At 34.9% G+C, this 72089-nt stretch overlaps 1 protein-coding gene and 4 pseudogenes across 5 annotated transcripts; 4 read left to right on the top strand and 1 right to left on the bottom strand.

Annotated features, from left to right (window-relative positions):
- Nucleotides 1-98: 98 nt before the first annotated feature.
- Nucleotides 99-753, top strand: LOC141507082 (NXPE family member 1-like; annotated as a pseudogene).
- A 140-nt stretch (nucleotides 754-893) lies between these two features.
- Nucleotides 894-2651, top strand: LOC141507080 (NXPE family member 1-like; annotated as a pseudogene).
- Nucleotides 2652-19967: 17316 nt separating this feature from the next.
- Nucleotides 19968-61838, bottom strand: NXPE4 (neurexophilin and PC-esterase domain family member 4). 5 transcript variants are annotated; one of them, XM_074216724.1, is made up of 6 exons: nucleotides 61693-61838; nucleotides 38150-38255; nucleotides 36075-36796; nucleotides 35664-35725; nucleotides 30742-30960; nucleotides 19970-25053 (listed from the first exon to the last, which is right to left on the bottom strand). In XM_074216724.1, exons 1-6 carry the CDS (start codon nucleotides 61713-61715, stop codon nucleotides 24518-24520), a joined length of 1668 nt encoding a protein of 555 aa, XP_074072825.1. In that variant the 5' UTR covers nucleotides 61716-61838; the 3' UTR covers nucleotides 19970-24517. The 5 variants fall into 5 exon arrangements, with proteins under 5 accessions (XP_074072829.1, XP_074072825.1, XP_074072826.1 ...); XM_074216725.1 differs by having other exon boundaries at nucleotides 61711-61838; XM_074216727.1 differs by lacking the exon at nucleotides 61693-61838 and adding an exon at nucleotides 61289-61630.
- Nucleotides 52322-52963, top strand: LOC141510228 (NXPE family member 4-like; annotated as a pseudogene).
- On the top strand, nucleotides 57928-58492 carry LOC141510226 (NXPE family member 1-like; annotated as a pseudogene).
- Nucleotides 61839-72089: the final 10251 nt, after the last annotated feature.

Genomic DNA, 72089 nt, shown 5'->3' with positions numbered 1-72089 from the left:
CTAACTGGAAGAGTTTCTATTGTCTGCACACATTAAATTATATCTTTTATTTCAGTCTGGTCAACATGAAAACTTCCCATCTCCATCCAACACTGGAATATTTCTTGAAGGTTCTTATGCATTGTAATGCCATTCAGCATAGCCATGGTACCCACAGAGATTGAGCTGACAATAAATAAAATAATCCATCAGTTAGACCAGCTTAGCCCATACAAACCTTTCTCCCATATGAATACCACCACTAGTATAGCCCACAGAGTGGCTACCATCTTTAATCCAAAAACTACATACAGCAAGGGAGGTTAGCTAGATATTATCCTGGAGATGAGAGACTTCTTGGGACAGAAAAAAAAATATGGAGGTAACTCCTTAAGGGTCAAGATTTATTCCCCAGAACTGAAGACAGGAGCTTCAGAAGAGTGACTGACTTCAATAATGGTACCTACTTTGTCAGTTTCATTTTATTCTGGTTTAACAGTCTCTGTATCTATTCTGTTCATCCCCCTCAGTGAAGGGATATCTGCCCTCTGGAGAGCAAGGAATAGGGGCTATGATAAAATGATTTTCAAAGGCCCACTTGCCAGTGACACAACCCAGTTCATCACTGAATATGGTCTGGCTTTAAATACAAGTACCAAATTGTGCCAATACCTGAACCTCTGTCATCAAGAAGCCTTCTATTATATGAAATCTCTACATATATCCTGTGATGCATTCACCCATATGAAGACCAGGAGTGATTTCTTCTCTTAGAACAAAGGAGAAAACCCTTTTTCTAAAGTAAACAGAATTTCAAATATGCAAACAGATATGGATAGAAGGTCAAGTGTTCTATAGTTCATGTGAAGATTTTTTTTTCCTAATTGAGCTATTAATGCAGAGTTAAGAATCACATGAAATTAATTCATAGTAAGAGAGATTCCTGGGAAAGCAATTTCTTTCAGACACACTTATAATTTTCACAAGGTGACTGATATTACTAAATTCTTATAAACAAACCCTGGTTTTCTGATATCTAGAAAGAAAAATGGTTAGCTAGAATTGTACACCAGGATCTTCAGTTAAAATGTAATTAAAACAAGAAGAGTAGCACATATACATGAACTTGGAAGTATTGATTATAAATGTTTTTATATAAAACTACAGGTTAATAGTGAAAAAGAATAAAGTAAGCAGAAATAAATGAATGAATGGATGTGGGTTGATCATTGAGTCTGGGGCTATAACTGATAAATTTTTCAGCTTTTTGAATGTTCAACCAGAAGATCTAACTTGATCTAACCTTGACTAAAACTGTTTCCCCAATGTTGCCAATGATCTTGGTAAGTACCAAGTCTTCATCCTTACTATTTTTTTCCTATAATTTTCTTTCATTGCCTTTATAAGCATTTTATCCTTTTAAATGAACTTTGTTGCTAAGTGGTATAGGATGTAGAGAACTGAACTTGGAGTTTAGGAAAGATCTGAGTTCAATCTAGTATTTGACACTTACTAGTTATTTGACCCTTGCTAAGTCATTTAATTATTATTTGCCTTGGTTTTCTCATCTGTAAACTATGTAATAATGATAGTACCAACTTCTAGGAATTGTTTTGAGGAATGAATGAAATGATATTTATAAAGTGTTTTTTAAACTTTAAAGAGCTACATAAATGTTGACTATTAGCTATTATTATTTAATATGATTGCACATTGGTAATTTTATGTAAATCAGCATTTCTTTTATCAGACCTTTAAGTAGCAAAAGAAAAATGCCATATTGGAATGAAGATCCCTGTTTCCAGTGGCTATACTTTAAAAGAGAGATGAATTTCAGTATTATGAACTATTGCTTGAAGTGAAAACTCACTTATCTCATGGGAGATTCAACATTATATTAGTGGATTCTCTACTTCCCTAAAATTGTGAAAAGTATGCCCTTCTCATATATTAATTTCCAAATTAAAGTTGTTAAATGTGTTGTTTATTTGCATTTTTATTTTATACTTATGAACAAATATATAATTTCCCTCATAGTTTATATTTCTAGTTCTCTATAAGACTTAGGAATGGTGCTCTTCAGTCAAACTCTTGAGCAGCATACATGGTTGATCATGTTTTGAAAGATGTTATAGATCTTTTCTTTTTCTTAAATATGTATTTATTTATTTTTCATCAGCTCTGAAATTTTTTGATCATCATAGAAATGAAAATTTTGAAAAATATATACTTGTAGATTTAGGACATATTCATATTCAGTGGAAAAAGCATGAACCTCTATTTGTAACTCAACAACTCTTCTCAGTGAAAGATGATGAGAACGTTACCAGTAAAACTGACAGAATATCAGGAGACAAAAATACAGTCATTGTCATTACCTGGGGCAACATTTCAAACCTTTCCCTATTTATATCTTCATATTAGGGGCCATAAATGTCTAAAAGGCCATTGAATGATTATTCTTGAGAGAAATCAAAGTCATTTTCAAAGTTGAAAACAAGGGAAATGTACACCAAAACAGATTTATTTAATGACTTTCATGCCTACATTCAATATCTTATCATGTCATTGATGCCTGGGACATGGCTATTGCATGTAACTCAAACAATGTGCATCTAACCAACAATGATGTGGGAAATCAGATTAGCATATTCTAAAATTATATTTGCTAAAGGATAGATGCAGAAATTCACCAGGGATCACTCTCTGTAGACATAATAGATTTACTTTATATGTTCCACACTCAGGGATAACCACATTTAAAGGAGTAATTCCAAAATTCTGTTGAGTGAATTTATTATTCATATGAAGAGAAAAGAATACTCAGAGAATGGAAATTTAATTGATTAAAGTTTTGAAAACCTCTAAAAAAATCTTATAGAAGAAATAATACCATTTTATGGTCTTAAAAGATAATTTTGTGGGTGCTCTCTAATTTCCACCATGAATAAAATAAATAGAAGCAAACTTAAGTGAAAGTGATGTATTTCTGGAAATATATGAGTCATGTCATATAAGGAATCCCTACTGTTCCTATCAGCAACTCAAGCCAAGCACCCAGTAAAACATGCCTGTGCTATTTCCAATATAGCAAACATATCACCCATGCCTTTTTTCCAAGTCACTGATTAAAGACAGAATGGCACAGGACCAAAGTAGATCATTTCAATACTCTGAGACATTCTTCTAATTTGACATTCACTTACACATTACTTCATAGATTCACTCACTCATGTAGTTTCAAATCCTTACAAATTGTATCTTCATCTTTTTGACAAGAATGGTAGAAGATAAAGATATTCATTTTCACTATAACCAGGTGTGGGAAGGTTTTAAAGAATACTTAGGAACAATGGGATCTCTAAGGAAGGAAAATTAATTATCTTAAAAGCCCTTGTAGAATTATTAGAAAAGCTAAGTCATTCTTCCAAAGACGATTGAGGCCCCAAAGACAACTGTGCTAGGGTAAACAGGTCATAGAAAGGCAAAAACTCCCTTGCCAAACCAAATTAAGATAGTATGGAACTGTGAGAAAAGAGATGAATCTGTAATCAGAATAATTTGGATTGGAATTCTAACCTTGACATTAGATAGATATAGATATAGATTAGATGTAGATATAGAGATAGAGATAGAGATAGAGATAGAGATAGAGATAGAGATAGAGATAGAGATAGAGATAGAGATAGAGATAGAGATAGAGATAGAGATAGAGATAGAGATAGGTATAGAGATAGAGATAGGTATAGAGATAGAGATAGAGATAGAGATAGAGATAGAGATAGAGATAGAGATAGAGATAGATATAGATATAGATATAGATATAGATATAGATATAGATATAGATATAGATATAGATATAGGTTATAGATATATTCATATATTCAATCTGTAATTATGGACAAGTCATTTAATTTTGGGGGGCCACTCTTTTCTCATCTGCAAAAAGGGGATCAATGAATACTTTAAAAGATTCTTCCTAGCTTTGTTTTTAAGCATAAATGTGTAGGAGACCATGTCTTCTACTCCCTTAAGCCTGGGATCTATAGAGCTTTCCAGGCTTATTCCCTTGGCAAGACTTTGGAGTAATAATATACTCTTTCCATGAAATATAATTTCCTTCATTCTGGCATCCACAAATCTGCTTAGAGCTGTACTTTGAGTTTTGAGGGATTTTTCTCCTTTACCTAAACCATAGAAGACATCAAAAGTCAATGTAGTCATACCTCCAAAGGGTTTTTTGCTCTCAAGGTTATAAACAGTGCCATAGAATAAAGTAGTCTTTCCTCTGCCCTCTCTTCAAAAAAACCAAGGATGCTGCACTCAGAACAACTCCCAGAAGAAATACCATTCCTCCAATCAAATCAGTTTGCCACTTTCAGTTATAAAACCTATAATCAGCTGGCCTCAGCTAAGCTTAGATCACAATATTTGCCTTCATTTTCTCCCTTTGCTTTGTGTTCTTGTCTTCTTCCAGCTTCTAGGGGTCCATCAGTTCTCTCTCTCTCTCTCTCTCTCTCTCTCTCTCTCTCTCTCTCTCTCTCTCTCTCTCTCTCTCTCTCTCTCCCTCTTTTTCTCTCTCTAAACCTGAAACATTTGGTTTGGTTTTTCATAGAACTTGTCCCTCAATTTAGATATACCCAAACTCACCAAACATCACTTTCTTCCCACACATGTAGCCACAACCCAAATTCAAACCCACACTATCTTTTTTTTTAGGTTTTTGCAGGGCAAATGGGGTTAAGTGGCTTGCCCAAGGCCACACAGCTAGGTAATTATTAAGTGTCTGAGACCAGATTTGAACTCCTGACTCCAGGGCCAGTGTTTTATCCACTGTGCCACCTAGCCACCACCCCACCACTATCACCACACTATCTCTTGCTTGAGTCTACTTATTTCTAGTCTCTCCCCATCCCAATCCATCTTCATATAGTTGCTAAAGTAATTTTCCATAAGTGTCAATCAACCAGTGTATCCCATACTCAATAGATTTAGGTGATTCCTTATTACATTCTGCTTGCATCCTTCTTACCTTACCAACCTGTTTATATTCCATCCTACACATTCCAAATTCATCCTATATTAACAAACTTGTTCCTCTAACATGACCCATGACTTTGCACTGTCTTTCCTTCATGTCTGGAATGCCTTTCTGACTTTTTTCACCCTTTATCCCTGTCTTCATTCAAAACTCAGCTCAAATGCCTTCTGTAGGAAGCTTTCACCAGTTTCTTATGCCTCACCCTAAGTCATTAGATATTTTCCTTCTAAGGTTAACTCCAATTGACTCTGTAAAAATTTTTCATGCACCTACTTATTTTTATGCTATTTTGTCCCCAATATGTAAGTTCTTTAAGGGCAGTGACTTTTTTAAATTTTATTTTTCCCATTTATCAACAAGAATTTATCTTCTCAGGGGCAGCTGGGTGGTGAAGTGGATAGAGTACTGACCCTGGAGTCAGGAGGACCTGAGCTCAGATATGCTCTCAGATATTTAATACTTACTTAGCTGTGTGACCTTGGACAAGTCACTTAATCCCATTGCCTTGCAAAAATCAAAACAAAATGAAAACAGAATTTATGTTTTCTCCATCACTTCTAGTGGAGAATGTTTAAAAAGAAAGATAAAGAAAACCTAACTATAGTGGGAAAGAAAATTCTACACATCCAAAAATGTATGTCTCAATTCTCCTTTTAGTCTACCACCTCTCTTCTAGGAGATGGATAGTATTGGAATCATCTGGAATCATAATTATCATTCAATTAATCAGAGTTCTAAAGACTTTCAAAGTTGTTTTTTTCTCCTGTAAAAGGTTATTGTATAAATTGTTCTCCTAGTTCTGCTTACTTCACTCTGCATCAATTTATAAGATCTTCCCAGTTTCCTCTGGAACTGTCCATTTCATTATTTTTTATGAACCAATAATATTCTATCATATCTATAGAACAATAATTTAACCATTTCCCAATAAGTTGATATAGCCTTAGTTTCCACTCTTAGACTACAATGAAAAGAAATGCTATAAATTTTTGTGTGTGTATATGTACATTTAAGTATATGTATATAAATATACATATTCATATATGTATATAATATGTATGTATGTATATTTTTTATCTCTTTGGGGTATATTCCTGGCAATGATATCACTGGATCAAAGGATATATAAGTTCACTTTAATGACTTTTGGATAGAGTTCAAAAGTGCTTTCCAGCTTCACCAATAATGTTACTGTGCATTTAGTCTCTCCAACAATTGTCAATTTCTTATTTTGCCATCTCTGCCAATTTGATGGATGTGGGGGAAGGGGACCTGAAAGTCGCTTCATTTGATTATCTGTCTTGGATTTTGTACTTCATTGTTATTTCAATCACTAAAATGTATGCTCCTTAAGGGTAGTAACTATTTTTTTGGCTTTCTGAGTATCCAAGGGCTTATCATAGAGCCTGAAACATAGAAATTATTTAATAAATGCTTGTTGATTCATTGATATCAGCCCTTAATGAGAAATAATTGTACAAAATATTTTCCTAATTAACTACTTCTCTTGCAATTTAAAATGTTTTGATTTTGTTCATGAAATATCTTTTTTAATTTAATGCAATGATATTATCCATATTGCCTTCTATGATTATTTTTATTCCTTGTTTCATTAACAAGTCTCCTAGTAATAGCATTTTCAGACATCAAATTATAACATTAAGTAGTAGTTTTCAAAATTATATGATGCTGACTAAAAGTTTTAAAGTAAATCAGTGGCAAAAATACATAAAAAATATTCATAAACTAATTCTATAACAGGTACAGACAAGAAAGCAAACATAATTACTTTAAGGAAAACTCCCTATTTGTCACAAACCCCTAGGAAAATTGGAAAATAGTTTAGCAGAAATTAGGATTAAACTATTTTCTTATAAAATATACCATAATAAGCTCAAAATGCATCTCTTTTCTGGAAATTAAAGGTAGAGTTATAAAAAAAATTGAGATAGTCAAGCAGGTCAGGTGACTTTCATTGTATTGTTAGAAGGGAATTCTTTCACAGATGAGAAAAAAGTGATCACTAAAGATAGAAGATAATTTTAACTACACAAATTTGAAAAGTTATTCCATGAACAAAATCAATGCAATAAGGATAAAAAGGGAAGCTATCAATTAAGAAAGTTTTTTCACTAAATATATCATATTTAATAAATATTTAATAACCATTATTTTAACTAACTATAACTATAAAACTTGTATATATATATGTATATATATATAGATTTAGACATACATACACATTCATCACCTTAAACTATTTCCCAAAAGATGTCTAAAAAAAAAGATTAGTTCTCTGAAGAATTGAATATTAATAGTCATATAAAAGAATGCTTCAAATAATAATAATGTGAATAATGTAACTTTCTATCTACAAATTGGTAAAAATAACAAAAACTAAAATTTTTTTATTGTTAGAGAGATTGTGGAAAGACTATGAATTGTTCCAAACATTTTGGAGTACAATTTGGAATTATGATTAGCTAAGAATGGAAAATTGAAGGGGATGGCCATCAGCTGGGGAATGACTGAACAATTTGTCGTATATGATTGCAATGGATATCTTTGTGCTTTGAGAAAAATGAGTAGGAAGATTTCAGAAAAAGTTGGAAAGACTTGCACGAATTGATACAAAGTGAAGTGAGAAGAGCCAGAAGAACACTGAACAAAAGATCAACAATTTGGGGCATCTAGGTGGCACAGTGGATAAAACACTGGCCCTGGAGTCAGGAGTACCTGGCTTCAAATCCCATCTCATACACTTAATAATTACCTAGCTGCTTGGCCTTGGGCAAGTCACTTAACCCTATTTGCCTTGCAAAAACCTAAACAAAAAAAACCAACAATTTTATTTGATGAATGACTGTGAAAGAATCGGCTATTATCAGCAATACAATGATCCAATACAATCCCAAATTACTCTTGATAAAGCATACTATCCACCTCCCGAGAAAGAACTGATGGTCTCTAAATACAGAAGCTTAATAATTTTCACTTTCTTTTTTTTATGTTCAGGTATTTTTTCCCACAAAATAACTAATATGGGAATGATTTACATAATTACATGTGTACAGGAAAGATAGGAGGAAAGATAGAATTTGTAGCTCAAATAACTGTTTGCAATTGTTTTTACATATAATTGGGGGAAATAAAACATTTTTTAAAGTAACCCAAAATTTCTATATCATTTAGCTCAGAGATCCTGCACTAGTATTATAACCCAAAGGACACCAAAGACCAAAAAAAAAAAAAAAATGAGTTCCCTATGCACTCAAATGTTTACATCACCAATTTTTGCAATAGAAATATTGAAACAAAATTTATGCTTATCTATTGAGAAATGGCCAATCAAATTAAAGGTTATGAACCTAATGATATAATGTAAATGTAATGATTTAAGTACATTATGAGAAAGGAAGAATATAAGAATACAAAGAAGCATGAGAAGACATACAAATGATTCAGAACCATGAAAACAATGTATATGATGACTTCATAATAGAAAGGGAAAGAGCCAAAAGAAAATAGATCTCTATAACTATGATAATCAAGCTTCGCACCAAAGAAATGATTCAAAAATATACCTTCCTCTCTTAAGTACTGAGAACCAAATGGGTCTAGAGCACTCTATAAAGTTGATCTTGGTTGTTCAGTTGGTTAGTTTATCTAGATTGCTTTTTCTTTCTCTTTACTATTTATTCTTCATTTTTAAGGAATAGATCTCATGTTCAGAGAATGTACTAGGAAACTGAGATGATATAAAAACAAAAGTTCAATAAAATTTTGTAAATAATTGTCTCTTCCAAGACATAGGTAAGGAACCTTGTTTCATTTTGAATTATTTTTATAATGTGATCTTTATATATTTATCATACATTCATTTTGATGTTACTATGTAAAATGTAAGTCTAAATATATTTTAGCTAATCAATTTCCAGTTTTCTCATCATTTTCATTGAATAGATGGTCCTTTTCCCTTGTGTGATTTTTTGATTTATCAAAACCTAGACTTTTATATCTAATTGCTTCTGGATCTTGCTGACAATCTTTTTCATTGATTAAAATCTTCTATATTTTAAAAACTCATTAAATCATTCTATTGATTGAATTATGTATAATCTACCTGGAAATAATAGTTTTCCTTCATTCTACTTTTTTCTCTAATTCCATTAAGATTGTTGACTTGTTCTTAGAGATTAATTTTTACTTTTGTCGAGATTAATAAAGTAAGCTTGATTGGCACAGCACTAAATTTGCAAATTGATTAGGATATACCTTTCCTTTGACTTCTTTTTGCCAAAAATTCTTCCACATCTGTATTTTGAGTCACAAAACTGTAATTCTCCTTTGTTGATATCTTAAGTCATTGTTTAGTCATCTAGATAATAGAGGTAATAATAGTACCTATCTCATAGGTTGAGAGGTTCAAATGAAATACTATGTATGAAGCAATTTATATATCATGAAGTATTATAGAAATGTTATCAATCATTCTTATACTTTCTATATTCTAAACTGATTATTCTATAATTTACCTTATTGATTTATTATTTGAGAATTCTGACTTTTGCCATAATTTGTCTAAATTTCCTTTTTAAAATTTCTTTTTCCTTGAACCATTCCAGAGATTCTTGTTGTTCCACTAATTGAAGAGGCTCATAGAATTTGTCTTCTAGCTTTCTTTTTATTGGAATTTTCAGATCAGTATTTATCAGAGTACTTGATTTCCTTTTGTGTTGTAGCTTTTCCTAATTTACTTATTTTTTGTTTTTTCTTTAGGCGTATTACTGCTGATTTTTCTGCTTATAGTCTTTTTCATTGGCTCTCCTACCAACTGTCCCTTTTCTATTAATCAAGTTGCATTGCATCAGTTTTCACAAAAATTGACCTTCCCTCAACATGTGCTGGTGGCTTTTAATCCTAGCCACACTACAAATGTTAAGTAATTTAAAAGCTCCTCTATATGAAAAGATAGAAATATTTAGCTTGTTCTTTGATGTATGGAAACCTCTTGGAGAGGGGGACCACCATATCAAGGTTTATATTTTACCCCTTCTCTCATCAAGGAAGATTGGCTCTTTGCTTCTGGTTTTCCACCTTGTCACATTCCTTTCTAGTATTGGGGCTGGGATAACTTAATGCAATTTACAAATTATCAGATGAAAATGGGGTGGTCAGACTAAATAAATGCCTAGAGGAAAGCAATAGAAACCATTAAAGCAAATATATAAAAGGGAAGCCTGTTAGATTGGTGGAAAGGTACAGAAAGCTGTCCAGGGAATAGACTCTTCACCAAGATCTTCACTGTTATTTCAGAATACTTTAAAAGTGTGATGATATTTCTCTGTTTTTATGTGACCATTTTAATGACTTATCTGGTGCACTGTATGTTAGTAAAGGTCATTGAAGGAAAGGAGAACAAATAAGAATTTGCATAGGACTATGAATATACTAAGTGCTGTTCCAATATTATTTTATCCTCACAGCAATCCTGTAAGGTAGGTGCTCTTTATTATTGCCATTTTACACTTTTCCAAGGTTAGTTAAGTAAGTAAGACCAAATTTGAACTCTGGATTTCCTGAGCATTCTATTCATTGTACTACCTCTCACTATCTTGTAGAATTTTGGTGTTATACTGAGGAAGTTTCCTTCAATATTATATGCTTACATGCATCATATGAATAAGATATATTTTCACAAGTCCATTAAGAATGAGATTAGAGTGCAAATGGAGGAATAAAATTGTTGCAGAAACCTATGATGTTGCTGAAGATTTTTGGTCATCACTGTTCACCTGCTTTCAGCATTTAAGAATAATAACTTACACATGATAGATACTTAATAAATATCCATTGCACTATTGAAATGCCATTTTGACAAGCTGACTGGATATAAGATCAAAGGATCGAGATTTGAATATTGCCTTATGATCCACGTGACTTTACTTCTTTGGACTTCTGTTTCTTCACTTACAAAATTAGGAATATATAGTAGGTTATCTTTATGGTATCTTCAAGATAAAAATCTATGATCCTGGAGTCATCTTTTTTCAAGTGTGGGTAGTTTACTTTGAAATATGACTTATCCAAGGTAACCTGGAAAAGAGCAGAAAGGCTCTGCTCTGCGGGGTCGGAGGGGTCGCCCCCCAGAGGGGTGGCCCGCCAGAGTCAAAGAACTTCAGCCTCCCAGAGGCAGCCCCAGGGTGCTGGGAGCCGCGGCTCACAGCAGCCAGGGAGTCTCCTGAGCTGCACCCTGAGGAGCACCAGGCACAAAGTGGGGGAACAGCAGGGGACCTCTGCCACAGCGAGCACATGGAGCCCAGCCCTCAGGGCACACAGCCAGCAGCCTGGTCTTTCAGCAGCCTAGACCTGGAAACAGAAGCAGATGGAGCCCGTAAGCAAGAGCCCCCAGAGCATGAGCCCATTGAGCTGAGGGAGGGGAGTGAAGAGAGAGAGAGACTGCTGAGCTCTGCCCCTGGAACAGGACTCTGGGGCTCTGACCACATTCAGATCCTAATCCCAGTCTAGGCCCCCCATAGAACAGCAGGGACCCCCCACATCGGCCCCGTGGCAGAGGGAGGTGCTTATGGTCATTCACAGACCAGGAGGGAGGACAGAGCCCCCACACACTGAGACCCTTGTGGGACTGTCCCAAAAGCTCAGGAAGCACCCCCAAACCAGGCCCAGGCTGGGAAAATTAGCAAGCAGAGAAACAAAAGGAAGACTATTGAGAAATATTTTGCAAATGAGCCCAAGAAAGATCAAAATACTCAGTCTGAAGATGAGGAAGCACAGAAGGCAAAAGAGCTTAGAATGCAGCCAAAAATGAACTACCCAGCAAGGCTGAATGTCCTCTTCCAGGGAAAAAGATGGACTTTCAATGAACCAGGGGAATTTCAAAGGTTCCTTTTGGAATGGCCAGAGCTGAACAGAAGGTTTGATCTTCAGATACAGGACTCAGGTGAAGCATGGAGACTGGAGAAGAGGGGGGGGTGGAAATATGAGGGACTTAATGAGGATGAACTGCATGTATAGAAAAATGATACTGATAATATTCATATGAACCATCTCAGTTAATAGAGCAGGTAGAGAGAGCTTTTATAGTTGAAGCACAGGAGAAAGCTGAATTCGAAGATAAAATATGGTGTAAAAATGGAGTCAATAGGAAAAAAAGGGAAATGGAATGGGAGAAAGAAAAAGGAGAGGGGCAATAGTCCAAGATATTTCACATAATAGGATTTTTTTTTTATTACAATGAGCTATTGCAATGATATTGAAGGGGGGAGGCAAGGGGGAATGAGGGAAACTTTGCTCTCATCAGAGATGGCTAGGAGAGGAAACAGCAAATATACGAAGGAGGGGGGAGCAGGGGCAAGGGGTGGGGATGTGAATAAAGGAGGAGAGGATGGACCATGGGGTGACAGTGGTCAGATATAACACATTTTCTTTTTTACTTCTTGCAAGGGGCTAGGATTGGATGGCCTGCCCAGGACCATAGGGCCAGGTGGATTCTGGGCCTAAAGGGTGGTATGGGGGCTCAGGGCTTCTTGGCCCCAGGACCAGGGATCTGTCTGCTGCACCACTCAGTGACCCTACAGCAGAGTCAGAGTGAAAGGAGAGAGAAAATATAGTACATGGTAGTGGAAAAATAAGAAAGGAGGGAGTTGCGATCAGCAATGGCAACGTTGGAAAAATATAGAAGTAACTTTTGTGATGGACTTATCATAAAGAATGTGATCCACCCACGACAGAGTTGATGGTGTTGGAACAAAGACTGAAGCACATTTTTTGTTATTATTATTTGGGGGAGGGTGCAGGGCAAGTGGGGCTGGATGGCCTGCCTGGTGCCACATAGCAGGGTGATCTCTGGGTGTTTGGGGCCGGATTTTTACCCAGGTGCTCCTGGCTCAAGGGCCAATGCTCTGTCTGCCACCCAGCCACCCCTACTATTATTACTATTTTATTTTATTTTGGGTCTTTTTTTTTCCTTCTTTTTGGTTTTTGCAGGGCAGTGGGGATTGGGTGGCTTGCATGTCACACGGCTGAGTGATTGTTGGGTTTACAAGGCTGGATATGGACTCGGGTGCTCGTGGCTCCAGGGCTGGTGCTTCGTCCATTGCACCACCTGGCCATACCTACAATTATTACTATTATTTTTTTAATTTTAATTTTTTTCTTTCCCCTTTACTTTTTCGTCCAAGCAAGTCTATCTATTTCATGGGGGGAGGGATATTTTGTTTACTTGTAAACAAGTATATTTTATTAATGTAAAAAAAAACATTTGTACAAAATTAGAATAAAAAATAAATTAAAAAAAAGAAATATGACATCACCTAAATTATAGTTAGAGGGGTACATCTGGACATGTTCTGAGTACAGAAAAAGTTCTTTATATTTCTGTGTTTGGACGGACGAAAAAGAGAACCTCCAGCCTTATAGCATTTTACTATGTGTTGTTAACTTTTTAATAACATTTGATAGGAGAGAAGGTTGAAGAACTTGTCTGAAATAAAAGGTTTAGAGTTCTCATGGAGTTCTTATATCTTTGCTTCTCCTGACCTGACTACAGCTGGGCTACAGAAAGGAGTAAGGGATTTGAATTTTCTTTTCATGCATAGAAATACCCAGTTATTAGTATTTCAAATTCTAGTCTTAGAGCAGTGAACAGGAATGTAACCATTCTATAATTTGTAAATTTTTCTAATCCCTATGGATATCTTTCATAGGATCATAGAATCACAGTACTGAAGTAGGACCCTTTTCTAATTGACTAAATTTTCTTGATTAAAATAAGTTAAAACAAAGTTATTCATGTGAACAACACTGAAAAAAGCATCCATATCTTTGTATATACAAAGAAGATACTAAATCTGAAAAAAATGGTTGAAGCATCCTGTTTCCTAATATCTAAATTGCATTATTTCTGAAATAAGAACTTTCAGATTTAAAACTGGCAAACCCTACTACCTAGAATTATTTGCTAACTACAAAGCTCATGTATTTCCAATGTGTAGCTTGGCTGCCTGAAATGTGATTTTTCACTTCTTACTATAAGATAGAAGTGAGTCATTTGCCACAAAAAGAGTCCTACTTTAGAGCATTGATTGGTTAAGATCAAACCTTTAAAATGGATGTGAAAAAAAATCTTCAGAAGCTGGGTTCAAGAAGCAACCTCAGAATTATTTAACTAGAAGACATCAGACTCTGCATTGCCATTTGCTTTTTGGAATAGCTGACTGGAGGAAAAGCTTTGCTGCTTATAAGAGCTTACTGAAAAGGAATTTAGATCTGAAATTTCTCTACAGTGTTATCTATTACCTGAGAGGTAAAAACAGAACCAGGAGGATAAATAGATCAGAGAAAGCTCTGCAGATCCTAGGTTTAAGGAAATGCTTTTCTTGAATGAGCATAATGCTATCTCAGATCTTCATCAAAAGAGTAGATTTTTTTTAAAAGCTCTGAGGTTCCCAGGCTTAGAATTTCAGCTTTTTGTTGGAAATACATAATGCTACCTCATGAGCCCAGTCAAGAGAATAGAGCTGAAAAAGATCTTCAGTTTTAGGCTTAGAGTTAAGTTTTGAAGAATCTGAACACTTCTGTGGTAGCCCAAAAGAAGAGCACAATATTCAAGCAGTCCTGCCCAGCAGAAAGTGATGGGTCCAGAAATGAAGTTACCTGAGTGTAGCATTCAGCAGAGAAAAAGGCCCTTACCTCAGGAGAATATAAAAGGCTAAAAGATGAATAGTTGACTTTTTTTCAATAATTTTTGGTGCAGACTATCTGTAAGGTAAACTTGGGATATCAATCATCACAATTCAGAGTTGTGAGCTGCTCCAGGTTCATATGTTCTCAACTCATGCACCTTGATTCTATGGTTTTACAACTTTCTGTTTGTTTCTTCTCATATACATTGTGCACACTGGTGGGAGAATATGTCCCAGGTTTTTAAGTGTAATATATTTGAACCATACTTGTTTTGCCTTCTGTTTAGTGAGTGATCTAGGAAAAAATTAAAAATTAATAGTATCACATTCAGAGAAAAAAACTATGGATCTGAATGCAGACCAAAGTCTACTATTTACACTTTTTAAAACTTGTTTTATGGTTGTTTTTTTTCTTTAACAATGGTTTTTCTTACCTTTGGTTCTAATTCTTCTTTCACAACATGACTACTACGTAAATATGTTAAACAAGACTGAACATATACAACCTATATCAGATTACTTGTTGTCATGGGGCGGGGAGTGAAGATAGAAAATGTGAAACTCAAAGTTTCAGGATAGAGCCAAGATGGTGATGTGAAACTGGCATGCTCCCAGAATTTTTCCCTATGCAATGTTAAATAAAGCCTCCACATAGATGTTAAAGATATAGATTCCACCCCCTAAAAAAATAAAGATCTATACAAGTTTTCAAGTGTAGACATTGTGGAGGATCTTAAATGAAGGTCTGTTTCTTTGGGGGGAAAGGGGAATAAAGTTCAGTTAGGTAAGAAAGCAGAAAGCCAGAGGGAAGCTTCTAGCTACAGTGTAGTCCAGGTCCTGACAGCTAGATAATAGACCAGCAGAGAGAGCCTCATCCCCAGGCAAAAGTCTGGACCCTGGGAACACTGGGACAAAAGATAGAACCAGATTGAGGAACAAACCACTGCAGAGGCAGAGCCTGGACATAAAAGAGGAAACAAACCTTTGCTTAGGCAACACCTGGGCTGCATAGGCAACACCTTGACAAGTAATAAGCCAGGGATCAGAACCCAGTCCCCCACAAAAAACTTATTATTATAATACTCCCTATACCCCAGGAGCAGTGCTCAACAATCAAAATAAGCAAAAAAAAAAAAACTAAAAGAGAGCTAACCATAAAAAACTACTATTCAGATAGAGATGATAAAAATGCCACCTCAGAAGAAGAAAACAGTGACAAATTGTCTACATGGGAAGTCTCAAAGAATTTTATGAATTGGGTTCAAATCCTCATAGAAGAGCTTAAAATGATTTTTAAAACATAGAAGAGAGAAAGAAGAAAAATGGAAAAGCAAATGAGAGCCATGCAGGAAAATCATGAAAAACTGACTAAAGAAATCAATTCCCTTAAAAGTAAAAATAATCAACTGGAAAAAGAATATAATTCATCAAAAAGTAAAATCAACCAACTGGAAAAGGAAACACAGAAACTAACTGAAGAAAATAAAACCCTAAAAATTAGATTAAGATAAGTAGAAAATAATGAATCTGTAAGACACCAAGATTGCATCAAGCAAAAGCAAAAGGCTGAAAAAAATGGAAGAAAATGTAAAGTACCTTTTAGGAAAAACAATAACTTGAAAAATAGAACCAGTAGAGATAATTTATGAATTATTGGTCTACCAGAGAGTCTAGAACAAAAAAGAAAATATCATTCAAGAAATTATTATGGAAAAACTGTCCTTATATACTAGATCAAGAAGACAAAAATAATCTTTGAAAGAATACACAGAACACCTTCAGAAGGAGATCCCCAGATAAATACTCCAAGGACTATCATAGCCAAATTCCAGAATATTAAAATAAAGCATAAAATTCTTCAAGCAACCAAAAAATAAGAAATTTCAATAAAAAGCAGGAACACTCATTATTACACAATACTTATCAGTAGCAACATTAAAAGATCAGAGGGTCTGGAATATGATATTTAGAGGCAAAGGACCTTGGATTACTATCCTGAAAAATTCAGCATATTCTGTCAGGAGAAAAGATGGATTTCCAATGAAATAGAGGACTTCTAAAATTTTCTGATAAAAATATCAGAATTAATCAGAAAATCTGATCTTCAAATACAAGACTCAAGAGATGCATAAAATGGCAAATGAGGGGGGTAGAACCAAATGCTCATCAAGAACATTAAATTGTATACATCCCTACAAGGGGAAATAACACTTTAAACTCTTGAGAATTGTATTTCTTTTAGGCTAGTTTTGAATTTGAATAAAGTTGAAAGGGTTGTTCTTAGATATGGTTGATTCTTGCCCTTCTTTACTGAAGAAAACCAAAATGACAACACTATGTATCCATTGTGACTGATCAGACCAATATGAGTTCAGGATGCTCTACCACAGGTCAGGTACAAAAATTCAGATGAACATCTGGGATGTATGCTCTAAACTTATGTTTCTCATGTTTCCTTTGAGCTACTTAAATTTTGCCTTACTTATAGAGCTCAGTGCTTTCTCTAATGGGGGCAACTTGTGCTTGTTGGCCCTGTGACAGTTTCTTCCATACCTCAGAAACAACTCTAAAGTTCTTAGAGGAGACCTTCAGGTGTCCCAGTATTTAGAGTACTTAGACTCTCTCTATATAATTAAATCATAAGTGATTTTAGATACCTTGGTTAAGGTGGGTTGTAGTACAATAGAGGCAGAAGGAGGGAGCTTACTTAAAAGATTTGGACATAAAGAGATTAGGAAATGAACTTTCCTTAATCCATATTTTAGTTAACAATGGTTTTAGTATTATGGTTGGGATGCAAAAGGGATATTATATATATTTTATATTATAGAGAAGGAGGGAGAGAGTATACTTAAACTCATTGGACATGAAAATATCATGAAGAGATTTTGTTTTGCTTGACACTTTGGCTACAATTGGAGGGAGTGTGCTTGGGGACTAAGGGGTATAAATGGTTCATGCAAAGATTTAGCTTTGGGTGATGCTTTGGCTCATGAGGATTATATGTCCATGGAGGGGTTTTGAAAAGGGGATAAGGTATAAAGTGATTATCATTTGATGGGATTTATGACTCTTGAGAAGTATATTTCTGAGACAGAAGAGGGGAGGGCAATTAGTGACTATAAAGCAATGCTGTTTATCAATCATTCAAGCAATCACTCAATCAACTTTTGAGAATAGTACTTCTATCAGGACAGATAAAAGAAGAATATTTTGACAAAGGCTTTAAGTACAAGACAGGGTTAAAGCAATAAAAACATAATAAGAAGGTCTATACTAGGAGAAGGCTAGGCATTAGTGAATGAAAAACACCAGATGAAGAAGAACAAAGACCTATTATAATAGCAGTAAAGAAGAAAGGGTGTGAACACTGAGTAAATCCCACTCAAAAGACTTGGCCCAGAGAGGGAATAACATACATTGCCAATTGGGTTTAAAAATCTATCCTACCCTACAGGGAAGTGGGGAGGAGAGAGAAGGGAAAGAAAGAGGAAGAAGGGACTGGTAAAAGGGAAGGCAAAAGTAAAGCAAAAGTAAAGTTAGAGTTAAAAATTAAAAGAAAAGCTAAAGAGGAAAGGGAACAAAAACATTTGTGAAGAGGAATAAGAGGAAAGGAAAAAGAAAAATATAAATGGGGAAGAAAGCATAGAGGGAAATACAGCATTAATAATCTCAACTATAAATGAGAATGGAATGAACTCTCCCTTAAATGGAAGTGGATAAGAAGACTGGATTAAAAACCCAAATCTTACCATATATTGTTTACAAGAAACACATTTGAAGGGGAGAGCTACACACAGGGTAAATAAAGGTAAAAAGCTAGAACAAAACATATTATGCTTCAGTGGAAGTAAAAAATCAGGGGTAACAATACTGATGTCAGGCAAAGGAAAAGGAAAAACAGAACTCATAAAAAGGGTTGAGGAAGGCAATTATATCTTCTTAAAGGGCACCATAGGCAAGGAAGTTAAATCATTATTAAACATATTATGCACCAAATGGTATGTAGCATCCACTCTTTTTTTTTTAGATTTTTTTCCAGGCAATGGAGTTAAGTGGCTTGCCCAAGGCCACAAGGCTAGGTAATTATTAACTGTCTGAGGTTGGATTTGAACCCAGGTACTCCTGACTCCAAGGCCAGTACTCTATCCACTGCACCACCTAACAGCCCCATAGCATCCACACTCTTAAAGAAGAAGCTGAAAAAGTTGCAAGGAGACATAGACAGAAAAATTTTAATAATGGAGGACTTCAACATCCCTCTCAGAATTATATAAATCTAACCACAAAATAAACAAGATGGAAGTTAAAAAGATGAATAAAAATTAGATATGATAGACCTCTGGAGAAAACTGAATAGGATGAAAAAGAATATATCTTTTTCTCTTCAATATTTTTCATGTATTCCAAAATTGCCCATGTAGTAGGGCATAAAAACTTTACATTCAAGTGTAAAAAAGCAAAATTTATAAATGCATGCTTTTTGGATCATGATGCAATAAAAATACCATATAATAAAGGGCCATGGAAAGATAAACCAAATATTAATGGAAACTAAAGAGCATAATTTTTTAAGAATGAGTGGATACCGAAAGATTTGCATGGACTGATGCTGAGTGAGATGATCAGAACCAAAGGAACACTGTGCACCCTAGCAGCAATGTGGAGGTGATGATCAACATTGATGGACTTGCTCATTCCATTAGTGCAACAATCAGGCACAATACTTTATTTTTCTTCCTTAAGGATACGATTTCTCTCTCATCACATCCAACTTAGATTAATGTATACCAGGAGAAACAATGTAAAGAGCAACAGACTGCCTTCTGTGAGGGGGGAAGGAAGCAAGATTGGGGAAAAATTGTAAAAAGCTCAAAATTAAAAAAGAATTATAAACTCAAAAAAAAAGAATGAGTGGATAACTAAACATTGAAATAATCAAACATTTCATCCAAGAAAATATTTATTTATATTTATATAGTATTTTACATATTTTATATACTTATATACTTATTCCAAATATTTATATGAATAAAACAGAAAAAGAGGAGATCAATGAACTGAATATGCAATTTAAAAAGCTAGAAAATGAACAAATTAAAGATCCCCAATTAAATATCAAATTACAAATTCTGAAAATCAAAGAGAGATTCAATAAAATTGAAAGCAAGGAAACTATTGATCTAATAAAAAAATAAGAATTTATTTTAATGGAAAAAAACATAGAAACCTTTGGTTAATTTGATTTAAAAAAAGAAGGATACTAAATTACCAGTATCAGAAATGATAATAGTGAATTCACCACCAATGAGAAGGAAATTAAAGAAATAATTCAGTATTCTTTTGACCAACTATATGCCAATAAATTTGACAAACTGAGTGAAATGGATCAATATTTACAAAACTACAAACTACCCAGATTAACAAAAGAGGAAATCAAATACTTAAATAACTCCATTTCAGAAAAAGAAATTGAAGAAATCATCAATTAACTCCCTAAGAAAAAGTCTCCAGGTCCAGAGGGATATACAAGTGAATTCTACCAAACATTTAGGGAAACAATTAAATTCAATTCTAAATAAACTATTTTTTAAAAATAAGAGGAGTTCTGCCAAATTCCTTTTATGACATCAGTATTGTCCTGATACCTAAACCAGGAAGAGTCAAAACAAAGAAAATTATAGACCAATTTCCCTAATGAACATTGAAACAAAAATATTAAATAAAATTTTAGCAAAGACATTATAATAAGTTATTACTAGGACAATACACCAAGGGATGGTTCAATATTAGGAAAACACTCAATATAATTAAACATATCAATAACAAAACCAATAGAAATCATATTATTATCTCAATAGATTCTTAAAAAGCCTTTGACATAACACCCGTTCCTATTAAAAACACTCGAGAGTGTAAGAATAATGTTTTCCTTAAACTAATAAGCAGTATCTATCTAAAACCATCAACAAATATTATATGTAAAAAGGATAAACTAGGAGCATTTCCAATAAGATCAGGAGTGAAACAAGAATGTCCATTATCTCCATTACAATTCAATATAGCATTAAGCAGGTTAGGTTTAGCAATAAAAGAAGAAAAAGAAATCGAATGAATTAGAATTGGCAATGAGGAAACAAAACTTTCACTCTTTCCATTTGATATGATGTATACTTAGAGAAGCCTAAAAAAAAATCACCCCAAAATACTACATGTGTTTCAGGACATGTAGCAGGACATAAAATAAACCCACATAACTAATCAGTTTTCTATATATGAACTACAAAATCCAAGGGCAAGAGATAGAAAGAGGAATTACATTTAAAGCAGACAATATAAAATTCTTGGGAATCTAATTCCCAAGATAAACCCAGAAACTGTTTGAACACAGTTACAAAACACTTTTCACACAAATAAAGTCAGTTCTAAAAAACTGGAGAAACATCAATGACTCATGGTTAGGTTGAATTAATATAATAAAAATGGCAATTCTACCCAAATTAAATTACTTATTCAGTGCCACACCAATCAAACTACCAAATAACTACTTTACAAAAACTAGAAAAAAAAAGTAACAAAATTCATCTGGAGCAACAAAAGGTCAAGAATATCAAGGGAAATGATGAAAAAAAAATGTAAAGGAAGATGATCTAACTGTACCAGATTTAAAACTATGCTATAAAACAGCAATCATCAAAATTACCTGATACTGGTTAAGAAATAGAGTAACAGACCAGTGGATTAGGACAAGTACAAAAGAAACAGTAATAAATAACTATAGTAATCTATTGTTTGACAAACCCAAAGACATTAGCTTCTGGGATAAGAACTCACTATTTGAAAAAACTCTGGGAAAACTGAAAATAGTACAGCAAAACTAGGCATAGACCCACATCTCACACACTATACCAAAATAAGTCCAAAGTGGGTACAGGATTTATACATAAAGGGTGAAGATATAGAGCAATTAACAGAACAAGAAATACTCTATCTGTCAGAGCAATGGATAAAGGAGAAATTTATGATGAAACAAGAAATAGAGTACATTATAAATTTCAAAATGGATGATTTTGACTATAATAAATTTAAAATGTGTTGTACTAATAAAACCAATGCTGCCAAAATTAGAAGGAAAACAAAGCTGGGAAATAATTTTCATAGTTTAGGATTATGATAAAAGTCTCATTTCTAAAACATAGAGAATTGAATCAAATATATAAGGTTCCATGTCATTCTCCAATTGATAAATGCCCAAAGAATGTGAACAGGCAGTTTTCAAATGAAGAAATTAAAACTATAGAATCAGATGAAAAAATGCTCTAGATCATTACAGATTAGAGAAAGGCAATTTAAAACAACTATGAGGTACCACCTCACATCTATCAGATTGGTTAAAATTACAAAAAGGGAAAATGATCAAATTTGGAGAGATTGTGGGAGAATTGAGACATTAATGCACCACTGCTGGAATTGTGAATTAATCCAACCATTCTGGAGAGCAATATGGAACTAAGTGCAAAGAGTAATAAAACTTATCATACCCTTTGACCCAGTAGTACCAATACTAGGCTTATATCCAGAAGAAATCATAAAAAATAGGAAATGTTCCACATGTTCCAAAATATGTGAAGCAGCTCTTTTTATTTAAATTGGGAAATGGCTCAAAAAATTGTGGTATATGATTGTTATAGATTACTATTGTTCTATAAGAACCAACTAATTATCAGATTCTAGAGAAGCATGGAAAGAATTACATGAACTGATGATGAGCAAAGGGAACAGAGCCAAGTAAACATTTTACAGATTAAAACCAATATTGTGAGTTGATCAACTATGATGGATGCAGTTCCTCTCAGCAGTTCAGAGAACTAAAACAATCCTGGCAGACCTGTTATGGACAATGTCATGCATGTCCAAACAATTATAAAAAATAAATAAAACACAGAATCTGAATGAATACAACTATATTCACTTTTTAAAAAATTTCTCTTATTTTTTTCTTCCCATTTCATGACTTTCTTCCTTTCTTTTCCCTTAGTCCTAATTCCTCATGCACAAAATGACTAATACGTAAACATGTTAAACATAAAGATACATTACAATGTTCATTAGAATGTTTGCCACTGAGTGGAGGAGAATGGGAAGGGAGAGTGGAAGGAAATTGTGCTATCTATAACAATGCAAGTGGTTGAATGTTGAAAAATAAGAAATTATAAAAATAAAATAAAATATCATTCAAAAGAATGAGTAGAAGGTTACAATAAGTAAGAAAAACTATTGTCAGTCCTGTTTTCTAAACCAAACCTGGAGAGTAAATGGAAAATAAATTCAAACAAATTTTTGTGCAAAAGGAAAATAAAGTGTGAAACTCAAAAGCTTACAAAAAAGACATGTTGAAAACTATCTTTGCATGTAATTGGAAAAAAATAAAATAACATTCAAGAATTAATAGCACCATCCTTTCTTTCTGGTGGGAACTCAGAAGCTATAGATGTGAATATTTCACCTAACATGTTTCCCATAGGACTTTGACAATGAGTTGTAGTAATATGCCTACTTCCATTGAGAAAACTGTCTACCTGACAGTATCAGTGCAGATACCATACCCCAGAGAAGAGAGAGAGAGAGATAATAAATAATAATAGCAAATAGAATTTATATGGTGCTTTAGAATTTGCAAAATACTTTACATCTATTCAATCCTCATAGCAACCCTATGAGATAGGCTCTACTAACAGCATAGTTTCCCATTTTATAAAAGGGGAAACTGAAGCAGAGAGGTAATTTATCCAAGGTCAATGCATTAGTAAGAGTCTCAGAATCTGAACTCAGGTCTTCCTGACTCCAAGCCCTGCCATTTAGCCACAGGGGCACTTAGTTGCCTAGGAGTCAGTTGCCATGCCTAACTATTACTCTGCATGTACCCTCTTTTTATCTGCCATTCTCTTCATTCTTTTTCTCATGTCCATCCATAAGTCTTATATTCTTATCTTCCATCTGCTTTCATTACTTTACAAAATATCAGTTATTTTCAAAACCTTATCCCAACTTTTTTTTTCCTATTCAAGGTACTTTGTCTCCTCCATTTTTAATATTCCTTTCCCTCTCAATCCTAAATTTCACCTTTCTTTTCTGTAGGCATTTAAATTCAGATCACTTCAGGGTATTTCCAGTGAATTAGTGTCATAATTTGTCCCGGCTACTCTTTTAAGTTCTAGGAAGTTGCCAACTGCAATGGAGAAAGAATGGATTGTCCCAACAAGGAGATGCCAAATTTGGCTATCTAGGAAAATCTATTCTCAAACATCCATTAAAATATTTGTGTATTCTCAAAGAGTACTGTGAGAGACACTAAGGAAGTTTTTAAAAAACATCATTCCTTGAACAACTGTTTTGGGGTACTCTTTCATGCTTACTCCAATATGGAGTTCTAAACAGTTGTTTTAATGTTTAAGGAATGTTCCTTATACTTTTATCTCAAATTGAGTGCTGAGCTATTGGATGAATAAAAGCTATTTGAGAAAGAAAAGAGACATCAGAAGATTTTAAAACTTATAATCTAGTGAGAATTATGTTGTAATGGTCACTGAATAAAAATTAGAAAGATCATATGGGATAATTTGATTGTATCATGGGAAATTCATCCTTTAAAATGTTTTCTTTTCCTATTTTAAATTCTGCCTGATTTGAAGTGAGTTCTTAGATGATAAAATTTTGGGTGGTTTGACATCACATCAATAAACAATAGCAAACACAATTTGCTCATGAATAACTAGAACTTGATCTGCTTTTTCTAGCAAATATGGTTTAAGAACATGTTAATCTGATTCTCAACCACATATTCAGGTGGATGGACATCATTAGTACCATAGGCAATGGTCATATTCCAGGCATCAATGACATCCACATGAAGATCCTGGAAGATGTATTTCAAAAGTAGAGACTGAATATAGCCATGAAAGTCACTAAGTCTCTCAGGGTCATTATTCATTTCCCTTATATTTTCACTCTTGAGAATCACCCTTGTCTCTGGGCTTCTTTGGAATAGACGTTCAATGGCATTATGGACATTGATGGCCCTTCGAATGAAGATCTCAATAGGGAAAAACCTAAAGTGCTGGCCCAGAGAAAAGACAATAATGGTATTTTTATCCCCTGCTATTCTGTCAATGACATGGGCCAGGTATTCATTCTCTTTTGCTGAATAGCTATTTGAGCCAACCAAAGGGTAGCCATGTCTTTGCCACTGAATGAAGATATTCCTTTCCAAGTCCACTGCAAGTTGACGACGGAGTTTCCCAAATCCATGAAGGTCAACAGACTTCAGTGCTGATAACAAAGAGAGGAATTACAAATAGAATTTTTAAAAAAGTTATAAAGATTAGTCAGGCAAAAGCATAGAATAAAGGCTGACTCTAAGTTGAATGTGTCAGTCAAAGGGAGGACCAAATGCTTTGTCAATTGATTAAATACTTTCCTAAAAGGTTGGAGACTGAGCATATGGACTGAGCATATCATTCCTTTCATACATGGTATTCCCTAAAAAGTAAAAGTCCTCTGCTAATATAGGTTGGTACCTTTACTACAAATTAGAATCTTAAAGACATACCTAAAGCACTCAGAGGTTAAATGATTTATTCAAGGTCATATACTATGTATCAGAAATAGAACTTAAACTTAGGTCCTCTTGATTCTGAGGATAACTTTCTATCCATTATGACTCACTGTTTCTCACTTCAAAAAATATTATCTATTGTTGCTTTTCCTTCTTACTCAGAGGACTAATGACATCATGATGTTGGAGTCAAGGTATTGTGTGTTATCTGTGGCTGATCAGTCCAATATGAGCTGAAAAGGATCTACCATAGTTCAGACACAAATAGTCCATTTGAATATTTGGAATGGAAATGTCTCTAAATTTGTGCATTTCATGTTTCCTTTCTGCTATTCTGCTTTGCTCATAGAGCATAGTAATATTTTTGATGCAGGCACAACATGCTGGACAGCTCTGTGTCAGTATCTCCTAAAAGTTCTTCAGAGAAACCTTTGGAGTTTTTTGTATTACTTCTTCTGACCTCCATAGGAGCATTTCATTGTGCAAGTTCTCCTAAGTAAATTATCTAAATCCTCAGAAACTTTAAAAGGATCCCTAGCACCTAGTATCTATGATGTCGATTCCTTAAATATAGATTGACTGATTAATGTATAGGATTAAGGTCTTATATTTCTTTTATTGCTTATCCCCACAGCCTAGTGTGGGGTTGAATTTGTAATTAGCATACCATATATTTTTGTTGAGGGGTTGTTAGTGCAGTGGAATATACTGCTAGGCTGAGAGTTAGACAGATTCATCTTCTGAGTTCAAATCTGACCTCAGACACTTAACAGTTGTGTGACCTTAAGTTACACAACTGTTTGCCTCATTTCCTCGACTGTAAAATGAGCTGCAAAAGAAAATGAACAAAACAACTCCACTATCTCTGCCAAGAATACCTCAAATGAAACCATAAAGAGTTAGATATGATTGAACATCAATAATATAGTCTTATCAAATTGAAGTGAATGAAGATCTATTGAGAAGATAATCAATCTGAAGCTAAGATCTTTGAGTAGGGAGGTAATGTGTATAGTCTTAGAGGTAAGAACTACCTCTTTAAGTTATGAAAGTATGATCATATTTTTAAAAATGTGACATGAATAATTAGAAATGATTGACTCCAAGAAAGTTTTTAAAAATACTTTTTTCAGGTGCAGAATATACAGCCCTCCAATCCCCTTAAAATATAGTGGTTATGAGGATGGTATTAATCATACTCATACAGAAAACAATTGCAAAATACTGACTTCTTTGCTTCAATTCTAGCTTCCTCCCTGGTCCCTTTTCTGTTTTCCCTAAGAAGGCTAATCCTGAAAGAGTTTAGTGATATTTATCAATGGGGGTACTAACAGATCTTTATAGAGTTTTGTTGAAATGATAATACATATAATACAGTACTTTTAGGGAAACAAAGATTCTGATAATATTTCCAAAGAATTGAAAATTCATTTTTCCCCATTACTTCTGGGAAATAAAGAGCTCAAATGAATAGGATTTTGGTTATTTTTTCTATTAGTTCTGGTAATGGTCAACATAAAAGAATGTCTCTAATGGAATGTCCCAGGGAATAATCTTTGGTTTTATTATTATTATTACTGCTAATAATAGTAATAACTGACATTCCCATGACCTGTTAAGGTTTTCAGAGTACTTCATATACATGATCTCATCTGAGACTTCCAATAACCCTGTACTTTAAGTGCTATAGATATTATCCGAATTTTATAGAGGAGACAATTGAGACTGAGAGAGGTCAAGAAATTGTCCAGAGTCATACAGCTATCAAATGACTAAAGCAGGATGTCCTATTGTCCCAAGTCAAGCCTCCATTCTATATGTGACTCTCCTAGTCAGTGACTCAACTGAAAACATGGATGTTAAACTTGTCAAATTAACAAATGACAAAAAGGTATTAAGGACTAGCTAACGCACTGAAAAACAGATTCCAAAAAGATTCTACCCTTGACAGTCCATGAAAGTGTGTCAATTATAACAGGATGAAATTGACTTGGGATGGATATAAAATCCTACATCAATGGTCAAACATTTAATCTTTTAAACACAGACTACAGCAGACATAGAAAGATAATGGTTTTTTGTATCTAGGATCTAAGGTTTTTGTAGACCTAAACATAAGCTCAGTCTGATTCAGTAATATGATTTTGAAGTCCAAAATGGCAATAGGGTCTCACTTTGTAGATAAGTGAAGCACAAGTGATAGTGTCAACACACTTTCCTCTGATCAATCACAACTATATTATTTGTATTCACTTCTAGGCAATACATTTTAGGAAGAATTCTATGAAATGGAGTGTAACCAGAGGTAGTTTACCAAGATGGTGAGATTGCCAGTGTCGATTCTAATAAGGTGAATCAAATATAATGTAATATAATGAATTCTAATGTAAATTAAATATTAAGAAACAACTTAGGGATGATATAACATTTCAAGAACTAAAATATCTGTCTTTTAGCAGATTTATTTCTAGTTTGCTTTTCCTCAGAGGTCAGTTAGGTGTCTTTGTAGACAGAGCCCTGGGTGTAGAATCAGGAAGACCTGAGTTCAAATTTGATCTCAGATACTTATTAGCACTTTGACCCTGTGTTTGCTTTAAACAGTATCCTTTCAGTATCCTTAGCAAGAAAACCAGATGGCAGTGTGGTCCATAAGGTCACATGATTGAACAACTAAACAATAATAAGGAGAAAAATTCTAGGAATTTCTATGATTTCATCAATTCCCATGGTTTTAATTATCAAGTCTCTATGGATGAGTTTACTATCTACAGAAATATAGACATTTACATATCTATATCTATCTCTATGTTCTAAATCTATAGTCATGTTTTGAACATGGTGATTTTGAGATGTTTCTGGGACAACCAATTTGAAATGTCCAATAGGCAGTTGGAAATGTAGTACTGGATCTCGGGAAAAAACATATAGAAATAGATATAAATATAAATATATAATATCTGTATATATAGATATCTATATCTCTATAGATAAATATCTATATCTCTCTATCTAATCCCAGCTTTTTCCCTGGCCTCCAGTCCTTTGTTTTCAAATGTGTTGTTCACTTCAAACTATTGTTTGTACATTTCAAACTGGTTGTCCTGGAAACTTCTAAAATCACCATGTTTAAAACAGAACTCATTATTTTTTCCTACAAACACTCCCCTCATATAAACTTTTCTACTTTTGCTAGACATCATTCTTCTAGTTTTCTAAATTCATAACATCAATATTATCTTTGATTTCACAGTCCTTTACTCCAAATATATGTCAGTTTGCAGATCTTTCCATTATGTCCTCTACATCTCTCACACCTTTTCTATTCAGACACTAACTTAATTCAAACCCATCTTACCTCTTATGTAGATTATTGCAATAGCCTCCTAATTAGTTTCCCTGTTTCAGTTCATCCTATACAATGGTGACAAAGTAATTTCTCTTAAATCTGTATCTTACTATATCACTCCCTTACTTAGTCAACACCTAAGGCTCCCTATTATCACTTTCTTAAGTCTAGACAATAAACAAAACAAGAAATAAAGCCCTGGTTTATGACTGACTTCTGTAAATTCTCACACTGAAAATTTAACAATATTCTCTTGTGATCAGACCCCCAAATTCTGCCCTGCCTCCAGCACTTACTCAATTGCTATGGGTCCATACTGCCTGAGTGCTCCCCGTGCTTATTGGCATCTCCTACAGTAATGCAGTCAGGTCTTGGTGAGATTTAAGTGATGCAGGGCTATGAGTTACCAGATTCACTCTCTCCTCTGAAGCCATCTGGATCCAGTGGCAGGACATAGATCAGATTGACTGGAGATTGCCCCAGATGCTGGGAGACCTTGGCCTTTTTAAGGTCTTTTAAGGTCTTTCCAAGGTCTCAGTTTGAAGAGGCAACACCCATTCAGTGATTTAAGGTTAGTCAAGAAATGTCCAAGTGACTCCAGAGGAGAGTGAAGCTGGTGACTTTGCATAATCCTGCCTCACTTAATTCACTTGCAAATCAAGGCATCACCTCCCCTGATGTCATTGGTCCTCTTCTAGAATGGAGGACAAATAACAACAATAAACAAGCACCTACCAAGGACCAGACATTGTGCTAAGTGTTGGGGATACAGAAGAAAGGAAAAGAGAGTACCTGCCCCAAGGAAATTTACTATCTGGTTGGGTGGTTGCTGTCCTTTGTTCTAAAAAAGGGCCAAAATGACCTTATTATGCTAAAGTATATTCTGTCCAACTGTGACTGATCAGACCAATAGGAGCTCAGAATACAGACCAGGCAACAAACAGTTCATGTGAATACTTGGGGTGGATTCTCTAAATTTGCACATCCTGTTAGCTACATCAATTCTGTTTTACTAATATAGCATAGGACCTTCTTTGATGTGGGTCTGCCATAGTGGGCAGTCCTTTGTCCATATATGTTCCACAGTAGCAATGGGTTCTTGCTGGGAAAGATAGTATCATGGATTATAGCTGGAAGAGACCTTAGCGGTTATTGGAGTCCATTTCTTCCTTTTACAATTTAGAAGAGTTATCTGTAAAGGCACAGACAAATAAAGGTCTCTTGCCAAGGTCTAGTAAGTGTCTTAGGTTGGATTTGAACTTGTCTTCCTGACTCCACTTCTAGAGTTCTTTCCTTTTCACTACACTGCCCTTGGGAATTTACCCTCAAATCTTGATCTATTGGAAGGGGATTCTCAAGATTAAGGAAAGCACATTCTACAATAAGTTAGGTCATAAAGTAAAAGGATGTACTCTACAATGCCTGAGGTCTTGACTAGTTCTAAGATTATATGTGTCTTTGAATGTAAGTTCTAGGAGCAGTTCTGATCCATTCATCTCTCTGGGCCTCAGTTTCCTCAACTATAAAATTAGAAGTGAAATTAAATTATAATTTCTCTGATTGCTGTGGAAACACTGAATGGTAATTCACTTTGTGAACAGTGATTCTACAGAAGAATTTACTATCAAATGAGATGATATAGTTTGCTTTCCCAGATTTCTTCTTAAAATAATGGAAAATCATTCTCTTATATTGTTTATAAATATCAGAACCTCTCTGAAGGAAGAGAAGTGTAGCAGAAACCTATTGATGCTCCTTCTCCAGTTTAATTATATATAGGTCATCCTATCTGAATTTTAATTTGAATGCATTCACTGTGTGAATAATAAAGTGGGAACTATATGTGAAAGAGAGGCAGCTTATCCTCACTGGTTCCCATTAAGCCTGTGAAACATATAAATGCAAAGGAATCATTATTGCATCTGAGATAAAAAGTTAAAAGTTTTAAAATTAAGGAATATGAAAAAAATACAGCATATGACTCTATTACCTCCCCTAGAAACCTGAAGAAGCAGATTCTGAGAGATTTGAGGATGAGCTCAATATGAAAACTTACTTTTGATGTTCTTTATGAAGTATTCCATCCACTGACGGGTCGTGGAGTCTCCCAGGATATAAATGAGCTTTCCCTTCAAACAAACATTCATTTGGGTCTCAATATGGAAATGAGACAAATTGCAGGAGGCCAGATTCCATGTGTTATTCCAGACATAGCCAATGGAGTCTGGGGACCACATCCCAGGTTTGCAATTCTCTTTCAATGATTTTGTTTGCTCTGCCAATGATATAAAGAAATAGTTTCAAAAATATCAAAGAAACAAAAGCAATTTAGAAGTATTGATTGTTCTGGTTTAAATTCATTTGCATGCTAAGCCATAGATAATCTTGGGAATTCATTCACATTGTCAGATAATTCTCTAAGACTGAACATTATGATTTTTATTTTCCTTGCAGAGGTTAAAAAGAAATGTCTTAATTTTAACTTGAAGATATCTTGCCTGGCTTTTGCTAGTGTGTGGGACAATTGCCACTTAAATAAATTTCAGAGATCTCTCAAGGTATGAAGAGAAAGCTTTATTCTTTTCTCGGAACAGGCCCCAATCAATTACAGAGATTGAGGCAAAAGCAAAAGACCCAAGAATCACATTTATGCTAACTGGATCCCCACCCCCACTGACCCGCCCTCATTAATGAAGAATGTGGTTTTACAATCAAGATGCTTAAACTAATCCAAGGAAAAGAGCATATAAATTTAAACCAAAACCAGATTATCTCTTCAGCCCCATGAATTGAATGGTCATCCAGACTGCAACAGATAAGGTGGGATCAGTTGACTCTTCACCAATATCCCAGAAGTTGCTTTGTCAAGGGAGGAGGGGCACATAGTTAACTATTCTCCAATCTATAATATTCTACTGAAGAAATCTCAGACTTTATCCCACTCACTAGCTAGGTGTAGTGTCTATGATTAAAAGGATTTAGCTTGCACTTATCAGGGAAAGGAAGAAGTGACTACACACTAAAATATATAAATGTTGTTTGTCTTTGCTTCTTGAAGAGGACCAATGACATCAGGAGGATAATGTCTTGACTAGCAAGTGAATTGGATTTAAGTGAGGCAGAGTTGTGCAGAGTCATCAGTCTCACTCTCTCCCAGAGTATCACAGTCCAGTGAAAAGATATAGGTCAAGATGACTTATGGTCAGAAGCAAAGACCTTTTTAAGCTAAGGTCTTTGCCAGGCAGGTCTCATTTTGTCTGAGGTAATGCCCATTCAGTAATTAAAGGCTAGGTAAGAATTTAGACAAAGATGGTCTAGAATCAATATGAGAGGGTAAGGGTTTCTGACTGGAACTGAAACAATTGCTAATTCCCTTGACTCTGGGCCATCAAAACCCAAATGAGCAAGTGAGGCTTGGTCTGGGACCTATTATTGGTCAATCAGTGAAGGACAAAGTAATTTGGGTTTAAAGGCATAGTCAAATAGCTCTGTTTGAATCATAATGTGTTTTATCAAAGTCTTGTTTTTCCTAGCTATATTTCAAGAAATCATGAATGAAAACTACAATAAATAAGTTAGGTTCCAATTATTTGGGGGGGGGGGGTGAAGAATAAAGAAATAGAGAAGAAAAAAATCTATCTCCCCAATCCCATGATTTCTTGAGAAGTATAAGTGAGCAAAATTTATATTCCTTTTGACAGAACCTCCACATGTAAGGGTATGAACAGAGGAAGAGAAAGGAAAGGAAAGGAAGAAGAGGAGGAAAAGGAGAAAGGAGAAGGAGAAAGAGGTGGAAGATGAAGAGGAAGAGGAGGATATAGAAGCATTGCCCAGTTAGAACTGGTCCTTTGGCAGCTACTTATAGATTGTTGTTTATCGTTAGTTCTAGAAAAGAGTTACACTTTAACTGACTAAACTTAGGATCAATCAATTAATCAATCAATAAGCATTTATTAAACATCTATTATATGCTATTGGGCAACCAGATGGTATAGTAGATACAGCAATGATCCTGGAGTCAGAAAGACTTGGGTTCAAATCTGGCCTCAGACACTTTTACTAGCTGTAGAACTCTGAGTAAGTCACTTAACCTTATTTGTTTCAGTTTCCACATCATCAAAATGAACTGTAAAAGGAAATGGCAAACCATTCCAATATCTCCTAAATTGGGTCACAACGAATCAGACAGAACTGAAAAGACTCAATATATGGTAGGCACTGTGCTAGGTGCTGCAGACACAAATAAAATTAATTAAATAATTCTTATGTTCAAATAAGAGAAGACAACAAAAACAACATATAAAGGAATATTAAGTCATGTAAAGAAAATAAATATTAAGAATTAAGATGCAAATACAGATTGTGAAGGAGGATGATCAGAAAGCTTTATGTAGAAGGTGGTGATTGATTTGAGTTTCAAAGAAGAGTGAGACTCCTGGAGATAGAAGTGAGGAGCATGAGAAGGGAGTGTATTCCAAGCATGAGAGATGACCAATGAAAAAACTCAGAGAGAGGAGAAATAATGTAATGTATTAAAGTGCCAGAGTACACCATGTAGGTCATACTGGATGATGGGAGGCATGTCAGGAGGTTGCTGGGATCATTGAGTGATGTGAAATGATGGTGAGGTCTTGGATGATATTTCTGAAGTTTAGGAGAAGTAAGGATTGGGGGGGGGGAATAAAGAATTCTGCTTTGGAACATGTTGAATATGAGGGGTCTCTGGAATATCTAGTTTGAAAGTCCAATAGACAATTTTAAGTTCCACTTATGGAAAAATAGACTAAGAATAAGAGATGACCAAAGGTGTAATGGAATTTCTTAGGAATTAGTGGGCTATTTTTTCCTAAAGAGTTTCAGTCAGAAGCTTATTAACTTGTCAAAAATATTAAAAAATGTTCAGGAGCAGATGACCTCCGAAGTACCTTCTAATCTCGAATGGTTGGATGCTTTGTTTTAAGGGAATACTCCAAATTAGATGAATCAATAAATATCTATAAAGTGACTCCATAGGCCAGTCGCTGTACTAAACCTTGGGGATACAAAAACAGATACTTCTTGCCCTCAAAGAGCTTTAAAATCTAATGAAAGAAAAAACATTCAGACAAATAGATACAAAGCAAGTTTTATATTTTATAAGTAGGAAATAACTAACAGAAAGAAGACACAGGAATTAAAAGGAGCTGGCAAAGAATTGCAAGTTGAGGGGATGCCTATCAATTGGGGAATGGCTGAAAATTGTGGTATGTGAATATGATGGAACACTATTGTTCTGTAAGAAATCATGAGGGACAGAATTTCAGAACAGCTTGGAAAGACTTGCATGAACTGATGCTGAGTGAAGTGAGCAAAACTAAAACATTATACACACTAACAGCAACATTGGGTGATGATCCACCAAGACAATTCTAAAAGTCTTGTGATGTAAAATATCATCCATATTTAGAGAAAGAACTGTGGAGTTTAAATGCAAACCAAAGCATGGTATCTTCCATTTTTAAAAGTTGTCTTATATATTGTGCTTTTTCTTTCTAATTTTTTTCATTTTGATTTGATTCTTCTTTCATAATATGATTAATATGAATTTATGTTTAGTATGGTTTTACATATGTAGCCTATATTAGATTGTTTTCTGTCAGTGGGAAGGGAGAAGGAAAGAAGGGAGGAAGAAAAATGTAAAACTCGAAATATAGCAAAAAATGATTTCTGAAAACTACCATTGCATGTAGTTGGAAAAATAAATGAATAAAATATTTTAAAAAAAGAGGAGCTGGAAAAGGTTTCCATAGAAGGTGGAATTTTAGTTGGGACTTAAAGGAGGCCAGGAAGGTCAATACTAAGAGCATAAAAGAAAAGGTCCAAACTAGAGAGAATACTCAGGATCAACAGATAAGAATATCATCTTTATGAAACAACTGGGAAGTCAGTGTCACTGGATTGAAGAGTTTGTGTCTAGAATAAAGGTAGAAAAAGGATGGAAAAGTAGGAGGGATCAGGTTGTGAAGGACTTTGAAAGTCAAATAGAGAATTTTTGAATTCGTTCCTGGGGGAAACAGGGAGACAGTGAAGTTTATTGAGTGAGGGGGGTGGAGAAGCGTTAACATGATCAGAACAGAATTGTAGGAAAATTACTTTAGTAACTGAATGAAGGGTGGATTGGAAAGGGAAGAGACTTAAGGCAGGCTGACCCATCAGCAGGCCATGGCAATAGTCTCCACATGTGAGGAGATGAGGATGTACTCTAGGTTGGTGGCAATGTCAAAGGAGAGAAGGGGCCTATTCAAGAGATATTGCAAAGGTGAAATCAACAGGTCTTAGCTATGGGAGGAAGGAGAAGAGTGAAAAATTCAAAATAACTCCTAGACTGAAAACCTGAGAACTGGGAGAATGGTGTTGCCCTCCACAGTAATAAGGAAATTAAGAAGGGGGTGGTGTTTAGGGAGAAAGATAATGAATGTGATTTGGAGCACAATGGATAGAGCACCAGCCCTGGAACCAGGAGGACCTGAGTTCAAATTTGGCCTCAGATACTTAATACTTATTTAGCTATATGACCTTGGGCATGTCACTTAAATCCATTGCCTTGCAAAAAACAAAAACAAACAAAACAAAAATCTGAAAGGCAAGATTGGAGGTGAGGAGGAAATTTGAGGCAGGAAAGGAAGATTTGAGAATCATCAGCACAGAGATGGCAATGAAATCCAAAGGGGTGATGATATGACCAAATAAAGTGGTATAGAAGTAGAAGAGATGAGGGATCAAGATAGAATCTGGAGGGAACTCTATGGTTAGAGAACTTGAGCTTGATCTGTAGGAAGAGGCAGCAAAAGAGACAGATGAATGGTCAGAAAGGAAGAAGGAAAACCAGAAAAGTATTGAGTCCTGAATTAGACAACTTCCATCTCAAACTCAGAATATGCTGCTTACTGTTGAAGCAATTTTTATTTAGAGGGTTGACATTTTTAAAAAAATACTTACCCATACACTCTGAGACATTGATGGGATCAAAGCTGTCCAAAACCTCCATCCCTATGCTGAAGCTTTAAAAGAAAAGAACAAAAATTATCCACCCGGTAGCCTGGAATTCAAAGAGGAAAAAAGGAAAGACCAAGACAGCTTATTTGTTTCAACAAATCTGGGATGTAGACAGGGAAGTTGAGATTTCTGGAAACATCAGCTAGTTTCAAATCATTTAGTAATTTTTTCTTTTTTGTGGGGGGGGTGGTATATGGACAATTATTGCCTGTATTATAGACTCAGTTTCAAAGTGATTTCAGATCCATATTCCTCCCTGAAAAGACACCTTCATGCGAATATATAAATAAATATAACTTCATATCCTTAACTCTTACTCAAGCATATTGTCTCATGGAGGCAGAATTTATTTACCTGTTAAAGAGGCTTTTCTCTAGGTTGCTAAGATAAGAAACTTCCTTATTCTTAGATTTCAGCTGGGTCAGTGCATCACAAGACACTTGTGGAGGTTTCACACAGTAGAAGGCTTCCTGATCTCGAGGGTCCAGGTACTGGCACAGTTCAGCACTTGTGTTTAGAGCAAAGCCACATTCAGTGAAGACCTCAAATGCATCACTAGCAAATTGGCCTGTGAAAGTTACCTTATCATAGCCCCTATTCCTTGCTCTCCAGAGGGCAGACACCCCTTCACTAGGGTGTATAAGAAGTAGAGACAAAGAGATTCTGCCCACCCAGAATAAAGTGAAGCTGACAAGATAGGTGCCATTGTTGAAGTCAATCACTGTTCCAGAAGCTCCTGCCTTCAGATCCGGAGAGGAAATCCTGGCCCTTAGGAAGTCCCCTCCATATTCTTTTCTTTGTCCCAAGTAGTCTCTCACCTCCAGGAGAATATCAAGCTGATCCCCTCTGCAGTAAGTAGTCTTAGGACTGATGATTTTGGCCACACTGTGGACTGCACTCGTAGTGGTGTTGATATGAGAGAATGGCCTGTGTGGTATGAGTTGGTCTAGCTTTTTCTTGATTTTTTTAATTTTCATGTCAGTGATTGTTGGACTGATTGATGGTTTAGGACACAAGGGTTTCCTGGAAGCATTCAAATAATATTCAACGATGGGATGGTTTGAAGTAGACCAGAACTGAAATAAGAAGAAATATGACTTACTATGTGCAGAACACAGAATTTTTCCCTGTTTTAGTATCTTTAATTATTGATGTTTGCTTATTTGAACATATAACCTGCTGCTATTATTTATTCATTATACCACAGAGTAAGATGGACAGAGAAATAGGCAGAGGTCAAAGTAATAGACAGGCTAACAAGTAGGAAGGGAGGATAAATACGTATAAATACACATACATGCATAAATGTATGGAGAGAGGGGGAAGAATGAAGGAGAGAGAAAGAACTATGAGACTTGAGGGCTTTCTCTCCCTTTACTTGCTTTTTAATCATGTTTTTCATTAGTTAATTTTCTATTGTGCTCACTTCCTTATTCCAAGTCTATGATGATGATATTTGTCCTTCATTCTTGAAGACCAGGACATCAGGGAGGTGATGCTATGACAAGCATATAAATTGGATTTGAGTGAGGGGAGGCTGTGCTAAGTTCCCAGCCTCACTTTTTCCTCCAGAGCCATCTGGATCCAGTGGCCAGATATGAATCAGGATGACTGGTGATGGCTCTGGAGACAAAGCAATCAAGGCTAAGTGACTTGCCTGAGGTCACACCGGTAAGTGATAAGTTTCTGAGACAGGATTTGAACTCTTGTCCTCCTGACTCCAAAGCCAGTGCTCTATACACTGTGCCACCTAGTTATCCTTTAAACTCTGTACATATAAAGTTTAAGAAGTCCTCAGTAACCAACTGGGACGTAGTGGAAGTTAGAGCAGGGACTAGCTAAAGTCTACTAAAGTGTGTGTGTGTATGTGTGTGTGTGTGTGTGTGTTTGTGTGTGTGTGTGAGAGAGAGAGAGAGAGAGAGAGAGAGAGAGAGAGAGAGAGAGAGAGAGAGATTATGAAAGAAGTGCAAAAGAAGGAGATCAAATGAGATCAAGAACATATGTATATGTAGCAGGATCAACCTTGACAGGAAGATGAACCACCTTTTCCTCAAAACCTGAGGAAAAAAAGAAGAAAGCAAGGAAGAGAGGTTTTAAAGTACAAAATAAGGAAGATCATGTAACTCATGAAGAATTTTTGATTTTCTCAGTAAAGTATAGGACAGTATTGGGTCTTCCTGCAACTGTCCTTGAAGTTCCAGGTGAGTTTGGGGCAACTGAAAAAATGAACCCCTCAAATAAGACCTAATTCCAGGCTTTGTGAAAATTTCAAAGAAAGTAATCTTTTTTAAAGTATTTTTTAAAAGAAAATATAAAATCATTTAGTAACCATTGATAAATATAAATTGATACTCCCATCTGTGATTCATATGTCTTATTTTTATTTATTTGGGGATAGAGTATACCATTGGGGAGAGGGGACAGTTTACCTTTGAGAAGTTTTTAGAAGTTTTCAAAATAATCAGTGCAGTAAATACAAACATCACTATGAACAGTAGTTTCCAAAGAGTCAGGTTTAAAATCCTGCCACATGACCTATTAGACAAAAAGATAAAAAAAAGTAAAGAATAATTAAAAAGGACATTGTTTTATGCTCAGTTACTATCATTTTTAATAGCTCTCTCATTCTTAGAACCCTGCTCTTTGCTTGTCTCACATTCTTCCCCTTTTTGACCCTGAAATTGTGACACTAGCTCATTGTACAGGGGAAGGACATTAAACATGAAGAGGTTGCCTATATCTCTACAACAAATACTAAAGACAATCTTGTTTAGGGAATGGACCTTTCTAAACTCCCTAGAGAATTTTCCCACCCCTAAATAGATTGCATGTCTCTTCTTGGTCCCTCCTTTAAGACATCAAGGATTCAATAGGCACAGAAGTTTTTGATGTACAACTTAACCAAGAAAGGAATATTGCTGCTTGAGTACTTTAAATTTAAACCAGATGAAAATTCTTTAAGTTTTTTTTCCCCCCTTCTTTCCTGTTTGGACCAGTTTTCTTTAATAAGAATCTCAGGAGTGGGAAAATTAATGGAAGCCCTCTGTTTCAACCGGACTTTAAATCATCTCAAAAGATCTCCAATAAATTGGCACTGAATCATCTTTTAAAAACCTGTCATGAGGGGAGACAGACCATAAAAATTTTGTATAATTAATCATTATGAAATTTTTACTTACATTGAAAAGAAATCTGCCCCTCTGCAACGTCCACCCTTTAACTCTAGATATGTTCTTAAAAGTCAAGCACTTCACACTGCAGACTTTCAGAGGGTCACTGTTTCATTTTCAATTTTGGTTTTGGGATCCACCCTAATGTGCTGCACTTCCTGGTTTACTCTGACTTCTTGGTTAATGATTTTTTGTTTTGTTTTGTTTTGTTTCATTTTGGTTTAGTCTTCCTCCCAACTCCACCTCCTCTGTCTTCCTCTCCCTCTCTCAGTGGGAAGCAACTGTCCTCAAGGTATTTGTAGATGAAACTGTTTCCTGTTAATCTCATTTTTCTTTGCTTTTTTTCCCCCTTCTGTTTTTGAGAACTATGGTAATCTACAAGGAAGGAAATTCAATTCAGAAGCCCTTTTTGACTTCTTCTTAACCATTTTTATTTGAGCTTTTTTTTATAAATCCTTAAGAGAAATGGTTCTGAATCCTATATCCTAGGATACCTGGATCTTCTTTAGTTCAAATCAGCTGTTTTCTTTTTTAAATAATTTTGAATGATCTCATTAAATATTTCTCCTTTACATATTATCTTTCTCCCTCTTACCCCCACATACAGCTTGAAAAAGTAAGCAATATAACATCTATTATCTATGTATAGTAATGCAAAATCTATTTCCATATTAGCCATGTTGCAAAATAAAACACACACAAACCCAAGAAAAATAAAATAAAAATTTTTTAAAAGGATGTTTCAAAGTTTATTAGTTCTCTCTCTGGAAGTGGATAGTATTTTTCATCATGGGTCTTTTAGAATTGTTTTGCTCAGAGAAGTTAAATCTTTCACAGCTGATAATCCTTATGATATTGATGATCCCAAGTATAATTGTTCTTTCTACGTTTTCTAGTCAGTCCACTTTGTATTAGTTCATATAAAATTTACAGGTTTTTCTGAATCCATTTGCCTCATCATTTCTTTAGCATAATATTCATCAGGATCATTTATCACAACTTATTTAACCATTCCTCAAATGATATTCCTCAATTTCCAATTCTATACCACGACAAAAGAGTTGCTAAAAATATTTTACTACATATATGTTCTTTCCTTTTTACTTTGATCTCTTTGGGATACAGACCAAGCAGTAGTATTACTGGGTATAAACAGTTTATTAGACTTTTTGGGTTTAATTCTAAACTGTTCTCCAGAATGGTTGCATCAATTCACAACCCCACCAACAATGTCTTAATGTTTCAGTTTTTTCATATATCCTCCAGTATTTGTTATTTCACATTTTTGTAATGTTAGTCAATCTGGTAGCTGTAAAGTAGTATCTCAGAGTTGTTTTAATTTCCATTTTTCAAAACAGTAGTGATTTAAAGCATTTTTCATGACTATTGGTAGCTTTGATTTCTTCTTCTGAAAACAAGTTCATATCCTTTGAACATTTATCAATTGGAGAATGATGTATTTTTATGAATTCAGCTCAGTTTCCTACATATTTGAGAACTGACACTTTTATCAATAAACTTACTGCAAAATGTTTTCCAATTTCCCTGATTTTCTTCTGTATTAATTTGACTTGTTTAAACCCTTTTTAATTTCATGTAATCAAAATTCTCCAATTTTTTCCCATGATCCTCTTTATCTTCTGTTTGGTTATGAACTCCTTCCTTTTTTTTTTTTAAGATTTTTGCAAGGTAATGGGGTTAAGCAACTTGTTCAAGGCCACACAGCTAAGTAATTATTAAGTGTCTGAGACTGGATTTGAACTCAGGTACTCCTGACTCCAGGGTCGGTGCTTTATCCACTGCTCCACCTAGCTGCCCCTGAATTCTTTCTTTATCCATAGATCTGATAAGTACATTTTTCCATCCTCCCCCAATTTACTTAATATAATATCTAAATCACCTACTATATCTTGATGTATAGTGTGAAATTCTTTGGCTGAATTCCAAAAAAATTTTGGTGCGTTGTCTCATTGTTGTCATTTTTTTATGAAAGTATTGAATGTTTATATGATTTGTTCTTTGACCCACTCGTTCATTAAGATGACAATAATTGGTTTTCAATTAAATTATCTTCTGAATTTTTTTTCACAATTACATATTTGAGAAAATTTTTACAAGATTTTGAGTTCCAAACATTTTTCTCACTCCCTCCCCTCCCCTCTTCTGACAAAGAAAGGCAGTTTGATATAGTAAATACATGTGCTATCATGTAAAATATTTCCATATTATTCACAGTTATGGAAATCCAACTAGTTTTTAATCTATTCTTCCATGATGCCTTTATTGAATATAATTTTACTGCATTATGGGCTAAAAGAGGTACATTTAAGATTTCTGCTTTTCTGCATTTATTTGCAAGGTTCTTATGTCCCAATTTTTGTGAGGGTGCTATATATAGCTGAGAAAAAGTATATTCCTTTTTAAATAACCAGTTTTCTCTAGGGGTTGATCATAATCTAACTTTTCTAAGATTTTCATTCATCCCCTTAACTTATTTTTATTTATTTTATGGTTATGATTATCTAATTCTGCAATGGAAGAATTGAAACTTGTATAATTTTACTATCTACTTCCTCCTTTAATTCATTTAGTTTTCCTTTAAGAATCTGAATATTATGCCAAAGGGTATATACATATGTTTAGCATTCATATTACCTCATTGTCTATTATGCCTTTTGGCAAGATGTAATTTCCCTACTGAATAAGAAAATGAAGTTTTCTTATAAGTAAGTTCTCTGGAGCCTGTATGAGGATGTGCCTTCTCCCCACCTCTCCGGACATGTCATAGGTGATTTGGCCATTCCAAAGATTCCAGGAGCCAGTCACTTCTTGGAATATAGTTAGTACTGGGGAGAACTGGCTATTCTCACAGTATTGACCTTATTCAAAGTAAAATCTTCCGGTCCCCTATGGCATTTCTTTGAAGTCTTCAAACTGGTAGACTTGTAGACTTTTCCCATATTTCTGTTAAAGGAACTCCCTCCCAACTAAGGGAATCCCTCCCAACTAAATTAGCAACTAGCCTTCTTTGTTCTCCACTGATAAATACTCTGAGTCTCCAAGCATTGGTGGGAATCTCACCCATGGAGAATTTTTTCTGCCTGGGACTTTCTTTCTTTCTTTCTTTCTTTCTTTCTTTCTTTCTTTCTTTCTTTCTTTCTTTCTTTCTTTCTTTCTTTCTTCCTTCCTTCCTTCCTTCCTTCCTTCCTTCCTTCCTTCCTTCCTTCCTTCCTTCCTTCCTTTCTTTCTTTCTTTCTTTCTTTCTTTCTTTCTTTCTTTCTTTCTTTCTTTCTTTCTTTCTTTCTTCCTCTCCCACTCAGGACTCAAAAGGCTGAAAAGAACACGGGATTCCCCCAGCCAGGGACTGTTCAGAGTTAGTGCTCCCCCGAATTGGTGATGCTATCTTTATCTTTTTCTTCTACTTTGATCATAGTATTACTAAACCTTTGTCTTTAATGTATTATTTGCTGTATTGGGTGTTATTGTAATCAATCTATTCCTTGTGTTGTCTAATTAAAATATTTCCATTTTCAAGAGTGTCAGCGAGAGTGTCATGTGCAGGACCGAATCCGAACCTCATTTAAAATCACAATACACCTTACTTATCTTTAAGATTAGATTTATTTTCCCTTTTTCCTCCATATGGGATCATGATAACTACTTCTGCCTTTTTTAACTTCAGCTAAAGCATGATGGATTCTGATCCAGTCCCTTATCTTAATTCTATGTATCGTTCTCTATTTCAAGTATATTTCTTGGGCACATTATATATACTGTTAATTCTAGTTTCTGATCCACTCTGACTGAGGAAACATGGAGAAGGATCATCATTATGGAGGAGATCAATCTAATGATATTCACAATTATACTTATTAATGAGACATTTCCCTACATCCCATTTTCGTCTGTTTATCTTTCTTTCTCTATTTTTATCCTTTCCCTCCTTTATATTCTTTTTGCTTCTGATCACTGCCTTCCTTCACCTACCCTCCCTTTTATCAACATCCCATTTTCTTATCTCTCTCATCTCCCCTCCTACTTCCCTATTGAATATGATAGATTTCTATACCCATTTGAATGTGTATAACATGTAATTATACTTATATACATCCATATGTATGTACCTATATATGTGTGCATACACATATCAGCTGGGTGGTACAGTGGATAGAGAAGTGGGCCTGGGGTCTGGAAGGCTCATCTTCCTGAGTTCAAATCTGCTGTCAGACAGTTACTAGCTGTGTGATCCTGTTTCCCTCAGTTCCTCGTCCATTAAATGAATTGGAGAAGAAAATGGCAAATCATTTCAGTATCTTTGACAAGATGGGATCATGAAAAGTCAGATGAAACTGAAATTACTAGAAAACTAACAGTTCTTTGAATCAGTTTTGATGAGTGAAGTTCAAGTTTTGCCCACCATCCCCACCCCCATTTTCCTCATTATAAAAACTTTTTCTTGTGTACTTCTTTTATGTAAGAAAATTTTTCTCAGTCTTCCTCTCCCTTCACTCTTCTCCTAGGACATTGCTCTTTCTCAGATATACTTTTATTTTTCCTACATCCAACATAATTGATTCTCTCCTTGTAGAATATTTCTAACTACTCTAATAATGATAAGATTCTTAGGAGTTACATGTATCATCTTCCTAGATAAGAATGTAAAAATTTAAATGTTTTATGATTATTTTATATTTACTTTTTTATGCTTCTCTTGAATCTTATATTTTAAAGTCAAATTTTCTATTCAGCTCTGATCTTTTTATTAGGAATGTTTGAAAGTTTTCTATTCTATTAAATATTCATTTTTCCCTTGAAGGATTATATTAATTTTTTTCTGGATAGGTTATTCTTGGTTATAATTCTAGTTCTTTTCCCTTCCAAACCTTCTGGTTTTTTTTAATGTGATAGCTGCTAAATCTTATGTGATCTTGACTTTAAGTCTATGATATTTGAACTCTTTTTTCTTTGACCTAGGACCTCCTGGAATTAGAGTATGGTATTTTTGAGAGTTTTCATTTTGGGATCTCTTTCAGATGATGATCAGTGGATGTTTTTTTCAATTTCTCTGTTACTCTCTGGTTCAAGAATATTGATAGTTTTATGTTATAACCTCTTGAACTATATCAAGATTATTTTTTTCAGGAAGTCCAATAATTCTCAAATTATTTCTTTTCTTTTCCAGGTCAGCTGTTTTTCCAATGAGATATTTCTTCTCTTTTTTTTTGTCCTTTTGACTTCGCTTCATTGTTTCTTATTCTCTTTTAATATGATTAGTTTCAATTTGCCCAATTGTAATTTGTAAGGAATAATTTTCTTCAGTAAGATGCTGAACCTTTTTTTTTCCATTTGGCCAATTTTTTTTAAAGTATTGTTTTCTTTGGTGTGTGTGTTATGTGTGTGTGTGTGTGTGTGTGTGTGTGTGTGTGTTGTGCTTGTGTGCCTCTTTTACCATGTTTTGAATTATCTTTTCATAATTTTTTCCCTCACTTATTTTTTCACCTAATGTTTCCTCTTCCACTCTGGTTATTAAAACCTTTCTTAGTTCTTCAAGAATTCTTGTTTAACTTACCTTCAGTTTTTTTTTCTTTTAAGGCCTTTCTTGGAGCTTTTCTGACACCATTCTTTTTGTTAATCCTCCCTGTCACCATAGTAGATTTTTGTGATGAGATTTTTTTTGTCGTTATTTGCTTATTTTTCTAGCTTATTTCTTGACTTTCTATTTTATGTTAAAGTTGGTTCCTATTTCTGGGTTGAGCAGTGAGAGAGGATCATTCTTTCAGCTATTAATATTGCATAGGATCTCTATTCCCTCTATTCTGCTCCTCAGGGGCCCCAGTTCTGTTTTCATTAGAGAGTTAAAGTGAAAATCCCAACAGGTATTTTCATTCTGTTAAATGTTTGTGGAGACAGAATTCAATCATGGCCTAGAATCACAATGGATAGATTTCATATCTTATATCTCAATGAACTTAATATTTTTAGCATTATGATGAAAACAGTGCTCACCTTTAGTGAACAGTAGAGCAAGTGAGGAGCAGTCTAGATGAAAGAAATGAATAAAAATCTGGAACCTTCAATTTTCTTGGTAACACTCTCTTGTTTCTAGATTTTTGAAACAGTGCTTTATCCTGGTTCTCCTTCTACCTATCTGATCCCTCTTTCTGTGAGAAATGATTTATTTGGACCCTTTTTCTATTCCCATGCTGGTGCTGATTTTTAGAATCAATTGCTTCTAACAAGAAGGGCAGGGCAGTGGATAGAGCACCAGCCCTGTAGTTAGGAGAACTTGAGTTCAAGTTCTCAATACTTAATACTTATTTAGCTATGCAACCTTAAGCAAGTCACTTAACTCCATTGTTTTGCAAAAACCAAAAAAAAGGGGCAGCTAGGTGGTGTAGTAGTAGATAAAGCACCTGCCTGGGAATACCTGGGTTCAAATCCGATCTCAAGACACTTAGTAATTACCTAGCTGTGTGGCCTTGGGCAAGCCACTTAACTCCATTTGCCTTGCAAAAACATAAAAAAAAAAGAATTAAGTCTAGCTGAACTGAGAGGGACCAAGACACTAAAACTAAACACCAGGAGCTCTGAGTTTGTTTGCTGGCTTGTTAGTTTGTTTGTTTTTGCAGCCCCTGGTATCAGAAAAGCTCCAAGAAAGGCCTTTTTTAAGGTGCATCTTATATATGGGGAAATACGGGAATCTAGGATTCTCCAAAACCCTTAAGGGATTGGAAGGTGCCTAGTCTTTCTAACATTGTCTCTGGCCCTTTCCAATAGTGTTTCCTGTATTCTAGAGGTCTTCTGCATCTCAGGTCACAGTTAGATTTTCAGAGATAAGTGTTTTTTAATTCAATTTTATTTTTTCCCAATTACTAAAGACAGTTTTCAACATTGATTTTTTTTGTAAGGTTTTGAGTTCCATATTTTTCTCTTTCTCTTCCCTCTCACCTCCTCATGACGACAAGAAATCTGTTTAATCTATATCCTTTTTGCCTGCATGTGGATGGCATTTTCCATCATAAGTCTTTTAGAATTATCCTTGTTCACTGTACTCCTGACAAGAACTAACCATCATACTTGACCATAACATAATGTTGCTGCTAATGTACATAATGTTCTACTATTTCTGTCCACTTCACTCAGCATCAGTTCATTTAAGTCTTTCCGGATTTTTCTGAAATCCATCTGCACATATTAGCTTTTACAAATTAATATTTATTTCAAGGGTATAGCAAGAGCTAGTTTATATACAGCCTCAGTCACTTGACACTTCCTAGTTGTATGACTCTGGCCAAGTCACTTAACCCCAATTGCCTTACCCAAAAGCTAAAGCCAAAAATGGTATAGCAAAACCCCCTCCCATAATTTCTTTGTCTCTGGGGAAAACCAGGGGATTAGATTCACAATTTAGCTCAGTTCCTTTACAGAACTATCTCAAGTTCCAAGTAAAAAGACCCCTTAGATTAGAGTATTAGTGCCCTGACTTTTAAAGACTTGCCTAGGGTAGATGATTTCACTATTTGGCCATTAAAGGTCATTAAAGCTTTGTTCCAGGAATTCCATTGCCTGAGGTTAGAATAGAAAAGGATAAAGGAAAGAGAATAAAACCAAACTCTTGCAGCCACAGAATGAAAGGGAAAGGGGAGGAGACCATAGTCCTTCTGGACCCAGAGCTGGAATGTGGGTGAACTAGTTCTTTATCTTTTCTGGAAAAAGCAAGCATGATATCAAAGATATAACTTATTTCAGCTACATAGTCAAAAGGAAAGAGCCTGTTGCCTTGTATATGGCACATTAACACAAAAGAGCTTCTAGAAGTTGGTCCTATCATCTTGGGGTAGTCTGGGCATGCTCCCCACAACCATTACATCCATTGAGTTACTGATTCTTCAGATTTGTCTAGTTTCCATCCAGTTCTTGTGTTTTTCTTAAACATCTACATCTGGTTCAAGGGTGTATTTTTATTTTTTGTTTAGTTGTGACTGCATCATCCAACTTGCTATAATTCTTTCCAATAGACAGAGAAATGACAATAACAAAGAAGGGAAAGGAAAAAGCTTTAATGAAGCATAGACTATAATTGATTCTGTGGTAAATGCTTTGCAAATAGACTCTCATTGGATTCTCATGACCATCTTAGGAGGTTGATGCTCTTATAAGATCTTCATTTTATAATTGAAGAAGCTGAGGTAGGTAAATATTAAGTAATTTGCTCAGGGACACTGCTCTAGCTAGTGTCTGAGCTCAAATTTGAACTCAGACCTTCCCAGTTTCAGGGTCCAGCATTTTAATCATGGTACCACCTAACTTCACCATTATCTTCTAAAGAGTCAGATTTCAAGCCAAGTCAAATGTTCTTAAGAGAGATGACCTCGACAAAAAAAGTGTAGAGAAGGTATCTAGGACTTAACAATTTGCAAAATATATCTGTACACAAGACTACCATATTAGTCAGTCTTTGACATGCTCAAATATGATATTTCAGTTCAACTTACAAAAACGAAACATACAGACTTCCAAATAATTATAGCTTAGTAAAGTGAAACTCAAGGTAAAAGGTCTCTGTCCCCATAGGCCTTGAATCTGAGTCTAGAAATCTACTTGTCTGAAGAAGGAAATGGCAAAATATTCCAGTATCTTTATAAAGAAAATCCCAAATGGAGTCACAATGACTGAAAAATGATTCAAAAACATCCAAAAAATCTGTCAAGGACTTTATCACAGAAATTTAGGTCCTAGCTATAAATTAGACTAAAAGAATTTTAAAGTTTTCATGATGCTGGGATTTTATGTTTATCTGGTTGTTAGAAGTTTATAGTGAGGGGGTGTTAAGATAAATGTTGATGTAATATTTATTATACATTTGTGGAGAGATAGATCCAGCATGAACAAACTTCTGCCAAATCAATCCTATTTTTGTGGGATCCAAGAGCTAAGAATGTATTTTTTAATTTTTGGTTTTTATTGTATAAATTTTTGGGGATTTTACATTTTTGAACACAGTAACTTTCTTTAATGATGTAAAACACATTCTTAGCTCCAAGGCTGTACAAACCACAAATGTCTGAATTTTAGTCCACAGGCCATGGTTTACTCACAAATTCACCAAGTCCAAACAAACTTCACAAGTAATGAAAATATACCATAGTATTTTTGCATAGGAGGGATCATCCAAGGGCTACTGCTAAGTGTCTACTTAAAGATTCTCCTTAAGATAACTCAATGCTTGACCTTCTAGGATTTGTTACTAAGACTTACAGTAAACAATATTGTTTGACTTTCCCTTCCCAGACATTGCTTTGAGGAAAGAAGAGGAGTATGGAGTAGGTAAGAATATAGAGTATCATGCTAGGCAGGTAAACTCTATGTATTTAAGTCTTGACCATTTATTCTGTCATTGTTCCAATTCTGTTAGTGTTCTAGCTAAAATTTCCCCTTCCAATAAGAAACTTTTCCTAATCTCTCTTAATTCTAGTGCCTTCTTGTGTATTTATTTTTTCTATTTATGTTGTACAAAGTTTATTTACTTCTGGTTATTTGGATGGTGAGACTCCCATTAGAAAGTAAGTTCCTCAAAGGTAAAATCTGACAAATATAAACACTAACCTAGCATTTCCTTTGCACTAAAAGGAAGCTAAAAATTCTAATGCCCAAATCCCAAATTTCAAAGTTTTTCACATTTTAAGGAAAGAACAAGAATTTAAAGGTAAATCATAAAAAATGCATAATAATCCAAGCAATTTGATACTGGTTAAAACATAGAAAAATAGATTGATAAAATAAATTAGATAAGGAAGTACTTAAAATAAATATATATGGCAGTATAGTGTCAAATTTTTTTCTTTAATGGGCTCAAGACCATGAACTACTGAGAGAGGGATTTCTCATTTGAAAATAAAAAAATAGAAAAGGAATTTGACAGAAAATAATTTCAGCACTTAAAATCATATAAATATTTCAAAATGGATAAAAGTTAAGTCAAACATTAATTAAGTGTCTAATATGTATTAGACATTATGCTAAGTTCTGGGTTAAAAGAAAGCCTCATGTAGCACCTACTCTCAAGTAGCTCATAGTCTAATGGGAGAGAAAACAGGTAAACAGTTATGTAGTGAACTCAGCTGATACAATTTCAAGATTTTCTCCAATTAGAGTGAGAGTTTCAAGAATTCCTAAACATAGGAGTAGAACACTTGAGAATGATAGAAAAGTCTAGATAGCTGAGATACAGTGGAGAAGTGAGTCATCATAAGTGGGTAAGTTGAGAAAATGGGAAGGTGGGGTGTTCATGAGTATATTAATATGAATTTTGGAGTCTCCTATGAGAACAGGAGTTGGGGAAGAAAGTGTGAATCAAGCTCTGAACTTTCTGAGGAAAAAAGAGAATCTTAGAGATCAGAAAATAATAGTTATAAGAATTTTGGGTAATAAATTTGAATTAAATAATGCTCAAAGGAGAATAGGTTAGTAACTTGTAATAAATGGATAGTAATAAAGGGAGTAATAAAGGCATATAATAAAAGGAGAACCTGACAGGAGTAAGTAAGACCTTCCAGTTCTCACATCAGTGAATTGGATAGTGAGGATGCTGGTTCAGGAGAGGTCTCATAATTATACAATAACTAGAAGAAACACTGGAAGGACATAACTTTCATAATTCTGGTTAGGAAAGGATAAGAATTTAGTCAGTTGTGATCATTATAAAAATTTTATTTAAATTATTTAATGTAATGTTGTTTTAACTTAATAATTTTCAATGAGAAGGACTAATTCCTATCTATGGAAATGATTAATTTATTTAAAATGTATCAATAAAAAATAAATAAGTGTTAAAAGAACACAGAACTTCGAATCAGAAGACCTATCATCATGCTCTTTCTGACTCTGACTAGTGATGTGACATTGGAAAAGTCACCCAACCTTCTCCAAAATAAGTTTTATGATTTGTAAAAGATGGAGTTGTTTGAGATGGGATCTAAAATCTTTTCCAATATAATATAAAATCCATAAAAACCAATAAATATTCAAGATGATATGGAGATATCAGAATGAGTTAGCTCTAGTCAGCAGTCAAACAACTGGTCAAGTTCAAAGGAATTTTGGGGTTTGTTTAAAGTTTCCAATAACTTTTCTATTCATAAGAGAACAGATGTTTACTGTCTTGAAGTACAATCATGCAACAATATATAGTACAAACTACCATGACTGAGCTAGTTTTGATTACATCACCCCATAAATGTTCACAAGTGGAGACACTCAATGTGCCAGAGGTCTACCCTTAGGTCTTTTATCATTCCATTCTTATTAGTCCTCTTGATTTCTCAATTAAACATTCTAGATTATATTTTGTCCATTACCAGGACTACAGATTCCTTAACCTCCACCATACATCTCTTCCTTAAGTGTCCAGAATATGGAACCACACAATAACTATACAATTATGTTGTTCTTAAATAGGATACAATTATACAGGTGCAAGTGATCATCTACTCCAATTGTTATCTGAATATGTATCCTCTAGTATATTGTACAATATTGTTGATGAGTAATCATTTAGCCTCTGTAAAGACATCCACTGCTGAGGAATTCATTAATTATGAAAGCCACTTCCACCAGATTGAAAGATAGTACATTTTTAGTGCTTTAAGGCTCACTTCTTAGTAGAATTTTGTGGTTTCTGCTATATAGTTAAAATGAAGTTATCTAGGAAGGCAGAAAGAACAAGGATTTGAAATCAAAGACCTGGATTCATTTCCTCTTTCTGTCACCTATTAGTTGTGTGATGATGGGCAAGCTATTTAATCAATCAGCCTCAATTTCTTTATCTTTAAAAGAAGACTAATAATATTTGTTCTATTTATTTCACAGGGTAATTATGAGAAAAGTGTTTTGTAAATGTTAAAACATTATTAAAAAGTAAATTATTTTTGTTTTTTTCCCCCTTTTAAAATCTAGATTCAATTTTCTATTAGAATCTAGAGGCAGCTAGGCAGTGCAGTGGATAAAGCACCAGCCCTGGAGTCAGGAGGACCTGAGCTCAAATCCAGCCTCAGAAGTTTAAGGATTACCTAGCTGTGTAGCCTTCAGCAAGTCACTTAATCCCATTGCCTTGCAAAAAACAAAAACAAAACAAAGAACTGGATAGTCTAGAATGGTTTTCCTTCATTGTGAGTCAGTTTTCAAATTTATCAGCTTTGCATAAAGTCGTTATGAAAATTAACTTTACACATATTGAGGGTAACATTTGTGAAATATGCAAAGTAGATAAGCATCATATCATTTTCTGCAGTAGTCTACATGTTCATAGACCAACAATTGTTGGAGAATGATAGATCTTACTGTATTTTCTGTTCATCAACTACAAAATTAATTGGACTCAAAAGAATAAAATCTAGTTAGCTTTAAAGAATCTCTAACCAACCAAAATTTTCTTGCAGACTGATTAGACTTGGCCCCTCCTCTTAGAAGAAAGTACCACAGGTGGTTAGAGATAGAGTGCCTAAAACAGCTGTCACTTGCAGCTTCTGATTCAAACAGAATTCTTCTAACTCATATGCTTATCTCAATTTATCCAAATAATATATCGAGAAATTGGTTTGGTCTGCTTTACCTGTCCTTAAGTTGCACATTTTCTTTTGAAAACCCCACTAGTTCATATTGATGGGACAATCAGAAGCAGCCTACAAGTTCTGGGCTAAGACTGTTTGCCTGTGAAGATTACAAAGGTTGCTTAAACCTTCAGAATAGAACCTACTTCCAGTTTGTGGGTTAATTGCCTTCAAAATATTACCAGTGAAGATTTATTGACAAGGGTATGCTTAAGGCATAATTTCTGAGAAAAGAGGGCTAGTCATTAAAAAGAGCAAAGAACAGATAAACAGTTCTAGTGCTGTCCCTGTAGGTAACAACAAAAGCTCAAGATGGACTTTTCATACCCATTTGCTCAATGTGTTCCTACTTTGTTCTCAGGAGAAAACACTTAAAGGACTTAAAGAATACACTTAAACATTTGTAACTAAGAGGATGGAAGGGGAAAGAACTCAAAGTCTGGCCTGGTCCACTGAGCTGGAATTTACTTAATTTCCTATTTCCTTCCTCTATAAAACAGGTTAATGATGTGAGATTAGAGCCAAAGATCCAGAGAAAGACTGAGAAAGACACTAGACAGCTGTGAAGAAATGGAGCCCAGTACATTGCAAGACATCTAAAAATGAAAGCAAAGGAGAGTGAAAGGATGTTCTTTCATAGTTCTGAATTTGTCCTACTTGTTTCCTAGGGATTTCCAAGTCACTAGTACATTCCTTGGATGATAAACGGCCTAAGTTTCTTATAGCTCTGAAATGCTATTCTCTTTTATTAGTTAGTTAAAATACATAAACAAAAGAAATGGTGGTTATAAATTAGAAATCTGTTTTGTGTAATATCCATATAATGAGTCATTTTCTCATTGTTTCAGTTTTCTTCTGTACATTGCCTGGACACTTTCAAGAAGCCTTCAAACCTGAAATACCACTCAGTATAGTCATAGAACCCACAGAGACTGATTTGAGAATTCGAAAAAAAAATTTTAAAACAGCTGTGAAATCATGCTCCACAAAAACCATTCTCTCATGTCAGCACCATCATGAGTGTAGCCTACAAGGTGGTCAAAATCATTAATCCTAGACTACCTACTGCAGAGGGGATCAGCTAGATATCTACCTGGAGGTGAAAGACTATCTGAGGCATAGAAAGAATATGGAGGAGACTTCTTAAGATCTAGGATTTCTTCCTTAGGTCTAAAGGCAGGAGCTTCAGGAATGGTGATAGATTTTAATAATGTCATCTACCTTTCAACTTCTCTTTATTCTGATGGGGTAGAGTCTCTGTAATCTCTTCTGCTCATCCACCCCAGTGGAGATATATCTGCACTCTAGAAAGCAAGGAATAGGGGTTATGATAAGGTGACTTTCACAGTTCAATTTGCCCATGGGACATCTCAGATCTTCATGGGAATGTGGCCTGACAAATGCTAAATTTTGCCAGTACCTGGACTCTCAAGACCAAGATGTGAAACATATATGTGTCCTGTGATACACTAACTCATAAGAAAAGCAGGAATACTTAAGTTTCTTAGCTTAGTATAAAGGAGAAAAAACTTTTATATACATGAAAAGACTTTCAAATATAGAATAGAGATAAGTGAGAAGACTTTGGGGGTCAAACTATACTTATGCATGTAAAATTTATTTACTTCAATGAGCCAAATTCATCATATGACATGTGTTTGAATTTGATTCATGAAAGGGGAAGCTCAAGGGAATGCAACCAGTATCATATAGTTTCATGGATTCAGTAATAATGGCTAACATCTAAATAATGATTTACAAATATTTCATTGTATCCTAACCACAAATCTAGACAATAGGTGTCATTTTTATTCCTCTTTTACACAGGACAAAACAAAGCTTAAGTGACTTACCCAAGGTCACATACAAGTAAGAATTTAAGGCTAAATTTGAACTCAGATCTTTCCTACTCTCAACTGGCACTTTATTCAATGCTCCACTAGATGTCATTAATGGTTGATTGGACTGGTTTTAAAGCTCTTCATTCCTATCTTTTTTTCCCTTTTCCCACAATAATCCACAAATTTCATAGCCAGTTAAAAGCTAATCTAAACTAGAAAATATGGGACTGAAAACTGAGGAAAACTCCCAAATGTCAACCTAGAAGAGTTGATAGAAAATGTCCTTCAATTAATCTGAATGTTATTTTTGATTTTTCATATTTTTCCTCTCCAGATTTGTGATTTCATTCTCTACTGATGCATCTCTGTATATTAGCAGCTCCTTTATAGTTTTAGAGATTTTTCTGGGCACTGAGAGGCTGTGACTTTTTTTCATGGTCATTTAACTGGTATATGTTAAAGGTAGAATCTGAATGCCTTTTTCCCCCTGTGTCATTTTGTATCTCTAGCCAAAAAGTAGGTAAAGGATGATAGGAAGAAAATAAATTAGTTATTAAGTTTTTAGTATGTCAAGGCACTGTGCTGAGTTGTTTTTACAAATAAAATCTCATTTGAGCTTCACACCAACTTAGGAAGTAGGCACTTTTACTATCCCCATTTTACAACTGGGGAACTGAGACAGAGAAAAGTGAAGTGACTTGCTCAAGTTCATACAACTATGTATGAAGGTGGATTTTAATTAAGACTTCTTGACTCCAGGTCCACTTCTCCATCTACTGCATCATCTTGTTGAGAAAGGAATCAAATTGCAGAAATTCAGGGACAAGCTAATAGTTTTTGTTTTTATTATTGTAATTCTGTAGTTTGTGTCTAAGCTTGAAGGTAGATTAACTTGTATTCTTGTTTCTAATGTATACATTGAAATTATGAGAGTCTTTGAATCTATCACATTCTCCTAGTGTAAAAGTAAGTCTACTCTGCTTGGCTCTTTTGTGGGTCATGATTAATCACTCTTTAAAAGTCACTCATCTTCATTCACTTTTAACTCTGTCTGTTTCATATCGAGGTAACTTCACCCCAAGATATGTCAGAGGACGTGTGATGAGTGTCAGATTCTTTGGCCATGAAAAATAAGAAGAAATTCTAGAATAAGAAATATTTCAAACTTAAGTTTAAACTAGCTTTTCTTCTAAATTAGTCATTGGTCATCAAAGAATCGGTGCATACATTTACATTTGGTCCCTTTCAATATGTATGGGAGTTATTACCATCTGGACAATCATCCTGCCCTGGTACCATTTGAAGGTATCTATTATGGAGTCCAAGTGAGTAATAGATTTCCTCTTGACTTCTGGTGGAGACATCTGAATTTGTAAGTTGATGAACTTGGTATTTTTTTGGAAATTTAGTCTTACCCCATGTCCTTCAACAACAATTAGAAATCTCACTCATATTATATAATAGAAATGTATTTTTTTTGGTTGCTGAATCAACCAGTTTATAAACACAGAAAAACCTTGTAAAACCAATCCTATTTTTAAAATGACATATATTATAAAAATACAAACTAAATTTCCAGGAACAAACTATTCATGAATCTGGATTGAAAACTTTGGGTAGAGAAGTGGTTAAAATGGTGTCCAGTCTTGAGAGTCCTGTGTATAACATTATACTTGATGCATCTGGGCATGTGAGTCTAGATCTTTAATTAGTTTCTTTTCTTTCTTTCTTTCTTTTATCCTCCTCTTTTCTTTATTTTTTTAAACAAATTTTACATTCTTTTTCAGTAGAAAGCAGAATGCTGGATTTGAAATCAGAAAAAACATGGGTTCACATTCCCACTCTGCCATTTGTAAGCTCATAGGATATAGCCTTAGAACTGGAGGTGACTTTAGAGACCACTGAATTCAATCTTTAAATATGGGGAAACTGGAGAACAGAGAAGTTACATAAATTATGCAAGGTCATATAGCTAGTAAACACTTGAAATGGGTTTTGAACTCAGGTTTCCTGATTTCAGATCTCATACCTGAGTCATTAGACTATGAAAGTCAATAAATCTCTATAAGTAATAGCTTTGGTGTCTGTGAAATGAGAGAGTTGGAATAAATTATCTCTGAAGGTCCTTCTAGTTTCAAATCTATGATCCAATGATTCTTATTCTGAAGAAATCAGAGCTACTACCAGACTCAGACTATAGAAATTTCTTCCATATTTGAAAATTCTTTCCTTTGCTTCCTTACTTTCCTTCTGCCTAAACATTTAAAATCTCTAACAAAGATTTGTGATTGTACCCCAGTTTTCCATTCAAATCTCAAACATCATTTTTTTTTTATTTAGGTTTTAGTCAGGGTCTAAGTATCAATTGGCAAATTGCCAAACATTACATAAACTTGAGCTATTTCCTTGAATTAGAACCATATGAACCCTCCTATTTTTTCCTCCCCTTCCTTCCTCTCTTATTTGCAGTATATAATAATGCAAATAATGAAATAAAAATCCTATAAATTATGAAATTATATCCTTAATTGATGAAAATGTGGTAACTCTGGACTTTTGGCACCAATAATAGGATCTTCTGATCAATTTTATTTTTTAAATATAATGGATCTTTTAAAATAGAATAAATCACTTTACTTCTTTATTTCTCTTAAGGTCAGGATACCAAGTAGATTAACTTTTTATAGATAAAATTTATTGTCAAATCTTTGAAAAATCATGAATCAGGAAACTTGGTACCAGAACTATTCTTGGTGTCTCTCCCTAGATTGTAAAACTTGGTTTTTGCATTCCTTGATTTTTTATTTGCTTTTCTTGCACTCCTCTCTTTAAGTGACTTTTTTTTTGCCATTTCTATTGTTTCTTGACTTTCTTTAGACAAAGAAAGCATTAGAGCCAATGTAAGGAATATTTGATTGAATCTTTTCCTCAACCACACCAGTTCATCTGAAAAACTAGAGAGTTGATTTCATTTTTCTTCTTTTTGTTTCCTTCCTCTTTGCTTCCTATGGTTTGGAACTTTCTGATATGCACTTCTTCCCAAATATTATGAATGGCATATCTTTTTCTTTCTACAGTGGAAACTAATCCATGTTTGAATGGAAAAAATTTACAAATATTAACCATATGCCAAATCCTTTGCTAAATGCTAAAGATAGTCCCGCTTTCAAGGAACTTACACTTTACTTGGGAGAGACAATATGTCTAAGAGAGTTCAGCTGTAGAGTGTATAGAAAATCCTGGAATCTCTTTGTATTCAAAAGCTGGATTGATGGTAAAAACCAGAGGTATACAAATTTCAAGGGCAGCTCAGACAGCAGTACTTTCGAAGCCAGGAGGTCCAGAGTGTCCCACCAAATTGTAAGGTCTATAATACTTCAGGATACGGTGGCAAGGCCATGGTCCTCCATCTCATTGGAGAATTGTAGTTGGTTACTCCCAGCTCATTCAAGCAATGTGAGCAGCTATTCTATTCTTTCATCTTACTGCCTCTGATGGGGTCTTACTATCCTGGCAATCCTAGGTCGGGAAAAAGGAAGGCAGGGATGATGTCTGAGCCTACTGTTGGTTCTTTGAACCAAAGGGCAACAACGGATGGGGTTCTATTTCATTTTCTCTACATGATTAGCTCTTTTCACTGGAATACCAGATACCCAGGTAGCTTTGCTCTGTTTCATATTCAGATTATTCTTTACACCCAAAAAAATCATCAGACATGTGAATGGTCTAGGTCACAAGGGAGACTAGGTGAAGGAGTACAGATGGAGTAGAGTAAGCCACTATCCACTATTAGAAAACCAATTCAAAATGAATATTTTGAAATAACCTTAATGTCATCATCTTCAAATAAAAAGGACTTTTAAGAGAGGTCTTAAGATCCTGAAAGAAGTTTTAGAGAGGCTATTTAGGCCATCCCTTGGGTGGCACCTGCACATAGATATTCTTGGGGCATTGTTTCAACCAGTATTACTCAGATTAGTGAGAGATGGCATCAGTCTAGTTGAATATTTTAATACTTTTGATAGGGAGGAAGATTGCTCTGATAGACTAATTCTGAATGCATTGAATTTATCAGATGTTGAAATAGTGAGAGAGAAATGCCAGATCAGAATGAAGTCCCTATTCCCAGAGGTTATTCTTTGCAAGAAAAGTGGAATCCAGTCTTTCATAAACTAACTCAGCTTAGTAATGTGACTGTAATCAATGACTGTTTGAAAGGAAAGCTCATTTACCTCATGGGAGATTCTACCCTATGCCAGTGGATAGAGTACGTCTCCAAATTGGTGAAAAGTAAATTTTCTGAATTTATTTTTTAATAGTAATGTTTCTGTGGGGATTTTTTTTTGTTTGATTTTCTTGACCTTTGCTGGGATGGAAGGATTTCTTTAAAATAATTCTTATACTTTTCATAAGAAAATATTAATTTCCTTACTTTTCATAAGTAGAAATGAAAAATTCAATTGGGGGAGAGGGTAAAAATAAATCATGATAGGCCACAATTATTCTCTAATTACTATTTATCTTGAGGGTGAGATAATTAATTTGGCCTGCACTGAGAAATGACAAGATTCTTTGCCTCAAAGATAGAATGATGTTCCCATCATTATTGAAATATTTTGTTCATCATGGAAGTGAACCATTTAAGAAATACATGCTTCTGGATGCAGAAAGACACATTCATATTCAATGGAAAAAGCATGGGTATCCATTTGTCACTAAACATCTGTCCTCAATAAAATATTATGAAGAACAGAAGATAGAAGCATAGTCATTGTCATTGCCCTGGGACAACATTTCAGACTGTTCCCAGTTGACATCTTCATCCAAAGATGCTTCCAGGCATGTGAGTATAGATATACATGTGAGTACAGCTATCAATATCCAATGGCAATTAGGCACTTATTGTTAAGAAGTTCAGATCCCAGAGTTATCCTTAAGGCAGAAAATATTAGGGCAAGCACAATGAGGCTGAGAAAGTTGTCAATTTTCACAGCTATATTTCATAGCTATATTATTATGAGAGACCTTCTCCAGGATATCAGCGTGGGTATCATATCTCAGGGGACATGGTCATACAAAAGAATACTAAAATCCTTCTCTACCTTAATAATATTGTAAATCAGATTGATATGTTCTTAAACTACATCTGCTAAGGAATGGAGGAAAGACCATCAGGAAATAGTTTTATCTACTAAGTATTTTTCTATTTCTTTTAAAACATTCTTTTTTATTTCTACTAAGCAAATACCAGTGATGTATCATCTCTAATTTTTCCAAACTTTAATTCAGGTTCCCTAACTTCTTATTTATCGATTTTTATATGTATAGATAGGAATGTGGTGTTTATTGATTCCCTACTAATTTTTTTTTAGTATTTATTTTTCCTTCCAATTTATTTGGCTTTTCCATTATGTATTTAAACATTACATTATAAGATACATATATATGTATATATGTTAAATAAGGCTTTAATTCATTATCATTGATACCTTTAAGCATAATACAATTTCTCTATTTATATCTTTATCAACCTTATTAGGTGTTATTATTCCCATTTTATAAATAAAGAAACTGAGTTGGGGGGGGGGGGCAGAAAGGATAAGTGATTTGTCCAGGGTCACAAAGTTAAATGAAAGTCTGAGGTAGTCTTTGAATGCAGATCTTCACTCTGGTTTATCACACTGTGCCACCTAGCTCCCTCTAGCGAATGAACACAAAAAAAGAGCCATCCTTTGACTCATATGCTAAATAACATACCTTCATGTCAATTCACAGTCTATGTCCCAAATGCCATCTCCTTGGTCATAGAAAGGTATCCTTAGGTTCATTTTCTAACAAGAGATGTCAGACATAATGAAGTTTCCTAAAGCCACACAGAGAATTCACCAAACCAGTGGAAGACACCAGTTTTCCTGACTCCATGCTGAATTCTTCAGATAGGAGGTTACAATACTGAATTCACATCCTTCCTCCCCTGTCCTAGAATCAAGGGGGGCCTAAAGAGCATTCACCAACAGTCACTTTCAGAACATAATTTCCTGTGCTCTTAAATGACTTCCTCGCTTCCAGTTTCCTTTTTGTAAATTTCCCCTTGACTCTTTGCCAGATTATTCTTCATCCTACATAGAATTCAACATAATAGGAACCCAGTAAATAGTCATGAGCTAAAATTAATTTCGTCTTCTTCATAGCTTTGTGCTTTGTCTGTATTATCTTTTGATCACATGTTAATATTAGTCTCTAGCCTAGAATTGTATTTTATTAATCCAGATCACTGCACCCCAAATTCTGCCCCCTCTCCCTCATCAGTTCTCACTTAATCTCTCCTCAAACTCAAGATACTGGCAAACTTCCTCAACTGGTTAAGAAAGATTTTCCTTCCATCACTTTATCACATCTAGGGTTCTTTCTTCTATCCATAGAAATAGCAGCAGTTATTGAAATTTCTAGATTAAAAAAAAACATTAGGAAGTTTTGCTTTGTTTTGTTTTTTTCAGATGTGGATTGAGCCTCCTTAGCTCAAAATAAAAGTTCCAGCCTGGGTGCTTCAAGTTAAGAGCCATATTCCTCTCAGTTTCTGGGTCTGTTGGCAGGTGGATATGCAATGAGGGAGAGGAGAGACTTTGAGGGTAACATGCAGTTCTGAGGTTTAGGGGAGATTGGGTTACCAATCACTTCAGGTAACCACCTAGAGGTGGCTTTTGAATGATAAACAACAATGACCATATGCATTCCTCTATTTTATTGTCTAGTGAGCTGTGCTCTGCTCTCTGGCAAGTCAGTTTGCATAGCCCTAAGGATAAACACAGGTTATTCATTCATATTCAAGCACCCACTACTCTACATTCACAAAAAATTCATGATATATAGCTCTACAACTCCCTTAAAAGTCTTATGAGAGGAAAGTGATAAACTGATCTTGAGGGACTTTGATGTATAGTGTACAGAATCCATGATTTAAAGTCAGAGGACCTGAGCTAGAATTCTAACTTTGCTATTTATACTTTGGGTGACCTTGGAAGAAATGACTCCCTGTATGGCCTTCAGTTTCTTCATGACTTAGACAAATCTGTTAATTACCAAGGCCTCTTCCAGCTCTAAAGCTGCAATTCTTTTATCTTTAAAATCCTTTATAGAAATCTATGATGTCTATGACTCAACTTATTATTTCACATATTAAAACTATTTCCTGGAGGTACAGGAAGTTGTTTGAGGACAGGCTGATCACAAAGGTTTAGGTGAGAATGTCTGAGTGAAAGAGAAGAAAGGAAAACAGCCAAAAGGCTAAGACTCCAGTGAGTCTGGCATCAAAGGGAGTTTAGTCCAGACTTTATAGCCCACTTCCTCTGCAAAGAACAATCAAGTAAAAAGGGATCCCACCCTCTCTCCATGTTTGAGGTCAGGTACCTATTCTGAAAGACAGGAAGCTGGAGGAGGGGTAGAGGGATGAGCTGAAGTTACTCTTTTCTTGGAGAATTTACATTAACAATGAATTTCCATTGAATAATAGCAGGGAATTTACATCTGATTAGGGCTCCTGCTGCCCAGGGAGCCCTCAGAAAACCTCAGACTGGCACAAATAACATTTTCTTAATAATAAAACTAGATAGAGAGTTCACCTTCTACAATATCAATCTCTGCTATAAATTTAAGTCTCCTGGCTCCCTAAATTTAGACCTGCTACTCCTCCCTATAGAGGCTCCCAGTCACTATAGAAATCATACCACCGAACCTCCTATATCCATACCCAATAAAAAGACTTGCTCTCCCCACTTCCCACTACTGGAGTCAGCTTGGATCCAGTCTGCTTTTTCTTCCTTCAACAAACAGCTTTGCGTTACTTCCATTCACAATGCCATCTTCCTTTTTATCAAGTGTTCACCTTCTGACCTTTCAGTTAGTAGTCAGTACACTGTAGATAAATGACACCTCTAAAAATGAAGATTTACCTTAGTTCTTGGAATCCTTTCTCTCTCTTTCTGTCTTTGAAGGTTTGTCTATCTCTGTCTCTTCAGCTCTGTGTTTCTCTTTGTATACCTCTGTCTCTGTCTTTGTTTCTATTTCTCTCCAGGTCTTTCTCTGTGTTTCTCTCTCTTTCTCATCTCTCTTCATTTCTGTGTGCAGAATGATGCATCATCAAAGTTGCTTCTACACTGAACATATTGCAATCCTATCTATGATGTTTACACCATATATAACCTTGGAAAAAAAAAATCTGTTTTTTCATGTGCAAAATGATAGTGTTGAATCAGAAGGGAGTTTTGAGATCCTTTTTAACCTCAGTTCGGTGTTATAAATAAATGAAAGAAAAACCTGCTAGAGTGGGAGACAATTGTGGATTTTTTTAACAAACCTTGTAAGATACAGGTACCTCATCTGGCACAAGACACGAAGTGGCCTTGGAACATCAGGTACTTTATAGTCTTCAGAAACTCTTTCCCCTCTCTCTTGGATTTTCGTAGGCTCTCAGAGTTTGAGTTACAATCTTAGAGGTATACCCATTCCATGACACACATCATATGACACATGATAGGCTGATGAACCCCAATCATCACAAGGGGTGTGTAGGTTAATATTCAACTACCTAATTGCACAAACTCAGTTGAATTAGGTCAAGATCTCTAGGTCACTCTTGACTGGTTGAGAACAGGTTTGGGGTTTGCCATCTCTGGAATGGGATTAGGAAAACTCTCCCAGTTTTGTGATTGGCTGGGTCATTCCCCCTTTGTAATGGATTTCCTAAAGGATCCCCTCCACTCTGTGAAGACCAACACTCTACATTCCTCACATTGGGTATAAAAACTATTCTTTCATTTTCATCTGTGCACAACATTTGGAATGTCTATTAAACTTCTTTAGTGAGAAGACTATTGGAGGTGAGGTCAGAGAATCTGGATTTAAGATTCAGCTTTCCCACTTGATACTTGTGTGACCTTCAGCTAATCATTTTCTGGGTCAATTTCATCATTTTTAAAATGATGGGATTTGGATTGGATGACCTAAGATCTCTTCCAGCACAAAATCCACGATTATATACTTGGAATCAGAGAAAAGGAGAACATAATTTGAATGCTGAGAGAGAGAGACTTCTTGTTAGCCAGTTAAGCCCCATGACATACCATAACCCTCTAATAGGAAAGTTGAAAAGGGCATGTTTTCTCTCAGAGTGTGAAATGTAGATAATTGTCTTTTGTTTTTGCAGCATTCCAATATTGATGGAATATACTTAAAGTAGATGGATGGAGGAAATACTGAAAAGTTGAAACTCTTAGTTTGAAGTGATTTTTTAAAAAATAATAACAATCCTGTTCTTTTACTATATATTTACAGTAGCTGTATTATTAATGAACAGAGGGAATTCGGACTAATTGAAAAAGGTTCACTGAGAAATAAGTAAGTCAAAATTTTTCAAATACTTGGTTCAACAGTAAAAATAATTGTTCTTATATTCCTACAACTTGCTGTGTGGGGGACTGTTAAATTAGTCAGGAATTTTACAATGATTCAAGATTGGTACAAGGATTTTTAACTTAATGGAGGAGCATACATGTATTTCCCCTCCTTCCTCTCCCTGTCCCCATCCCATACTGACCCCACATTGTCACAAATACATGAAGGCAGCTGAATAATAATTTTCCAAGGTTAGGATTATAAGACCCTGAGTCTTGAAATTTGTGAACTTTAGCCTGAATGCCTGTGTTGAAATCTGTGAACAATAGCCTGAATGCCTGTAAGACCCTGAATGTCGAAACCTATGAACTAATGCCTAAGTCCCTGCTTGGTCAGCTAGCTGGATTTCTGCCAGATCAGCTCCTGAGGATTCTGCCAGGTCAGCCCTTGGACCATGCAGCAAGGGGCTTTCTCCGAGAACCTGCATCCAATAAGACCACGCCACACCATCTCAAGACAATCTGCAGGTAAATGCTTGAAACTCCCCTACCAAACCATATATAAGGTCTCTCCTCACTTTACTCAGGGTTCCAGGATCCTAGCCCTGACCTAGGACAGAATCCTAGCTCGAGCTAGTTTAATAAACCCTTGCTATTGCATCTCCATCGTGTCGAGTGCCTCTGTTCTGTTAATTGGGGACTTTTCTCATACCTTAACAGGATTATAATCCAGACATCTTCTCCATACCAAAAAGGATATGATATGACTTTTTCCCTTTTAATTTCTCAGATTAAGACAGGTACTCAAGTAAAATTTCTATTTTAGACCCAGAGTACTTTCTTGACTTAAAAGATTGACATGTTTTGGGTCATAAAACCAACAAATGATGTCAGAGGACTTTATATTTGATCCAGGCAATAGGAGACAATGGAGTTTATTGATCAGGATGGTCACATGGTCAAACATGCTTTAGGAAAATCACCTTGGCAGCTAAATGGAGCATGGGTTGAGTAAGGAGGGATTTGAGGCAGAGAGACCAACTAGAAGGCTACTAGAAGGACTTATAAGAGAAATGTTGTGAAGGTTGAAATGGCAGGATTTGACAATAGATTGAATACATGGGAGTTTTTTTTAGGTTTTTTGCAAGGCAATAGTATTAAATGGTTTGCCCAAAGCCACACAGCTAGGTAATTATTAAGTGTCTGAGGCCAGATTTGAACTCAGATACTCCTGACTCCAAGACCAGTGCTCTATCCACTGCTCCACCTAGCCACCCCAGATTGAATACATGTGAAGTGTGGATCAACAATCAAGGATGATACTGAGGTTATAGGCCTTGACTAGTTGGAATGCAATACAATTAATAGTAATAAGAAAAATGGAAGGAGGGAAGATTTTGGGTGGGAGAAGAAGATAACAGATTCTGTTTTAGACATGATAATTTAAAGACACTTACAAAACATCCAATATTAGATGTCCAAACAATATTTGATTATGTGACATTAGAATTCTGGAGAGAGATGCTAGATCAAGTAAGGTTCTTTCAAAGGTAGGAAGAAATGGAAATTTATATAAGAAGCATGGAAATTGATTATACAGATATATATATATATATATATATATATATATATATATATATATATGGAAAGAAAGATTACAGAGAGAGTGGGTATAATAAAGATAGTAATCTTTTAGAGAATATGGAAGGGGAGAAAATTAAACATACATGTCTATGAATCGGCCTTGACAAAGAGAAAGTCCCTCTTTTCATTTGAGAGAAAGATTAAGGAAAAGACGGGGAAGGAGTTATTTGAGTGACTGGAGTTGAGGAGCAGGAGGCAAGAGAAAGCCCATGGTAAATAACCTTGATTACCTTAGTGAAACATCTGAACTGATATGGTTGGGAAAGTAAGTTGGAGGCTGATGAAAAGACATGGAAGAGGGGCTCAACCAAGATGGTGGTGTAGAAGCAGCAGCCCAGCTGAACTCTCCCAATTTTGCCTCCAACTAACTTGAAAGTAATACACAAAATCAAATGTTGGAGCAGCAGACAACAAAATGTCAGGGTGAGACATTTTTCCACCTAAAAAGACCTACAAGGTCATTATTCAAGATCTGGGTGGGTGTTGCCTAGAGTGTTCAGTGACAGAGTACCAGCAAGAGTCATAACAGCAGCCTTCAGGAACTCATAGTTCAGAAACTGCAAGGAAGTTGGACAATTGGTCAAACAGAAATTATAGGGAACTGTTTTTTGGTCCTGTGGTAGTTGGTATTGAGTGTCAACAACATTGCTCATAGCTAGGGGTGTTTGGAATAGAATATAATATGCTTTGACTGAAGAAAAACGTAGAGGGTAATAATTATGATCCCAGACAAAGCAAAACAAAACTTCTAGTTCTTGAAATTTGTATATATCATCTCAATGATGAATATAAACAGTTTACCTTTATTGAGTCCCTTATTATTTCTTTTTTATATTTACTTTTTTTTAATGCTTCTCTTGTGTTTTGTACTTAGAAGGCAAATTTTCTATTCATTCCTGATCAGGAATGCTTTCAGTTTTTTCTCTATCCACAGAATATAGGTTATTGGGGCATTATTCCTTTGTAGTATGATATCTAGACTCTTTCTTTGATTGAAGCTTTCAGGTTGTCCAAGAATTCTTAAATTATTTCTCCTTAGTCTGTTATCTAGGGCAGTTGTTTTTCTGCTGGGATATTTCCATGTTTTCTTCGGTTCTTTCTTTTTTTTAACTTTATTTTGTTGTTTCTCTTTTTTTTTTTTTAGGTTTTTTTGCAAGGCAATGGGGTTAAGTGGCTTGCCCAAGGCCACACAGCTAGGTAATTATTAAGTATCTGAGGCCGGATTTGAACTCAGATACTCCTGACTCCAGGGCAAGTGCTCTATCCACTGAGTCATCCCTGATTTGTTGTTTCTTATGTCTCATCAAATCATTTGCTTTCACATGCCAATTCTAATTATTAAGGAATTATTTTCTTCAGTGAGCTTTTGTACCTCTTTTTCCATTGGACAAATTATATTGTTAAGGTGTCATTTTCTTCATTATGTTTTTTCAACTCTTTTACCAAACTGCTAATCATCATTCAAAATTTAATTGCATTGTTCTCATTTCTATCCAAAATTCCCTCTACTACTTTTATTTTATTTTTAAAATCATTTTTAACTTTTCCAGGATTCCTTGTTGGGATTATGTTGGATTCACATTTTTCTTGGAGGTTTTGCTTAAAACCATCATTATCTTCTGCTGGGTTTGAGTCTTGATCTTCCCTGTCACCAGAGTATAATGTCTAGTGATGGCTCAGAAGACCTACTAGAATCATATTTCCTTCTTTTTTGAACTTTTCATATTTTATTTGAATAAATTCTAAAAATGAAAATTATAGGGGCAGCTAGGTGGTACAGTGGATAAAGCACCAGCCCTGGAGTCAGGAGTACCTGAGTTCAAATCCGGCCTCAGACACTTAATAATTACCTAGCTGTGTGGCCTTGGGCAAGCCACTTAACCCCATTGCCTTGCAAAAACCTAAAAAAAAATGAAAATTATAGCAACTAATATACAGTTTCCTGACATTTCACAGGCCCTTACACATGACTGACTAATCTGATACCCATGAAAGAGACAAATAAAGGAGGTCTGGGAGGTCTCTCCTTGACAAATCCTCCTAAGTATAACTTCAGATTAAAATCAGGTATTTTTAAATTTATCTAAAAGAGTAACAAAGTGGGTATATCAATTAAGAAGCATAAATTATGTTCACTACAATCTCTCTTACTTCAGCTTTCATCAATAAAGGACCCTTAAGAAGGCAAAATGAATCCATTTCTTTATCAGCACACTTATTCCCCTAAAATGGGTCAAGAATTGAATACAGTATCCCAGATGTAAATTGATCAGAAAAAGGTATAACAAAACCATCACACCCAGTCTAGAAGTTCTGACTTCCTTAATAAGTCACCTGGGATAATAATCACTTTTTTTGGATTACTGTTACATACTGACTCATCCTGTTATTTCTTTTTGCTAAAACTCTCACATCTTTTTTTTTATAGGAATAGTTGTCTGGACAAATCTTGTCCATATTTTCTTCTGTTATATTTATTTTTTGAAACAAAGTATAGAACTTAAAATGGCTAAGCAAGTTTCATCTTATTAAACAACTTCTAGCTGCTGTTCTAGCTACAGCAGTTAAGTGGTACAATGGATAAAGGGCTAGTGTAGAGTCAGGAAGACTTCTCTTCTTAAATTCAAATACAGTTACACTTACTAGCTCTATGACCTTGGGCAGAATCCTGTTGGATTCCAGTTTCTAATCCATACTTCTTTTTACTTCCATTTTCTGTGTGAGCTCATTCCATTCATTGTTTCAGGCTATGAGAGATCCTGGTACTGTAATATCGAACCAATGTAATACCTACAATGGTCAACTCTTAGTTACATTAAAAATTGAAGGGATTTGAGGTAAGAAAAACAGACAATTGTTCAGAGAACTTATTCAACAGGCTGAAAAGTGTACAGGTGACATATACACAATGTCAACAGGGTAGAACCTGCCTTTAACAGGGGTAGATAAGAGTTGAACAGAGAAGGACAGAGACAGGAGAATTAGGCTATGGGAGATCCTGGTACTGGAATATCGAACCAATGTAATAACCAATCAGGAGTATTTCCCTTATCGTTTTTTCTTCTTTCTTCTTCTCTCTCTTTGTATCCTGTACTTTCTCAAAAGTATGCTTTGCTTCAGTTTCCTCATCTGTGAAATGAGTTGGAGAAGGAAAATGGCAAACCACTCTAATATCTTTGCCATGAAAACCTCAAAGACTTTGAAAAGAAGTATGAGTATGAAAAACAACATATAAAAGCAAAATTGCTCTAGTTTGCTAGTCTTCCCAGGTCTCAGCTTCCACATTTTTAATAGAAGGTTTTGACTTGGTTCTGTATGCTCCCTTTAATTTTTTTTTAATTTTTATTAAAGATATTATTTGAGTTTTACAGTTTTCCCCCAATCTTGCTTCCCTCCCCCCACCCCCACCCCACAGATAGCACTCTGTCAGTCTTTACTTTGTTTCCATGTTGTACCTCGATCCAAATTGGGTGTGATGAGAGAGAAATCATATCCTTAAAGAGAACAGAATTCTCAGAGGTAACCAGATCAAACCATAAGACATCTGGGTTTTTTTTTTCCAAATTAAAGGGAATGGTTCTTGTACTTTGTTCAAACTCCACAGCTCCTTATCTGGATACAGATGGTACTCTCCTTTGCAGACAGCCAAAAATTGTTCCCAATTGTTGCACTGATGGAATGAGCAAGTTCTTCAAGGTTGAACATCACTCCCATGTTGCTGTTAGGGTGTACAGTGTTTTTCTGGTTTTGCTCATCTCACTCAGCATCAGTTCATGCAAATCCCTCCAGGTTTCCCTGAAATCCTGTCCCTCCTGGTTTCTAATAGAACAATAGTATTCCATGACATACATATACCACAGTTTGCTAAACCATTCCCCAATTGAAGGACATTTACTGGATTTCCAATTCTTTGCCACCACAAACAGGGCTGCTATAAATATTTTTGTACAAGTAATGTTTTTACACTTTTTCCTCATCTCTTCAGGGTATAGACCCAGTAGTGGTATTGCTGGGTCAAAGGGCATGCACATTTTTGTTGCCCTTTGAGCATAGTTCCAAATAGCTCTCCAGAAGGGTTGGATGAGTTCACAGCTCCACCAACAGTGTAATAGTGTCCCAGATTTCCTACATCCCTTCCAACAATGATCATTATCCTTCCTGGTCATACTGGCCAAACTGAGAGGTGTGAGGTGGTACCTCAGCAAAGCTTTAATTTGCATTTCTCTAATAATTAATGATTTAGAGCATTTTTTCATATGGCTATGGATTGCTTTGATCTCCTCATCTGTAAATTGCCTTTGCATATCCTTTGACCATTTGTCAATTGGGGAATGGCTTTTTGTTTTAAAAATATGACTCAGTTCTCTGTATATTTTAGAAATGAGTCCTTTGTTAGAATCATTAGTTGTAAAGATTGTTTCCCAATTTACTACTTTTTTTTATTTTGATTACATTGGTTTTACCTGTGCAAAATCTTTTTAATTTAATGTAATCAAAATCATCTAATTGGTTTTTAGTGATGTTCTCCAACTCTTCCTTAGTCATAAACTGTTCCCCTTTCCATAGATCTGACAGGTAGACTAGTCCTTGATCTTCTAATTTGCTTATAGTATTGTTTTTTATGTCTATGTCCTATAACCATTTGGATCTTATCTTGGTAAAGGGTGTGAGGTGTTGGTCTAATCTAAGTTTCTTCCATACTAACTTCCAATTATCCCAGCAGTTTTTATCAAAGAGGGAGTTTTTATCCTGGTGGCCTGACTCTTTGGGTTTATCAAACAGCAGATTACTATAATCCTCTCCTGCTTTTAACACCTAGTCTATTCCACTAGTCCACCACTCTATTTCTTAGCCAATACCAAACAGTTTTGATGACTGATGCTTTATAATATAATTTTAGATTGGGTAGTGCTAAGCCACCTTGGTTTGCATTTTTTTCATTAAGCTGCTGGCAATTCTTGACTTTTTATTTCTCCATATGAATTTACTTACAATTTTTTCTAGCTCATTAAAGTAATTTTTTGGAATTTTGATTGGTAGGGCACTAAACAGATAGTTTACTTTTGGTAGAATTGTCATTTTTATTATATTAGCTCTACCTATCCATGAGCAATTGATATTTGCCCAGTTATTTAAATCTGATTTAATTTGCGTGAGAAGTGTTTTATAATTGTTTTCAAAAAGATTCTGAGTCTGTCTTGGCAAATAGACTCCCAAATATTTTACACTATCTGAGGTTACTTTGAATGGAATTTCTCTTTCTAGCTCTTCCTGCTGTTTCTTGCTAGTCATATATAGGAAAGTTGAGGATTTATGGGAGTTTATTTTATAACCTGCAACTTTGCTAAAATTGCTAATTGTTTCCAGTAGTTTTTTAGATGATTTCTTGGGATTCTCTAGGTAGACCATCATGTCATCTGCAAAGAGTGAGAGTTTTGTCTCTTCCTTCCCAATTCTAATTCATTTAATTTCTTTTTCTTCTCTAATTGCTGATGCTAACATTTCTAATACAATATTGAATAGTAGTGGTGATAATGGGCACCCTTGTTTAACCCCTGATCTTATTGGGAATGCCTCTAGCCTCTCCCCATTGAGTATAATGTTTGTTGATGGTTTCAGATAGATACTGCTAATTATTTTAAGGAACAGTCCATTTATTCCTACACTCTCTAGTGTTTTTAATAGGAATGGATGCTGTATTTTGTCAAAAGCTTTTTCATCATCTATTGATATGATCATATGGTTTCTGATAGGTTTGTTATTGATATAATTGAGTATACTAACAGTTTTCCTAATATTGAACCAACCCTGCATTCCTGGAATAAATCCTACTTGATCATAATGTATTATCCTAGTGATGACTTGTAGTAGTTGTTTTGCTAAGATTTTATTTAGGATTTTTGCATCTATATTCATGAGGGAAATAGGTCTATAATTTTCTTCCTGGTTTAGGTAGCAGTACCATATTGGTTTCATAGAAAGAGTTAGGCAAAGTTCCATCTTTCCCTATTTTTCCAAAGAGTTTATATAGGATTAGAACCAATTGTTCCTTAAATGTTTGGTAGAATTCACTTGTGAATCCATCAGGCCCTGGAGATTTTTTTTTAGGGAATTCACTAATGGCTTGTTGAATTTCTTTTTCTGAGATAGGGTTGTTCAGGTATTTAATCTCTTCTTCATTTAACCTGGGCACCTTATATTTTTGTAAATATTCATCCATTTCACTTAGATTATCAAATTTATTGGCATAAAGTTGGGCAAAATAATTTCAAATTATTACTTTCATTTCCTCCTCATTGGTGGTGAGTTCACCTTTTTCATTTATAATGCTAGCAATTTGGTTTTCTTCTTTCTTTTTTTTAATTAAATTGACCAGAGGTTTATCAATTTTATTGGTTTTTTTCATATTACCAACTTTTGGTTTTATTTATTAATTCAATAGTTTTTTTGCTTTCAATTTTATTAATTTCTCCTTTGATTTTTAAAATTTCTAATTTGGTATTTGATTGGGGATTTTTGATTTGTTCTTTCTCTAATTTTTTTAGTTGCATGTTTAGTTCATTGATTTCCTCTTTCTCCAATTTATTCATATAAGCATTTAAAGCTATAATATATCTCCTGAGAGTTGCTTTGAATGAATCCCATAAGTTTTGGTATGTTGTTTCATTATTATCATTATCTAGGATAAAATGGCTAATTCTTTCTATAATTTGTTTTTTGGTCCACTCATTTTTTAAGATGAGGTTATTCAGTTTCCAATTTGCTCTGGGTCTATATCTCCTTGGTCCAGTATTGCATATGACTTTTATTGCATTGTGATCTGAGAAAGATGTATTCACTATTTCTGCCTTTCTGCAGTTGATCATTAGGTTTTTATGTCCTAGTACATGGTCAATTTTTGTATAAGTTCCATGTACTGCAGAGAAAAAGGTATATTCCTTCCTATCCCCATTCAGTTTCCTCCATAAGTCTACCATATCTAATTTTTCTAACAATCTATTTATCTCCCTAATTTCTTTCTTGTTTGTTTTATGATTTGATTTATCTAGATCTGATAGCGGGAGGTTGAGGTCTCCTACTAGTAGAGTTTTGCTGTCTATGTCTTCCTGTAATTCTTTCAGCTTCTCCTCTAAGAATTTGGGTGCTGTACCACTGGGTGCATATATATTCAATATTGAAATGACTTTATTGTCTATGATACCTTTTAGGAGGATAAAGTTTCCTTGCTTATCTCTTTTAACGCTATCTATTTTTGCTGCTGCTTTGTCTGAGATAAGGATTTCTACCCCTGCTTTTTTACTTCAGCTGAAGCAAAATATATTTTGCTCCAACCTTTTACCTTTACTCTATATGTATCTCTCTGCTTCAAATGAGTTTCTTGTAAGCAGCATATTGTAGGATTCTGGTTTTTAATCCACTCTGCTATTTGCTTATGTTTTAAGGAAGAGTTCATCCCATTCACATTCAAGGTTATGATTACTAATTCTTTATTGCCCTCTGTGCTATCTTCCCTCTGTATTTTTCCCCCTTTCCCCCCCTTTTATCCATATTCCCCAGTATTTTGTTTTTGAATACCACCCCCTTCAGTGTGTTTGCCCTCCTATATCACTCCCTCCCCTTTCTTTCCCCTTTCCCTTCCTTTTGTTATTTCCCCTTATTTCCTCCACTCCCCTTCCCTTTCTCTGTCCCCCCTCCCCCTTTCCCCTTTTACTTCTTG

This window comes from Macrotis lagotis, chromosome 1 (genome assembly GCF_037893015.1).
Source record: "Macrotis lagotis isolate mMagLag1 chromosome 1, bilby.v1.9.chrom.fasta, whole genome shotgun sequence".
NCBI lineage: Eukaryota > Metazoa > Chordata > Mammalia > Peramelemorphia > Peramelidae > Macrotis > Macrotis lagotis.
Note: the sequence above shows the minus strand (reverse complement) of the source record. Positions and strands in the feature narration are given on the sequence as shown.

What these genes read in the sequence shown, in the direction of transcription:
- NXPE4 (XM_074216724.1), bottom strand. Translation starts at nt 61,715, where the DNA reads ATGAGGTACCTGTATCTTACAAG. An exon ending in GAGAAAAGCCTCTTTAACAG is followed by an intron (nt 35,726 to 36,074) that starts GTAAATAAATTC and finishes TTTCTTTTAAAG; the next exon opens with CTTCAGCATAGGGATGGAGG. An exon ending in CTTCATAAAGAACATCAAAA is followed by an intron (nt 25,054 to 30,741) that starts GTAAGTTTTCAT and finishes CTTTGTTATCAG; the next exon opens with CACTGAAGTCTGTTGACCTT.